This window comes from Corvus kubaryi, unplaced genomic scaffold (genome assembly GCF_017639235.1).
Source record: "Corvus kubaryi isolate FWS band 111438036 unplaced genomic scaffold, C.kubaryi_AGA036_p1.0 75, whole genome shotgun sequence".
Taxonomy (NCBI): domain Eukaryota; kingdom Metazoa; phylum Chordata; class Aves; order Passeriformes; family Corvidae; genus Corvus; species Corvus kubaryi.
Window position 1 is genome coordinate 251986 of NW_024582062.1, and position 70919 is coordinate 322904.

Below are 70919 nucleotides of genomic sequence, written 5' to 3' on the forward strand. Positions count from 1 at the left end.
TCCCCTCCCATGACTTGCAGCTTTTCCCACAACTGCTTTCAAGGGTCCAATCTTGAGCTACTGGGGTACAATTTTAAGGTTGAGCCGTTCAGAAACAAAAGTTCTCTTCACCCATCTCTGGGAGCATTTCATCTCTAAGAGTAGAGGCCCTCCTCCTTCCCTGGGAGCAAAGGGTCCTCCTCATCTTCATCTCTAGGACTATCTCTGGGAGCATCTCTAGGAACTGAGGCCTTCTCCTTTCCATTTGGAGCAAAAGTCCTCATCGCTTCCTTCTCTCCCTGTTCAAACTTCTCATCAAATTACAGCTGCTTCAGCATCTGCTTATCTCAGCGCAGGTGCTTTTGCTCACAAGTACAAGTTGAACGCTCCACCCCCCCCCATGCCTTCATGAAATTACAACGGGTACTCTGATACATCATAGCTTTACAACAGAATTTCAGCTTTAAGCATCTCCTCTTTCTTCTCCCTCAGGTTTTCAGCTCTTCACAGCACTAAAAGGGTTAATCTCACTGTAGTGGTTTGGTCCAAAATACTCATTACTGTTTATCTGCTGTGAGATAAGAATTAGGAGAAATGCAAAACAGGCACCAAACTTGAAAGAATATGAAGAAGTTTATTAACAGACCTAAAAGAAGAAAAAAAATTATACCACCTTCAGAACTCTCCTCCTCCCCCTTCCTCCCTTCTCCCACTGACAATGTGAAAAGACAACCCTTAAGATGTTCAGTCTGTTTACCACTTCCATAATAACCTTGTTCAGTCCATTTAGAAAGAGAAGTCTCTTCTTGCTCATGCTATGAAAACATTATCACAACGAGACAGCCGCCCACTTCCAAATATTGTTCAGTCCATTTAGGAAGAGGAGTCTCTGCCTGCGTGTGAGTCCTTTCCCCCGACTTGCAGCTTTTCCCGCAACTGCTTTCGAGGGTCCACTCTTGAAGATTTTTGGGGTACAATTTTAAGGTTGAGCCGTTCAGAAACAAAAACAGAGGCCCTTCTCCTTCCCTGGGAGCAAAGGGTCTTCATCATCTTCATCGTTAGGACTATCTCTGGGAGCATCTCTAGGAACTGAGGTTTTCTCCTTTCCCATTTGGAGCAAAAGTCCTCATCTGGTTCATCTCTACGGACTGAGGTTTTCTCCTTTCCCGTTTGGAGCAAAAGTCCTCATCTGGTTCATCTCTCCCTGTCCAAACTTCTCATGAAATTACAGCTGCGTCAGCATCTGCCTATCTCAGCGCAGGTGCTTTTGCTCACGAGTTGAACACTCCACCCCCCATATCTTCATGAAATTACAACAGGATACTCTGATATATCATAGCTTCACAACAGAATTTCAGCTTTAAGCATCTCCTCTCTCTCTTCCCTCAGGTTTTCAGCTCTTCACAGCAATAAAAGGGTTACTCTCACCTCAGCCTTGCAGCTTTGCAGCTGGAATGTTGAATTTTTCTTATCGCAGTGGAGAGGGGGGAGAGCCGAGCCGCTCCGGCTGCCCACGGCAAGGCAGTGGGGGGGGGTATCATGGCTGGAACAGGTCCATGGCTTCAGGATGGCCGTGGCCCGGCCCGGCCTGGCCCAAGCAGGGCCTGGCCGGGCCCGCTGGCCCCCACACGGGGCCTGCAGCCACCTGTGCCAGCGCCGGAAACGAGAGAGAGCTTGGAGGGGGAGTTTGCCTATTCTTAAATGTGGGTCACAGAGGTGATCACAACTTTAAGTGGCTTAGAGAATTGTCCATATTCAAACTGGCCAGCTGATAGGTTCTATCAGTTCCCAGAGGAAACTGTAAGCACCCCTTAGCAAGGACGTCCCTTCCGGGACTATGCTTGCTAACCTATGACACTCACTTAGGCCTTGCAGCTGGAATTTCGCTTATCGCTGTTGGTCACATGATCTTTTGCTGGACAGCAGGGCAGCTTCAGCTGAATCTTGGCCGCACTGGAGAGGGGGAGCCGGGCCGCTCTGTCTGCACGTAGCAGAGCAGTGGGGGAGAGGGTGGGGGAGGGGGGGCCGTGGGGGGAACAGGGCCCATCGGCTCCAGGATGGCTGTGGCCCGGCCCAGCCTGGCCTGAGCAGGGCCTGAGCCAGGCCTGCCAGGGCCCCCGTATGGGGCTCCGCAGCACCTGTCCCAGTGCCGGAAACGAGACAGAGCCCTGCCTGGGGTTTATCTATTCTTAAGTGTGGACCAGAGAGGTGGTCAAAATTCTAAGTGGCTTAAAAAATTGTCCATGTTCAAACTGGCTAACTGACAGGTTCTGTCAAGTCACAGAGGAAGCTGTAAGCACCCCTTTGCAAGAACATCACTTCCGGGACTATGCTTTGCTAACCCATGAGAGATCTACACCAGTGGAGGAAGGTTTGATCTTGAGGAATCCTTTTGTTTGCAAGCACCTTCTGGCTTAGAACTTTCCTAGGAATTTTTGGTTTTATAGAAATTTTTTGCTTTTTAGTAATTTTCTGACTTTGAATCACTTCTGCAAGCTTTCCTGTTTCTGCAATAGTTGAAGAGATTGGTAACATTTCTGAAGTGGTAGTGGGTATGCACTCGTCCTTCAGTGTGTGAATAGGTTAGTTTGAGTTCCTGTCCTCCTCCTTATTTTCCTTATTCTTGTTCTGTTCTTCCTTCCTGGAGCAGGCATTTCCCCCACCTGATTTTCAGAAGCACTTTTTTTTACTGCTGCTACCAATATGCAAAATCTTCTGATTTGTCCCCACTGCATATCTGGTGGAGAAGGAGTCAAAGTTATGCTTTGCTTAAGTACATTTTAATTGCTTCAAAAAGAAATATCTGAAACACTAAATATTTCAGCTTAAACTAATATATTTTTGTTCCAGTCGGTGCTTCTTAAAGATTTGTGTTTCCAGTGAAGAGCTGAAATGTTCTGCTGGTAAAGTAGAGCATTTTTTGAGAAGTTTTATGTAAATAAGAATATTTACATATCTGGAAATGAATGACCAAGTTTTAAAAGGCTTGAGCACCCACAAATTATGTTACGTATAATGGGAACTTCAGGTTTGATGCTTAGAGGTTTAAAGATGGATTTGAAAACCTACCTTTTGGCTTGTGGATTTGAAGTTTTTGGGTTTTTATTATTGGAATGCCCTGAGTTTTCCTCAGTGTGACTGCTTCAAGATGTGTTTGCCTTTCAGGATCTTGCATTCATCAGAGCAATAACTTCTGAAATGCATCAGAAGACTGAGCAATTTGTATCTGTGACACACAGCAGCTGAGGGGACCTGAAACTTCTGCTACATGAAGGTTAGGCAGATGCTGGGGCATTTCTGCTCATGGAAATGCAGTCAAAGAGCTCAGTTAACAGCTCTCACTCCATAGTGTTGATGGGGAGCTCAGGGGACTGGTAATGGAATATGGCACTCTTTCCCTCTGCTTTACCAGTTAGTATTCTCTCTGGTGAGCAATAAGCGAAGGCTAGTGCTGGCTGACTGTGATTTTTGGCCTCCTTGATGTGACCTTGTGGAGTGAACTTATTTTCCAAATGCCAGATTCAGCAGCCTTCATTCAGTGCAATGCATTGGAGCAAGTGTGTCTGGATGTGGTGGGAGGAGGGATGTGTAACCCGTGGGTGACAGAGTACAGCTTTGAAGGGTCAAGTTTAGAAATCACCGATTAACCCTTCTGAGCTCACTAACACTGCGGGTTGAGTGAGTTGAAGGCAGATGATAAGAGGCAACAGTGAACAAATAAATGGCACCTCAAATGCCTCCCACCACCTGGCTGTACAGAAGGAAGAAGGCTAGAGGAAAGCCAAGGTGGAGATAACCAAAGTGACTTATTCAAGATCCCAGAGTGGATCCTGGAGGTCCAGGAATAGAGGAACAGAGGTGTCCACCAGACTGTGATGTGCCTCAGATTGTCCCCCCTCTATAGATTGTTATTATTTATGTTTATACCATTAATAATTTGAAGGAAATCTATCTATATCAAAACTTCACTTATTATGCCTCCCCTTCTATGTTCAACTCTACTATGATCTGTTTGGCAAAGTCTGTTTAGAGACAGCTCTCTAACTGAAGGGCAGGAAAAATGGAATTAGGTGCTCTACAGGTGGATGTGAATAAGAACAGTTGAATGATTGATTGCAAAGAGGTTTCTACAGATGTTGGGGCTCCAGGAGGGGACCAGCTCTGTAGAAAGACACAAGGGAGACACAAGGCCAAAGATAAACTATGGAATAGGGATAGGAAAAAGAGTAGGAAAGGTTGAGAAGTATCTGCCACAGGAAGACCTTTAAGAACAGGGCAACACTATCCCAGTTCATTGAGCCCTGCAGGAAAACAGCTGCTGTATTAGTTCTCCTGCCTTCTACCTCAGAGTGGCCTGTAGTGGATAGCCTCAGGACCTCATCTCTCTTCCTTTCCCTATGTCCTCTGGTGAGCACACTGCCACAGAGGAAGTGATGTCTTGTTCAAGGTCACACAATGAGTCAGTGGCAGAGCCAGCTGGGGACGAGCCTCAGGGCTTCCCAAGTCCCTGGCCTGCATCCACTGTGCATTCACTGGCATAGAGGCAGCTCTGCAAATCTCATATTCATTACAATACAATAAAGCTTTGCTGCATGGGTCTGTTTTTTTGGGTTTTTTTACAATGTCTCTCAGAAACCCAAGACTGATTTGCATTTTAAAACCACCAGTTCCAGCTCAGGAGAATGCTATTCAGTAGCTCTGGGAGCTCAGGAGTAAAGATTATCTCCCAGTTTTTCTCTCCCAATTTTTCTGCCTGAAATTTATTTTTGTCCAAATAGCACAATACTTATTTCTAATGCTTATGTTGTGAATATTCATTACATCCTGAGGCTTCAAGGCTCCAGTGGGAAGGCGAGCACAGGAGGCACTGCAGTCCTGATACGCCTACACGCCATAGGCACAGGGTAGAGGCATCAGGGTGAGAAGGCTTGTTTGGCTAGGGTGTGAGCTGTGGGATACTAATGCAGTCTGGAAGCCTTTGGGGAACGCTGGTGAAACTGCATTAAATAGTGCACTGAAGGCCTTTTCAACAAATAACTTTCATAAAACCATTAGCTTCCCTTAATTGTAAGGAAAAAGCCTCACATGCAGCAGGGGTTTAGGACACACTCTGTCTCCTTTACATCTGTTTCTTTCTCTCTGGTAATCTGCAGAAGGATCTCTCTTTCCCAGCAAGCTTCAGGACTGGGGATACTCTTCCTGCCCTCAAAACTGTAGTGTTTTACCTGTCAGCAGTGGTGATTTAGGTTTCCACATGTGAATTTATGCAAAAGAGCCCTGCTCTCATGCATGCCCGAGCAGTACAGCTCCCCACAGCAGTGTGGGCTGCAGCTGCTTGCAGGGCTGGGACATGCTTCCCTTCTCCTGATGTGGCTGGAGGCTCCCAAGCTCACTGCTGTTCAGATGGTGCCATCTGGCTCTCACAAAATATATGAGAAATGTTATCCAATAAAAGAGGGGACTGGCTGGCTGTGTGCCTTCACCTCTGCTCTTTGGGGAAGCGGTTGTTTCTGCATCTGGGAAATGTTTAACAGAATCTTTGAGTACTAGTGTTGCCTGAGTAAGAAATAATAGGCCAACAATTAGAATTCAGGCCTGAATCAGTGGTAACTAGAAGACATTTTGCTTGGTCAGGTCAGGGCTAAGGTTTATAAAAATACACAACACATAGAAATAGATTGTAATGTGGCTTTGTTAGTTTTATGGACAGATAGGAAATGTTCCTTTCCTTGATGTTCTGTCAAGCAGGATGTTTGGGTTAAGAAAGATGAGAAGAAAAGGTCTCAGTTCTATGAAAGGAAGACATAGGAAAAAAAAAGCTGGGGGAAGTTTCTAAAAAGAGCATTTTTTCCCCCCATCCCGATTCTTTTAATCTGAAAATATGCTTTATCTGCAACTCAGCATCCTTCAGGGATTGCCCCCAGGAGCTGAGGGGGCTGAGGGAGGTGTTGGATGCACCTGCAGATTCTCCTGGGACACTTTGCTGGCAGCTGATGAAAAAGAACCTCTCTGGCCTAGGGGCTATTGCCCTTTCTTGCTGGGTTTCTTCATTACTTTCTCTTCACTTTGTTAAGCTTACTGGTTTGTTCAGTCTTATTTTGAGGCCCTTTTCTATTGCTGCCTGCTCCAAGGTCACCCTTCCCCCTCCCTGAGACTGGTCAAACAGCCGTGTGCTCTGAACCTCCTTTGTTCTAAAGTGCAGGCAAAACCGGAAGTAACTCAGACTCTGGAGCAGTGTCTGATTGGCCAGTTACCCCAGGTCCGCCCCTAGCGCTCCCCTTTCCCTTCTCGTGAATAAAAGAGAGAGCTCAGAGTGGGCCCGCTCTCTTTGGCTCAGCTCCCGTCTGCGAACAACTTCTGTGTGTCTCTATCTCTGACTGAAAGCATCTAATTGCAGGATTAGGCATAAGCCAAGAGCTGTATTTCTACCTCTTTGCTTCTACCCGTGGTATTGGCTTCGCAGCTACCATTTGCTGCTTTTTAGAGCTACTGAAGTGGCAGGTTGCTTGTGCCGTCCCTCTAGACAACTCGAGGCTTCCTGAGGCACTGAAACTGAGAGCCTAGCCGGTAAAAGTGCTGTATTTCCACACTTTTCCGCATACCCACAGTCCCACATGCATGTCACCCTGTCATGGTTTGACACTGGCCAAACGCCAGGCACCCACAAAAGCCGGTCACTCAACCTCCCCTGCCACAGCTGAGCAGAGGAGAGAAAAATTTAACAAAGAGTTCATAAGATAAGGACTGCGAGAAAACACTACAAGGGCAAAACAGGCACAACTTAGAGATATAAAGTGAGTTCATTACTAACAAAATCAGAGGAGGATAATGAGAAGTAAAATAAGTCCTTAAAAACACCTTTGCTTCCCCCAGCCCCTCCCTCCTTTCCACCGACAGCACAGGGAGACAGAGGGTGAGGATCTTGGTCAGTTTGTCACCTGAGGTTTTCTTCTGCTTTTTGTTGTTCCCCTGTGAGACCATGAGGTCCCCTCCCACGGGAGACAGTTCTCTGTGAACTTCTCCAGCGTGGGTCCACCCTCACAAGCAGCAGTCCTGCCAAAACTGCTGCAATGTGAGTCCCTCCCACGGGCACACAGTCCTCCCAAAACTGCTGCGCCGTGGGTCACTCTTCCATGGGGTGCAGTCCTCCAAGGACAGGCTGCCCAGCCTGGGAGCAGGGCCCTCTCTCTCCACTGGATCTCCCACTGGATCACAGGCCCCTCCAGGCATCCACCTGCTCCAGCACAGGCACCTCCCCCACGGGCTGTGGGTGGATCTCTGCATCCCCCATGGATCCCCAGGGGCTGCGGGTGGATCTCTGCATCCCCCGTGGATCCCCAGGGGCTGCAGGGGCACAGCTGCTTCACCATGGTCATCACCATGGCCTGCAGAGGAATCTCGGTTCCAGCACCTGGAGCACCTCTTCCCCCTCCTTCTTCACTGACCTTGGTGTCACCATGTTGTTTCCCTCACATCTTCTCACCTCCTCCTCTTCTCTAGCTGGAATTAAAACTGTGCCACTACTTTTGTTTTGATTTCTCCTTAAATATGTTATCACAGAGGTGTTACCATCATCTCTAATTGGCCCAGTTTTGGCCAGCAGTATGTCCATCATCAGAGCCATCATGGATTTGCTCTGCCGGACATGGTGGAAGCTTCCAGCAGCTTCTCACAGAATCCACCTCTGTGGCCCTCGTTTCCAAAAACCAGGCCATGCAAAACCAACACACACCTTTCAATCCAGGTGCTTCTAACTCCAATGAGACATCTCCATGTACACAAGGCCTGGTAGCCCTGTGTGTACTCCAGGGCTGTGCTGACAGACTTTGCATGCACTCATCTGTACACACTTACATGGAGGCATTTCTCCATCCCAAGCCTGACTCTCAAGCCAGCCATTGTGTTTGACAGAAGGTCAGTGCTCAGCTGTTGCCTAGTCCCTTCTGCAATGTGTCTGGCTGGTACAAACTTGAAAGCCTTTCGGGCAATCAAGCAATAATAGACCTTGTGGAAGCTGAAAGTCCCCCAGATAAAATTTACAAGGCCTAAGAGAGTCTGCCTGGCATTATTTAATGCTTTACTAATGAGCACCTGGACAGGAAAGATTTCTTAGGTATTTTTATTCTGCATAGATGAGCAGTCAAGATTTCAGAGAGGGGCCATAAATATAAGCAAGTGGAATGGTGCCTGATCCTTCCGTGGAAGGCAGTTGTGCTGAGGCTGTGAGAACGTGAATAAAGGGGAAGGTGTTTTCCTTCAGTTTCCCAACTCCAAAAGACATCCTTTAGCCAGGAATGGCTTTACGGACAGTAGCAATCCCTTTCCTGCCTGCCTGTGACTGTGCCTCTGTGGACAGGTGTTTGTGGATTTGCAGCTACTACCCAAGAGTGCAATTCAATGCTGATGTCCCCTGGTGTCATGGGTGTGTTTCTACCTGTATGGCTGAGGACAGCAGTGTGCAGTGCCTCAGCCCCTGTGCTGTTTGGCTGGGCATGTGTGCCATTAATAAGAGCCACAGATAATGCTAATTCTTTGTAGATGCATTTGCATTGTTAGTGGAGTCTGCCAATAAGGCACTGACACTTTTGTGTACAGTTATGTGCAAGTAATGCAGGTACAGTTGGATACAGTTTGTGTTTAGGTGTTGCTCATACAGACGGTTTCAACTTGTGTCTCAGTAAAACATACTCAGTATTGCTGATTTAAACTAGTAATGAACTATGTCTTCATTTTGGTAGCACACGCCGTGTTTGATTGAACACTTCTATGAGGCCTGAGGGAGGAAAGTGATAGCAGTTAGAAGCTGATGCTCTATGAACACAGAGGGACATGGAAGGAAATGTTAAACCAGGTATGAAGATTTCTCCTGGGCACTATCCTAGCCCCCTCATCCCCAAATATTTGAAATGTTTTATTTCTTTCCAATGCAGAATGAAAAGAAACTGAAATCATAGAAGTTGCCATAGCACAGGATTGTCAGCCCCTCAGTCAGCCCTTTCCATCCAGGTGAGCCCTTTCCATCCAGCCCTTTCCATCCATTCCATTATGGAGCTTTTTGAGTGCTGTGCAGACCCCTGTGTGTTCACGTAGCGATACTTAATGTTGAATGTGGCAGTTGGAGTGTCTCTATATTGACGGGGAAAGGGATATTCTTCATGTACATATTGTAGGTGCTAGCACAGCAAGAGAAAATTCTAGTTCAGCTAAGGGCTAGTGTAGCTCTGTGGTGTGCATGTGAAGGAAGGTGTCGTGGTTTTACACTCTTGAAAAACCATGTACAAGTTTTAAAAGCTGAAGCTGTCAAGTAGATTTGTGCCGAGAGGAGACGGGAATGGTTCGTCTTTGTGCAGGTGTGCCAGCAGCACTCTGTGGCTGTTTGCTCCTGTGTGCATCACACGACCTGGGGTGCTTGTGCCCAGAGGCAAGCGGGGCCAGCTCACAGGATGTGTGTCTGTCTGCACCTGAAACGCTGTCAGAGTCAGAAACACTTCTGAGGAGAGTTGTGTTACTGTCTGAGTGTTCAGACGCAGCACCAGCGCATAACTCCCACAGTCTGCTGGGCTCTGCTGAATGATTGATTGAGCACTGTCCCTCACATCAGCATGGGCTGTGCTTGCAACACCAGCAAAGTTAGGAAAAGCAATTTTTCCCTTTATTGTACACTTGCAGTTTTCAACAAAATTGCTAACCCCACACCATCACCTTCTCTGCAGACACCTTCATCACTGGCAGAAGTGTAGAAAGCTGGTGGAATGCATTTTTACTTCAGAAGCCTCATTAGATTTCCATTCCTTGGAGCCCCACAAGGAAGACGATGGTCTGGCTTTGTCTGCTTCACTTCCTGTTCACTTTGGGTGATGCATCAGAAAGAGCTTTTGACACAGCCTGCCTGGAGACGGACCTGTTGTATTGTGCTGCTTTCCTTTTCTTACTGACTTGACAAATCTATCTGAAATCAGATATTTTTCCTAAGTACCATCAACACTCAAATAAGTGAGAATGTAGGGCAGAACAAATTTAAATTAATTGATTAAAAGCTCTTACCACCAGGTAGTTGTTCAGCAATTTACTAACATAATCCTGCTCTTGCAGGAGTCCACATAACAGAAACAGGTCACTCCAGTACAACAGGCCAAGGATGAGGGGACTATTGTTCTCTCTCTCTCTTCCTCCAAAGCCAGAAGAGCACAAAATAAATATATGCAAGACCACTGTATCCAGCATAGTAACTAGAGACCCTCCCTCAACACTAAGCAAGGCCCCTGTACTCAGGGATGTCTTTATCATAGATGGGACTCCATCTCCTGAAAGTCAAGGCAAAGGCAAGGCAAGCTAGATGACCACCTATGCAGAATGCCTTGCTCCATGAGAGGCAAGCATGAATGTATAAAAGATTTTCTCTACCACCCTAATTAATAAGTCTTGCTGTCTCCCATTTAATGACTCCTACTTAATTCAGGGATTGTGCCGCATACTTCTGCCATTTAATGCATGCAGTGTCTCCTGTACAGAGCATTTATCTAGCAGTGAAGGTACCAGCAAGTACTCATATTGAGTCCTTCCCAGAGCCCTGGCTCTAACACGGGCTGGACCTGCAGCACCGGCTAGGTGCTGCAAAAGTTTCTAGTAGTTTCTGTCCCAAGATGCACCAGGTCCTGGGGTCGTGGCAGTGCTCACCCGACAGAGCCGGGCTCCCATCCCCAGTCCACAATCTGTCACACGAGGCATTCCCATCCCTCTCCAAAAGGCAGCCTGTAAACCAAGGGCTTCCTCCGCGGGCGGGCAGGGCAGTCCCGGAAGGTCCCGCATCCCGGAGAGTCCACGGGCACCCGCAGCTCCTCGCTTCGGCGGCCGCTCCGTTACCTGCCCTCTCTGCTAAGGAGTTGCGCGGGGAGGGCTGTCACCGGGGGCCGTTCCTAAGCGCCGTGTCCGCGCTGCCCTGCCCGGCGGCGGCCGCTCTCCCGGCGGTACCGGGCCCTGTGCTGGGACTGCCTTCCCACCGGGGCTGCCTGTCCGGTGCCACCGCACCGGGGCCACCGGGGCGAGGGCCGCACAGGGGCACGGTTTATAAACGCGATTTATAGCACGGCTGCAGCGCCGCCCGCAGCCTGGCGGGGCGGCGGCAGCCCCGGAGCTGCGCACCGCACCGCACCGCACCGCACCGCTCCGCGGCACAGCGGCGGGCGCTGGCGGTCGCCCTTCCGCCCACGGCGGCCGCGGCGCTCGGCGGAGCGGCATCTAAAGGCGGTGGCGGGGCCGGGTCAGGGTTGCGGGACCAGCACCGCCGCACGCCGCTGCCGCCGGCGCTGCAACGAGCACCGGTACCGGGGGAGTCGGCGCTGCCCGGAATCGCTGCGAGCCCAGGGCTGCTGCCGCTCGGCGAAGCGGAGGTGAGTGATGCGCTCCGCGGCCTCGGGGTCTGCGGGGGCTTGGGAGTCTGTGAGCACAGCCGTCTGTCGTGGTGCCATCTCCGCCGCCGGCCCTCAGCGCTCGGCCCTGCCCGGGTGGGTGGCCCGGGGGGTCGGTCGGGCTCTCAGGTCCCGCAGTGCCCAGGGACAACATCGCTTCCAATCGCGCTTTTTTTTTTTTTTCCCCTTTTTTTTTTTTTTTTCGCCCCCCACCTCCTTTCGCCCCCCATCCCCCCCCCCACCCCCCCCCCCCCCCGCTTCCTTTTTTCTTTCCCCCTGGGAATCCAACAGCTAAATCCCTCAGTTGTGTGTTTAGCCCACTCTCCCTGGAAGCTCTGGATAGTTCATGAATATGCACAGAGAGAGCCTTTCCCGGGAGGCTGCCCCTATAATGAGCTGATTGAGCTGCGCCTGCAGCAGGGTTGTTCTCCTGGGGGAAAAGTTGGGCGCCAGAACTGAGCAGCTTTGTGTCCCCGGCTTCACGGAGGCTTGGCCGGCCTCCCTGAGGAGGAGCAGAGTCAGTGGGGTATTCGCCGTACTCAGTTGTGTTAGCAGGTTCAGCCAGGCAGGATCCTCATCTGCTGTGTGTCCAAAAGATATAAAGAGCATCATGTACCTAGTACACGTAAGGCAACTTTCCTGTTTTATACCATCTTGTGCAGAAATGGACTTTTCCTGTCTAAAATCACCGCACCACTTAATAAGGACATTTCATTGCTTAGCAACAGTCCCAACTCAGCTTGGTCCTGGGCTCTTGCCATTCAGGTGGTCTCCAAAGATGTGCCAGTAAAACGGCTGCTGTCCTGGAGAAGAGGACCTCTTCTGTTTTTTCCTTGGTGATGTGATGACCAAGCCAAAAGAGTGAGGCTGGTTGCCACTGCCCAAGTATTTAAGAGCACTTGAGAGACTGGGAGCTGAGTGTAACTGAAAAATTCCAGTCCAGACAGAGTAAGCTGGAAGTGGCCGGTCCTTCAGGCATGTGTGGGACCTTGCAGCTGCCTTGATGCTGCCTCCTGTGTCACTTGCACCTTTGTTTTGTGCACAGGCATAGCAGCATGCTGGTTAACAACCTTCACTTATGCAATTATTAGAATAGTATTTTGACAGCTGTGCAGAGTCTGCTAGGGTTTAATGTAATACACAAACAAATAAGTTCCTTTAAAATAAGGCTGATGCATGCCCTTGTCTGCTGTGTCAAGACAGACTCTAGTTAAGTGGGGTGAGGACTTGTGCTTTGGAAGAGAAGTACTTTCACAATTCAAATGACAGAATAAACACACAGACTTTTTGCTCACAAAGCCACATCCTGATACACATAAAATCTGCTACCCTAGAAACTCAGGCTTTTAAAAAAAATTTCTCCATGAAAATGTGTGTAAACTTTTGAAACTAGCTGTCTGTTCTCATCAGAACAACTTTGCTTGGGGACAGTATTTTTCCCTCTTTCTCATCAATAACCTTGTAAAGTGTTGATAAAGATATAATCCACAGCATCAGCTTCCTTTAATTGCTCTTTTAGACTGTGTATCGAGATGGAAACCTAGCAACACAACAACTTGAAGGGAGATGTTTCAATAGCTACACTTCTTTTATCACCCTGGATGCATCTTCAGAGGTTAGACTCATCAAGCTAGTCTCTTTACCCTTTAGAGCCTTATAGCTTGATTCCCTAAACCTGGAATAAAACAGAACTGAGCTAGTGAAAAAGACAATGAAGATGGAATGGAAAAGCTTAATATGATAAAAGATCCATTCTTCCTTTCTTCCTGCTGCCCCTGTGAATACCTGCAGTATTCCCATGGGAAAGATAACTCCTCTACAGAGAGAGAATGCTTGTCTAATAGGAAAATGATTCAAGGGGAAACTACCCTTCAGCATTTGTGTCCATTTCACCTAGAGGCACAAGGGGAAAGCTAAGGGACCAATGGCCCAGAGCAGTGTGTAACAGTGTAATGTGTGAGAACCGGACTGGCATTTGAGAAGAAGCATCAGCATCATCCAATCTCCAATTGCCCATGGTGATGACGACTGTGATTCCGTTTCTGCAATGTACAGGACAAATTCATCCTCAGGGGTAGGAAAAAACCCCAAACCACAACCCCAAACGTGAGCTGAAGTCACTGATACTCTATTCAGATTTCCCTCACTCACTATAGTGTAGTGCTTTTAGCTATATTGACAAACGCCCTTGTTGTGCATAGCCTCCTTACCATAGAATAAGGCACTTACAGGGAGTCAAGGTGACAATGTAATTTGGGGGTGCATAAATGAGGGATTTCACACCGGTGAAATTGCTGTTAGTTTTCAGATATTTGGGGAAAATATGTTTGCTAGGTGCTAAAAATTCTCTCAATACCTAGTGTGTCCTTGGCTGTGCCTCCCAAGATCTTGTACTTTTTCAGTGTTAATGAACAAAACATCGCAAATGCCTTTGTCAGACCAACAGAAGAAGCAGTTAAGTTACAGGAGAACTCTGACCCCTTCTGTATCTGTCATTTCTGAACTGCAAATGAAGTTTTATTAATAAGCTGTATTTTGCAGGAGTTTATGGGGTGGCTGTGATGTGTGTGTATGTAATCAAATCACATGACAGTGATAGGATGGGTGCATTTCGATTTGGCACAGGGAGAGCGTATGCACACGGTGTTAACATTTTGCATCCAAAAAAGCCACAGCACATCTGAAATCCTCTTGTGGTACCAGTGCTCCAAGATAAGTGCTCCTTATACAAAGACTTGCCTGTTGGTTACGAGTACTTAATAAGTAAGCTTGAGTGAAACTGGAGCAGGATAGAAGTTCATACCCTGGTGCATATGGAAAATCTGGATAAACTATGATTTTTATTTCTTAAGTTTAATCGGGTCCTTCTGTGAGTCCCAGGGCGTCTCTGGATGATGCTGCTGTGGTCTCTGTGCATGCCAACATGCAGTAAATCCTGGCAGGACTCTCTTCAGCATGAAGTATTTCACATACAATTGGTTTAATCCTCTAATCTTACCAAGCACTGACATAAATGAGAATTTAACAGGTTAGTTCATTCTAAAAAATCAAATCCCGTTATATTTCTCAAGGTAGTGCAAAAGATTTCTCCTTTTACTTACTTGATTGGCTTATTTTTTTAATCCATTGTTTGTTTAGAGGTATCAAACTATAGATTTGGGCTTAATGGTGAAAGGTACAGGTAATCGGCTCTCCTGTGATGCGAGTTTATCTGCGGTTTGAACAGCTGGAGGGGATTTCAGGATCAGAGCAAGTAGTGTGGCCTGAGGGCCTGGTTACTGGGAGCTGTGAGCTTGGCAGAGGAAGGAGTTTCTACTAAGTCTCAGTGCTTCTTACCTCCTCGGCGACAGCAGTCCTGTGCACTTTTTATTGCTTTTGTGCCAGTCAAGAGGAGCAGATGTCCTTTGCCTTCTTCCTTCCCACACACCTCGCCGTTTCTCTCTCTCTAGAGAGATAAGCAGTCCTCACAAGGTGTGTGTGAAAACTGTCGTTCGGCTCTGTGAGTGTGTGGCCAGGGGCCCGGGAAAGTGTTTTCAGACCTCGTGATGAAGTTGAGCAATGAAATACTAGTTTCTAGAACTCCCTTAATCTCCCCCCGTGATACCGCAGAACAGGCTGTCTCTTTAAATGATTGATTTCACACAGATTTACCTGGGTTCATTCATCTTGTTGTAGCTTTACCACGGTGAATTTTCTCTCAGGTCTGCCCTTACCAGTGCCTTTGCTAAGGGCTGGATCCTGCCTCCTCTCCTCTTTCAGAGCAGCACCTCATTTCGTGAATAGCTCTGCTGCATTCAGTGAGACCGTTAAAGAGGAAGGTGCTGTGGTGCCTGTGACTCAGACTAATGCAAGTCAATTTAAAGGACAGATTAAGCGCAGTGTGAGTATGGATTGCAGTGTCTGGCCCTTAATGAATAATTCAGGAGTATGGAGGAGACAGTGCAAGAGTTAAGTGCTTAATCCAGCTCTAGGTGAAGTCAGCAAAAGGCTTCCCATTGACCCCTGTCCGGGATATGTTTCAGCAAAGCTTAACTATGTGTAAGTTTGTAAATTGTCCCATTGATGGCAGTGTGCTTCAGGCGTGAGCTACAGCAACTGTCCGCATTAGCACCCAGCTGAATGTTGTTTATGAATCTCTTGCCTCTTACACTGTCATTAACCGTCCTCTGCAGCACCTAAAGGAAGATTTCTGAGGTCTCAGCACGGTTGTTGAGTCACACTTTTATAGTATTGAAAACCAGAAAAGATTAATAACTGGAGTGCCACACCACTAACAGAAAATACAGACAGAAAAAGATTGGCAAAAAAAGCTTCAAAGGTTTCATTTTGGTTGCTTAGAGCCAGGGATGGTGCCCTCCTTCTGCAAGAACAAGACAATTGCCTGTGATAGGAATCCTACCAGCACTGGACACACAGCCTTTCACAGCTCAGGGAGTCCACTTGTGCCTGCTCTGCCAGTAGCTGAGTGTGATCTGCCTTCCTGGCGTGAATTGAACCCCCAGGGACTGCAACTGCTCCTGGAAGACCCGATGTGGGAATGGCAGAACAGTTTTGCTGGTGGGAACCAGAGGATGCTCTGCAGCTCTTGTTTTCAAGTTTTTATGGGTCTGTAGCACCTGGGAATCCTGTCCTTCCAGCTACTCCAGAGAGATTTACTTTCCCATAAAGGTTCAGTTCAGCACAGCCACTAGCAGTGCTGATTTTTTTCATGATGGCAGCAGCATCAGCAACTTGGAGGGGCAGGGCATCTCCTCCTTCTGGTTGTAACATATAAAACTTCTAGCGTAACCTGTGCCTTTGTTCTGAGCCTCCAGATTCTGGCAGTGCCACAGGCTTTTGCACACCCACGGCAGAGCACGGCACCCCAGAGACAGGCTGTCTCCTGCACTGAAATTAGGGCTTCACAGATACCTCACCCTTTTTTCCTGTTTTAGAGTTCTCTCTGCTTGCTGGGAGAAGTGGTTTGGGGGACAAGGCTGGGATACTTTCCCTGCCATCTGCCTTAAGGCAGCAGGCTTGAGAGCTGGCAGAGTTACTTCCTGATCTTTGCCAAGCTCTGTTAACACAGAACAGCTCCTCCTGAATAGAAGGCAGTTCATGTTACATAAATAGTGGAGAAAGGGGAGAGGCCAGTGTGTTTAGAGGGGTTGAAAGCCACACTGGCAGTCATCTGATTCTTGAACTACTGCTTGGCCTTGACTCTCTGCTGCTTTATGGGGGGAGAGTCAGGGGTGAGTGTCATTTTTCTGCCTGGACTTGAAGGTGTGGATATTGTTGCTTCTGGGGCCTGGTTCTGCAGCTGCATCTCAATTGCAGTCATGTTGGTGAAGTCACTTGGGATTTGTTACTGGGAATGTTATCTGAGATCTACCTGCTAAACTAACTACATGGATAAGCTTATTTGGGCTTCAGGGCATCCTGTTTCATGCTGCCACAGACTTTCTTCCCATCTTACTTTTGCATAGCAGAAATCTCTTTGACTTGAACAAAGAGGAGGATTCCTGGAGATCTCTAGTTTTACTCTGAGCTCACTTGGCTGATGTTGGGCTAGCAAGTCACAGGGTCTCTGTGTCACTGTCGCTGTCTCTGTTAAATGGAGTTGTAGGTACAACTGCTGCTTCTCAGATGGCAACTAAAGCTGAATGATGTTAGCTGTAACTTGCTTGGTCTGTATTTAGCTTCTGTGAAAGTCAGCAAAAGTAATAGCTGAATTCCATCAGAGCTGAAGCTCAACTGTGGAACCTTGCTTAATTAATTTGTGAACTTGCATATAATCCTATGTATTTCCCTAGAGGAATAAGGAATTGGATCTGATAGGTGTTTGCAAAGGGTTTATGCAGTCTCTGATATATGATGCACAAAGTACTCTTTGCTCCTAGGGGGATGTTGGCTTGTTTCTTGGCTCTGTGTTACACCCAGGAGCTGAGAATGAACTGCTTTTGAGCTGTATTAAAGCCTTTGGAGACAGTTTGGAAAAAAAACCCAAACAACACCTAACCCTTCTACTGCTTGGGGTACTGCTGCACTTGCAGCACACTTGGTTCCCTGAATCCAATAAGTTCTCTCTTTGTTCCACCTTTTAACAAGGGAAATGAATTACTGAAGAAGATGGGGCTGCAGACTCAGATTTGAACTAGAACCCAATGGGGCATTTTAAACATGTTTGAGAAATGCCCAAAGCAACCCTGACTCCTGCTTATAAATCAAACCTGGCCAAATCCTCTGTCTTCATATTTACACTGCCACCTCTTTCACTCCACCTCTCCCCTTCCACACCCTCCCACTTGCTCTCCAGCTAAAACTCAGGCACCAGGTTTAATCTCCAAGCCAATTTTTATAGCTGAGTTGAAACTGGAAGGTGGACAGGCCCACAAGAGCATGAAAGTGACTCAGTAACACAATGGGCTCCAGTTAAACTGGGAGTCTGGACAATATAAACATCAGCTTGTTTTGAAAGCTAAATTTATTTTGCCTGAAAGCTCAGGGTAGCTCTTGGACCATGCTGAAAACTGCTCCTTCTGGTGCTTCCTGCCAACAGTTGCAATTTCCAGCCTCTGGGCATTGCAGGGTGGGCTTTTTCAGGACTCACAGAGCACCTTGTCAGTGCCTTGGACTTCTCTGAGTGTCCAGTCTCTGAATGTGCTTCTTAGTGGAGTGTCTCACATCTGATGTATATGCTTCAAGCCATTCCTTTCCACATCCAAACTGAATTTTATGTCCAGGGCCATCCCTTCACTTTTTCCCCATCCTAACTCTTGCATCTCAGCTCTGTCCCTTCACACAGGGCTCAGAGATGGGCAGCAAGTGGGCAGCTGAGCTGTGGTCTGTGGTGGTCTTTGGTCCATTTCATACTTGTCTCTGGTGTCAATGCATGCACAGAGCATGGCAGAAAAGCTGCAGCATCGTAGGGTGCTATAAAACACCAGCCTATGACAACTGGAAACAAGATATATCAGCAGGTAAATGTTTCATCCCCTGTGGCACTGCTTAAGCCAAAGAAGCAAAGCTTCATTCCTGTAAATCAGCTGTCTGGAACCAATTCCTTGGTGCAAGTTTCCTCATAGTAACTCCAGAGTTCATAGCATGGGTTTTTGTGTAAGTGGCACAGGAAAGCATCTTGCCTTGTTTAGATTCCAAAAACGGAGAGCTCTACTATAAGTAGCAGACAAATAAAATTTTGATGACATTTCCTTTACAGACCTCTTGCAGTGCCTTGTATTTCTGATGTGTTGTGGGGAGATAATTCCTTCTGGATCCAAATCTTGGCTTACATGCAGCTAAATTCGTTCCTGCATGTACACCACCTGCCTACATGCTCATTTACTTGGTTATGTTGCAGATCCTGGTACTGTTCGCATTTCCATTTCTCTGGCTGATTTGGGAAGGGCCAACAGTGACTTTTCCTCTTGTACTCAGCCAAAAGCCTGGTTTCCAGAGGGCCAGACACAGTTCCACATCCACACAGGGCAGTGGAGTGAGTCCCTTTGAAAATCAATTTACAGATGTCTTTGCAAAAATAGCCTGTGTTTGCTTGTGAAGGGGAATCCCAGGAGTCTTTTGAACAAGGCATGTTGTGAAATGATGGAAGTCTCGAACTCCAAAATATGAGAGCAATTCAGAGCAGATTATGTGCTTTGCCCCAGGAAAGCTGGAAAAACTAGAGCCACAAATATTACCTTCATTTTTGTGTTTTAACTGCAGGACTTTGTCCTAAGAGATAGCACAAGTAGCATCTCAGCCTGCGAACATCTGTCTGAAAGTGTGGGATGCAGTAAGGAACTGGGAACAATTGCCTGAAATGCTTTGGTCCTTTGCCAGGTGGCAGTTCTCGTCCCTTTGGGTTGGCTGATTGCCACTCATGAGCTGCTCCTGTGCAGCTCCTATGGCTGTGAATCTCTGCATCTTTGGTGGTAGAAGGGGAATAAAGACAAGGGTGATGTTTGCCTCTTTCTGAACTGCTTCAGATCATGGACCTCCAGGTCTGTGCTGGGAGGGAGGAGAAGAGCGCAGAGAGGAGGACATTCCTACTGTCTCAGCTCAGTCCTGGTGGCCTAAATCTGTATCCTAGAGACGTGGCTTCACTGGAAGCTTCTGGGAGCTGTTACAAGCAATGTTTCCCTCCCTTGCACAGTGACTAATAGGAACCAGCTCATGGTGTCTCTTGTTTGTATTAGGAAGCATCCTGGACTTTGTCTGAGACGAATGTGTCATTAAAGCCTGTTTGCTTATTCTGAGACCCTGCCCCCTCCTCTGCTAATGGTCTGCAGGACTGTGCTTATTGAGCTGTAGTAATATTTAATGTGAGTTTCTGCATGGCTGGTGCAGCTGGCAGTAAGCTTTAAGTCATTGTACTGGCAGGGGATCTGCTGACCTGCTGCTCAGGCACTGAGGCAGCTTGTCTTGTCTCCACATCTTCCCCTCAAGAAGTTTTTCTTCTGTTCTGAAAAACCTTGTGCTTGCCCAGGTCCTGCTCCAGAGCAGTGAGCTGTGTGACATTAGAGGCTCTTCAGCCTCTGGATATTGCACATCTTCTTCCAGATTTCTCACTGATTCTTGGAAGATGAAATATCAGTGCTAATTAGATTAATTCCGCAAGCACTGGGTTTTCATGGGAGGAGAGCAGGTAACTGCATCTATTTGAGAGAGAGAGAGGTGTGGGAGGTAAGAAAGACATACCTGCTCCGATCCCACTTTTCAGGCTGCTAAAAGCCAGCCAGCTACAAGCTGCTTTGTGAGTCCCTCCTGATCCAGTAGTAAGTTTTCCATGGGTTACTATAAAGCATAGTTTGCTGCAGTTATTCTCACTCAGTTGTAGTGACGGTCAGGATGAATTCCCCCCAAAATTCACCCTCACATTCTCAGAAATAGGAGGCTGTGTCTGTGCGACAGATAAGCTCAGCTCAGTGAATGGAGCTGGAATGGTGCACAAGTATTTCAGTATTCCTGCTACTCCCTCATTTGGGAGAGGGCTACAGATCACCCACTCCTCTCTCACGCTGGTGTATGGAAAGCCCTGCTGAAAAAGTCAATGTTACTGAAATACCATGGGAGCTGTGTCCTCACCACAGCCTTACAGCCTTTCTGTTCCAAATCTGGCATTTTCTGATGTCAGTAAATTGTAGCAGTGAAAAATAAGACTTGTAGATCCATTAGATCTAAATGGGTAGCGCCTGGAGTGAGACACTGTGACCTGCATGACTCAACACATGTGCAGATGGGACTCTGTGCCTGTTCCTCCCCTTTCTGGAAGGTCAGAGCACAACGAGCAGAGCTGGCTAAGTACACTCTTCAGGTGGAGCACTTGTAACATTTTCTTGTAACCTTACTGTACCTTTTACCACCTTTGGAGTGGCAAGAAGTGGAGCTGAAACAGCTGCCTGTGCTGTGGTTGGCGAGAAGGCCTGGCAGCACAGGTTGGAATTCCTGCCTTATCTTTCATATTGCTGCCCACAGAACCACAGCCAGCAAAGCCTCCTCTGCACAAACTGCTGCTTGAGCTGCTGAGAGAAACAGCTCAGATGGAGGGTGAGGAAGAAGTTTTCCTCCTCCTTCTCAGCGATGAACTAGCAGCTTATGTGAATACTGTGGAGAGGAGCCTTTAGGAGAGGGTGTTTTGATCAGTCCCAGAAGCAGTGTGCACACCAGCAGGGTATTGCTGGAGAACTGCACATGGATGAGGCTGCACAGCCAGCCCTTGTCTGTGTCTTTCCTCCCACTGCAAAGGGTGGCTGTGGGGAGAGGGGTCAGAGTCTGCATGGGAATCCTGCAGCTGAGCACAGAGTGGTATCAGTCCCGGTGGTTAACGTAAACTGGGGAGGCTGAGCACAGGGTAGAATAATAAATTACTGGTAGGCACTGCCAGCAGGATCTGGCTTTCCTTTCCAGGGTGACAGTGATGTATGAAGTTGGAGTGTAGCAGCACACAAGCTTTGGGGATGGCAGTTTATTCCACTGGCTTGGGAATTGATGATTCCCCTCTGTGGTCTGACATTCCTTCCTGGAGTGATACTTCTTGGGATAGTAATGCAAGGCCCTGGTTTGTGGCAGCCATCTACATGTAATGATCTGTAAAGGCTTTGCTCTGAGCACAGGTGCTTAGGGGTAGGTGCTGGAGTGTGGGAATCCACATACCTTTGACAAGCTTGTTCTTTGGGCCCCTGGCAGGTGGGATCCAGGGTGCTTTTGAAATCTGTCAAGGCACCCAAAGGCACCCAGCTGAGCCAGAAGAGATCCCTTTACTTAGAAACAGCAACTGGCTGGGGCTCAGACAAAATCTAAGTAACTTTTGTAGTGGTTAGGTAAGTAACATCTGAAGCATATCAGAGCCTCAGCTTGTTTGGTGTCTGTGTGCAGAAACCTGGAATTGCCACATGCCTGAGTGACAGCACAGCTTATCACCAGCACAAGCAAGTAGCTTGAGTAGTAAATATGGCATAGGGCTGTGAGGCATGTTTTGTGAGATTATAACCAAGAAAGCTGCTTCTGACATCTACAATAATTAGTTACAATAACCAGGAGCAAATTATTTTATCAGGAAATTAATTTTCTTTGGCAGTGACATGCATGTTAGCGAAGTGTTCTGCAGCAATCCCGGGATGTTAGGGCACTGAACGTGCATGGTTTGATGTGAGCAAATCCTTGTGACCTTTGCCTTTGAAAAGTGCCAGTTTCAATACTTTAAAGCATGTATTTTGAGGCAATTTATTGGTTTATTTTTGGTAGTGTAGATGGTGTGAATATGGCTGTCATTGGGGAGGTTGGATATCCCTCACCAGCATAAAGGTTATGTTGCACAGTGATGGTTATGTTTGATGATACAGCTCAAATTATACTTGCAGAACACAGCAGAGTTTGTGGTTTGTTGCACACAGCCCCCATCTTTGCCCTCAAAAAGATCTGGTATCCTGTGTGTCAAGCTAGGCACCCAAAATGTCTACTTCTTCCTTCATCTCCTGAGCTCCAGCATCTGTCAGATGCAGACTACACCACCCCCTCCTTCTCTGAGATGCTGGGAGAAGATTCAGTTCAGCCCTGTTTGTTCAGCCCTCAGACTCTGTTGTGACAGGCAGTGTTGAAAAGCTCATGTGGAAATTAATAATTCTGCCTGTGAGCCAGGCATGAGCGGTGTGCAGGAAATGAGGCATGAGACCACACACTGAATGATGAGGAGACAACAGGGGAGCAAATAACTGCTGGGTTTGGGGAGCATTATCCATCGCATGCACTGGTGGAAGCCTTGGACACTGGGCTTGTAAGCAAAACTACACTGCAGAGCATTTACAAAAGAAGGACAAATTAAGGATTCTGTGTCGGCCCTGAATTTGGCGTTTCTTCACTGATGAGTGCTTGACTTTGCAGCTAATCTTTCCACACTGTTTTTGGCATGCAATTATGAGTAGATCTAATCAGTGTTTGTCAGAGCCTGGAGTAGCAGGTGGGTGCACGCAGAAGATCCTCGACGTCGTATGCTGAGAGTGCTCCAAGCAGCCTTTATCCAGTCAGAAAGCTGGTCAAGAGATGGTAGAATCATTTAGGTTGGAAAAGCTCATTGAACCTAATCACTTAAGATCATTGATCCTTCTGTTTCCAGCTGCTCTTATCTTAGCCAGGGTGTAAAAGTTCCTGTAGGGCTGAAGAGGGGTGGAACAGTCAGCAGTGGAACACCTCAGTAAGAGATGTGGATGCGTGTGCCTATGCTTGATTTCATAAAGCTTGTGATCAGATAATCCTCTTTCCTATATACAGCCCTGTCTGTTGTCTTGCTTTTTGTGAGCAAGTGGAGTTATAGACTCTAGAGCTTTAATGTATATATATATTTAAAATATTTTTGTTGAACTTTTTTTCCGGCAAACACATCTTTATATCATTCCACTGTAATTCCAACAGCTCTGTGCTGCTAGAGCATTCTGATGTCATTCTGATCTGCAAAGTGCCTGGAGTCTGGTAGTGTTTTTGTGCATCTTACCAAAGGATTTAAAGCAAGTAGAAAGGGAAATGCAAAGCACACAGAAAGAAAATAGATTAAAGCCTTGTTGCTGTGTTGTGCTTGCAACTGGAAAAGTGAACCCTGCTTAAGTAATAATGGTGGAGCCAGCTCAGCCATCAGATCAAACCAGTGCTTTTCAGCAGCATGTGCATCTCTGGGCTCGTATCCCACCGAAACAGGCTCTGTCAGTGTTGTATTCTCAGGTGCAGGTTCTGCTCCATGGCTGAATTAAGTCAATGTTTTGAGAAGTGTTATAGGAGATTCAGGGTCAGGTATCCATGGCCTGTTTTACTTTTCCAGGAGTGCAAAACTTGTGAAAGTTGATAAGACTGATCAATAGTTAATTTATGCAAGCACAGTTAACTATTGGGAGACAGCAAATGTTGATCACAAAACCTAAGAAGCAGGATTCACCTTAATCTTCTCAAAATAAGAGGAACAAGAATTTACTTGAGACCAACACAGAAACCGCTGAATCATTCTACAAAGGACTGTGCGTGCTTCAGAAGAAAGGTGAAAAGTGCATTGTGTTGAAGACTACTGATCTTCATCAGAAAGACCCCTGAGGAAGAAGAGGCACCTTCCTCAGTGAGACCACCAGCACACACCATGCATGTGTGACACATATGCTAATGATATTAATGACTTCTGAGAACTAATTTGTATAACCACTCCTATCTCAAGGAATGTGATGACTATTCATGAATTTTACCCATAATATTGTGTTGTAGGAAGTGCCAGTGTGTGGTTTGGAGGAGTGATCCCCCACGCACCTGGTGCCGAATAAAGCAAATACCCGCTTCTTGGAATCTGTCTCTGAAGTGTCTCTTGGCCTGGTTTGGGTGATTCAACTGGCACCCCAGAGGGGACCCTAACTCTGCCTGGCTGCTGGATCCAGGGGTAAGCAGACCTCCCAGCCACGGCCCTGAATTTTCAGGGGGAGCTCAGCTGTCTCCTGGCTCATGGCGAGAGCAGACAAGGACCATCTGCACCAAATTAAGGTATTTGCTATTTTTTGTTGAGTAGAAATTCCCATGGGTCCAGGGTTCAAGTCCCCGAGGGTGGGTTGAAGGTCCCGAGGAGACTAGGTCTCCCAAAATTAGTCCTGGGCAAAAGGAATGGTACCTTTAAGGGGTTGGAGCCCCCAGGGATTGGACCCCACTCTTACGCACAAGGAAAGATACCTTTAAGGGGTTGGAGGCCCCAGGGGTTGGACCCCACTGTCATGCACTATCATATTTTTGTTCTGTCTGTCGCTGTTTTGCTACTGTGTGAGTGAGAACAGATGAGACGTGTTCCGGACACAAAGCGAGTGTGGAGCTCTAGCTGTGGTTCTGTAACCCGGAGCTGGGAGTGGCCAATGAAAAGCGAAGTGATTGGCAGTGAGTGAATGAGTATAAATCATATAAACTATTGGTTTGGAGTTCAACCTTGTTATCCTGAGGGAGGCGGATTGTATCACTGGAGGGGAGAGATTTTAGACATTAAATTGAGAACACCCAGACACGCAACCCCTTTTCTAATGTAGCTCCACGTAACTTCCCTCCTGAAATTCCGTGGAAACAGTTGTGAGGCTTGGACTTTGTGTACGTGTATTAATTGTGAGAGAAAGTGGTATTGTACTAAAAGAAGTGGGTGGTGTCCAAAATGAGGGTGTAAGTAATGTTAAAGTAAGGGGAGGGTGACAGAATAGTGAGAGGTTTATTGTGGCTTTAGTGTGTGGATCTGGGAGGCTTGGAAAGAAAAGTGGGAGGAGATGTGCAGGAAGGCTTGCGTGGAAAGAGAGAAGAGAGGGAGAGAAAAGAGAGGAACAGACAAAGGAGGCAATGGGATCATCAGAAAGCAAGGAAATAACCCAGAAGAGTCCACTGGGATGTGTGTTGGCACACCGGAAAGAACTAGGAGGAATCCCTGGAGGGACTATGAAAAAGAGCACCCTAATTAAATACTGTAACCAATGGTTGCCACTATACAAATTAGATGATGGTGAAAAGTGGCCAGAAAATGGGACTTTAAACTATAACACCTTACTACAATTAATGCTATTTTTAAGGAGGGAGAATAGATGGGATGAAATTTTTTACGTGGATTGTTTTTTACTTTAAGACGTAAACCAGAGTGGCAAAAACGGTGTGGTATCAGTTTGGCACCCCAGGATTCAATGGTCCTGCTTTTAGAAAAGGAGGCAAAAGGGAACAGCTGCATGAAGAGGTGTTGCTCATAATGCAATATAGGGCAGAGATGTTTAAAGCTCAAAACTGAGAGAGACCAGGATCCCTTAGAAAGCCAGGAGTTAATGAAATACAGTGGTGACACCCTAACATCAGGGACAACGTCCCCAGCATCTCTAACATCCCTGGAGGGTAGTGGGAACAAAGGGACAAGTGAGGCTAGCTCAGGAATATCATCCAGAACTAGGAGCAAGGTGCCTGTAGAGAAGAAGCTTATAGCACTGCTCAGACAAGTGGTAGGGCCAGATGGGGGAATAACAGAAGTTAAAGCACCATTTACAGCTCTGGATTTAGATACCTGGAGGGAGGCAGCCAGAATGTATAGAAAAGACCCTGAAGAGGTAGCAAAGAGGTTTGAATTAGTTGTTAGAAAGCAGGATGTTGATTGGGATGTTAATGCTATCAGAGCTAGCTGAAACAGAAAAAGCAGCTGTAATATCCACGGCAAGAACACATGTGCAGGGACAAATAGCTACTGGGATATTACACGGTAATGTAGATAACATTTTCCCCACGGAAGATCCACATTGGGACCCAAATGATCCACAAACATATCCGTTTTTGGTTAGATACAGGAAATTAATACACTGGGACTGCTAAACACTATACCTAAAATGTTTAATTGGTCATTGTTGTTCAGTATTCACCAGGAAACCACTGAGTCTCCAGACTCATTTGTAGAAAGGCTAAGGGATAATATGAGGAGACACACTACACTGGATCCAGCTTCTGAAATCGGGCAGTAACAGTTAATATCCTTATTAATGGGTCAGTCAGCGCCAGCTATACGCAGAAAATTGCAAAAGGTCAGGGAACCAGATAACGGGAACTTAGAGAAACTTTTAGCAGCGGCGCGGGAAGTTTATAAAAACAGAGCACAGCCCCTTATGGTCACGGTTGCCCAGGTTAGGGGACCGAGATTCCCCAGGGGTGGGAGGAGGCCTCCACCTGGGGGGCAAAGACAGCAATGCCCAGCCCCTAACCAATGTTTACTGTGTGGCCAGCTCAGGCATTGGAAGCGGAATTGTCCTATGAATCGTGCCGCGATTCCGACGACACAATCATCAGCCCCGCCAGAACCAGTGACTGTAGCACAACTGTATCAGTAGTGACAGGGACTGGCTGGTCCCTCCCTAGCCGACCCGCTGGTTAAACTTAGGCTAGGGGAACGGGAGGTGGAATTTTTGGTAGGTACTGGAGCCACGTTCTCAGTCCTGAATCAGACTTTTGAGTCCTATAAGCAATGATTATGTCCAAGTTATTGGGGCCACGGGGAAAACAGAAAAAGCCTACTTTTTAAGACCCTTAAAATTTACATTAGGTAAAAAGATGGGAATACATCAATTTTTATATCTTCCAAATTCACCAAAGCCACTGCTAGGCAGAGATCTATTAACTTCGTTAGAAGCAAAAACAGAATTTACAGAATAAGGAATGAGACTACAGGTTCCTGAGGAAAAATTAATTATGGCCTTAAGTTTAGCAAATTTCCCTGAAAGAGGAGAAATACCCATGGATAGTGAAATAACAGATCAAGTGATCCCACTAGTATGGGATGTTGAAATTCCAGGGAGATCAAAATGGGCTTCCCCGGTGATTACTGAACTACTGGAAGGTGCACAACCAGTGTCAGTTAAACAATATCCACTAAGACAAGAAGCACGAGTGGGAATAGAACCAATAATTGCCAAATTTATTGATCAAGGGTTGTTGAGAGAGTGTAGGTCTCCCTATAATACCCCAATTCTACCAGTACAAAAGCCAAATGGAAGTTATAGATTGGTTCTGGACCTAAGGGCGATAAATGCAATAATGAAAACACTTCATCCCGTAGTGGCCAATCCTTACACTTACAAAATTACAGAGTGACTGGGTGTGGTTTTCAGTTTTAAAGGATTCTTTTGTCTGCCATTAGCTGAAAGCAGTCAGGAAATTTTTGCCTTTGAATGGGAAAACCCCAGAACAGGGAGAAAGAGTCAGCTCACATGGACTGTATTGCCACAAGGATTCAAAATAGCCCCACGATATTTGGAGATCAATTAGCCAAGGAACTGGAAGCCTGGACACCGCCACTTGGAGAAGGTACACTCCTGCAGTACGTTGATGACCTACTGATAGCAACAAGGACCTGTGAAGACTGCAAGGACTGGACTGTAAGTATTTTAAATTTTCTGGGACTAAGTGGATATAGGGTCTCCTCTGAAAAGACTCAGCTAGTCCTCCAAAAAGTTAGATATCTGGGATATGAACTGGTGGGAGGAGAGAGAGCCTTGGGAAATAACAAGAAGGAGGCAATTTGTCAAATGCCCTGGCCAGCTACAACCAAAGAACTGAGAACTTTTCTGGGAATGACAGGATAGTGTAGGTTGTGGATCTACAACTATGGACTAATTGTGAAACCTTTATACCAACTCCTGAAAGAAACTGGGGGAACTCACCTATGCTGGACACCAGAGACTAATAATGCATTGATAACTCCGAAACGTGAGTTAATGCAAGCTCCAGCACTATGCATACCAGATGTCACTAAACCTTTTCTGTTGTTCTCACATGAGAGGCAAGGACTGGTGCTGGGACTTTTGGCACAGAAGCTGGGACCATACAAAAGGCCAGTGGCTTATTTCTCCAAGTAGCTGGACGTGGTCAGCCGAGGATGGCCCGCCTGCCTGCGTGCAGTGGCAGCCATCATCCTGAACATAGAGGAAGTTTGCAAGTTCACAATGGGCCAGCAGATGACTGGTTTTGTCTCTCACACAGTGTCAGCAGTGCTCACACAGAAAGGAAATCACTGGTTAATCCCATCTCGCTTTCTCAAATACCAAGCTGTTCTAACAGAATCGGAGGATGTGAGTACCAACATCTTAAATCCAGCAGCTTACCTCCAGGGCAAAGCTACTGAGGAGCCTGTACAGCATGACTGCATTGAAACCATGGAGGCAGTTTACTCCAGCCGCCCGGACCTAAAGGACTCTCCGCTAGAAAATGCGGACAACTGGTTCACTGATGGGAGCAGCTATGTCAAGAATGGTAAGCGGTTTGCTGGGTATACAATTACAACCACAGACGCCGTCATCGAAGCAAATCCGTTACCTGTGGGGACATCTGCTCAAAAGGCTGAGGTAATAGCCCTGACTTGAGCCCTGGCATTAGCTGAAGGAAAACCTATCAACATTTGGACTGATACAAGGTATGCCTTCGGGGTGGTACATGCTCATGGGGCTATTTGGAAAGAAAGGGGTTTATTAACCTCACAGAAGAAAGAAATCCAGCATGCTACTGAAATCTTACAGTTGCTGGAAGTGGTGCTAAAACCTTCAAAAGTGGCTATGATGCATTGTAAAGGACACTCCCAGGGAAGCACCATCCCTGAACTAGGAAATGCTATGGCAGACAAAACCGCAAAGTCAGTGGCTAGTGGGGTTCAGATCCAAGCCCTAGCTCTAATCCCTTCTAACATCCTTATGGGTGAAAACTCCCCACCATACAACACTGATGATTTAAATTGGATACAAGAAGAAAAGGGACAAATGGGAACAGACGGGTGGGCTAAAATAAAGGGTCTCATACCCAGAAAACTGTTAAAATTATTTATCCAGAGCGAACATTCTAAGACACATTGGGGAGCTGATGCTCTACATAACCACTTAAAGGACAAAGTGACAGCACCAAAATTAAAGGAGACAATTGAGGACATAACTTCCACTTGTGAAATCTGTCTTAAAAATAACTCTAATACCACTGTTAGGCTAAACACAGGGACTGTCCCTAAAGGAGCTTTACCAGGGGATGTGTGGCAAATTGACTTTTCTGAATTACCTAGAAGAGGGGGATATCTTTTAGTCCTCACAGACACTTCTTCAGGTTGGCCAGAAGCTTTCCCTTGTAGGACAAATAAAGCTAGAGAAGTTGTTAAAGCTTTAGTACAAGAAATTATTCCACGATTTGGGGTGCCTTGGGAAATTAATTCTGATACGGGATCACACTTTGTAGCCCAGGTGGTGGTGCAGGGAGTGAGTAGTCATCTACTGGGTATAAGCTGGCAATTACATGCACCATACAGGCCTCAGGCAAGTGGGCAAGTAGAAAAGATTAATCACTTAATAATACAACAATTTGCCAAAATTTGTCAAGAAACTAATTTATATTGGTATCAGGCTCTGCCCATGGCTTTGCTAAGAATTAGGGTAAAACCACGGTTTAAAGAAAAACTAAGTCCCTTTGAAATTTTGTATGGAAGGCCCTATGGAACAAATGTGATTCACAATGACAGTGTGGCTCTGTTAGGGCAAAGCTACTTAATAGATTATGTAAAGCATTTAGGTCAAAAATTACAATCAATGTGGACTACAGTTGTTAATTGTCAACCGCCACCACCTGATAAACCCTTTCACAATGTGAATCCAGGAGATTGGGTTTATGTTAAGTCTCTTTCAGGAGATCCACTTCAGGAAAAATGGGAAGGACCTTATCAGACACTGCTGACCACTCACACAGCAATTAAAGTACAAGGAAAACCAACTTGGATCCATTATACAAAGACAAAACCTGCGCCAAAACCAGAGTGGGAAGCAAGAACAGGACCTCTACGCCTTCAAATACAAAAAATCAACACAACATGATTTGGACCATATTAGTGGCACTGGTAACTGGGGCGGGTGCATGGGATCAAAATACATACTTTCTATTGCTCAAAGGTGTTGTTGAGAACTTTAACTGATTGCTGGATATGCTCCCAGCTGCCTGAAAATTCTGCTAGAGGCTTTCCTTTGGTTGGGACAACATTCCCTAATACAACAGAAATCCATGCTGCACTTAGTACTAATAACCTTTCACATTATGTCAACATATCCCTAGACCAACTTCAGTGGAAATTAGAGCTTGAGGAATCAATAAATGAGTCCTCACTGGTACCCTGTGTGCAGCGGTGCTGGGAGGAGTCTACACCCAAAAACTCAGGAGGAAATAAGATGGATTCCAAATGTGGGAGCTTAACATTTATAGGCAGCTACCCCAACTGCTCAAGTTTTTGGACCTATGGGGGGGGTTAACATGTAGAATAAGAATCAAACGAGATGAGGACCAAAGCCCAAGGGTTGGCCAGTGCCCTCATGACAGGGTTGGTACTGGATATATGGACACAGTGCCTATAAAGTTTTACTCTTAAGATGGCAAGGCCGCTGTGCGATAGGACGAGTATTTCCCCACATTAATGTTGTCTCTCAACTACAAGGCTTGCTCCAGACTTTTATACACAGCACCAAAAGGACATCAAACCCCTTGATAGATAGACCCACTGGATTTCACAGCTTTGCGAGGTGGTTTATACCCAGCCTCGGAGTAAGTGAGCTAGAAAAATCAATAGTGAATCTTTTCACTACCGTAGAAACCATAATGAATGCCACTGCAGATGCCATAAGAACACAGCAAATCGAGATTAAGAGCATGTCACAATTGGCTATACAGAATAGACTTGCATTAGATTTGCTGTACGCCAAAGAGGGAGGAGTATGTACAGTTATAAATACAAGCTGTTGCAGTTATGTTGATTTAAATAAATGCATAGAAACAGATTTGCAGACAATTCTGGACAAAACACAAACATTGCATCAGATCACCTTAGATGACACTTCTTGGGGGTTTAAAGACATATGGGACAAACTTACAGCGTGGTTACCCAACTTATCCTGGCTTAAACAATTGTTCGTAATAGTTATTTCTATAATTGCATTGTTATTTACTGTTTGCATTAGTAGTTACTGTTGTACAATTTTATGTACTTGGAATCGCAATGCTTATGCTCAATGGCAAAAGCACAAACTTAGAAGCAAGATAGAGAAGGGTACTTACTTTCAAGACGTGAGATGTGTAAAGAATTACAAATGACCAAAGAAAAAGGGGGGATTGATAAGACTGATCAATCGTTAACTCATGCAAGCACAGTTAACTATTGGGAGACAGCAAATGTTGATCACAAAACCTAAGAAGCAGGATTCACCTTAATCTTCTCAAAATAAGAGGAACAAGAATTTACTTGAGACCAACACAGAAACCACTGAATCATTCTACAAAGGACTGTGCATGCTCCAGAAAGAAAGGTGAAAAGTGCATTGTGCTGAAGACTACTGATCTTCATCAGAAAGACCCCTGAGGAAGAAGAGGCACCTTCCTCAGTGAGACCACCAGCACACACCATGCATGTGTGACACATATGCTAATGATATTAATGACTTCTGAGAACTAATTTGTATAACCACTCCTATCTCAAGGAATGTGATGACTATTCATGAATTTTACCCATAATATTGTGTTGTAGGACGTGCCAGTGTGTGTGTTTGGAGGAGTGATCCCCCACGCACCTGGTGCCGAATAAAGCAAATACCCGCTTCTTGGACTCTGTCTCTGAAGTGTCTCTTGGCCTGGTTTGGGTGATTCAAAGTCAGACCTTCAATTAGAGGAAAATCGTATCTAATTCTCCCTATTGTTTTGCTTAACAATTCATGAAAGGTAGTCTACGCACTTGGTGACAGCTGTGTTGATAAGGGAGAATGGGGACCTGAGATAGCCCTTCTTGGTTGTATTTTAAAATTAGAATTCTGGATTAGTCTCAGTGATTCAAGTGTAGAGCAAGACTGTGGTTCTGTGTCCTGGTGTCCCGGTGGAGCTCTGCTTTAGTGTGGTACATTAATGATGCCCTCAAGTTGTTCTACATGGCCAGAACTGTGTGCAGCTCTGTGTCACAGAGACATGGCTTTCAGCAGGACCTGGATGCTCTTAGGATGTTTTGGAAGCACAAAAGCTATTTCTCTCCCTCTTATAGGAACTTCATGTAGCTAACAAAGGGGCCTAAAGCTGCCTTTAGTAGAAACTCCAGGAGATTTCAGGAATACAAATAGGAACATAAAACTGCTAGCTTTGCTCTGAAGCTCTGCCCATGGGAGAAACCAGTGTGAAGTTTAATTATTTTGTCAATGAGAATCTCCTATATTACAGAAATTGTCTTTCCCTCCCTTCTAGTCTTGTGCTTTCTTTCCTTTTTTCTTTCTAGTTTGCTGCTGTGCAAGGCTCCCTTTTCCCTGTAGGAAGGAACAACCGGGTAATTGAAATGGAACACTAGTGAAGATTTTTTTATCTGAAAGTCAGCATTAATTAGTCAGGTCAGTTGTAATTAGCTTCCTCATCTGTCACTGCTTCTCTCCAACTTGCCCATGACTTTCTTCTATCCTAGGTGTCACTGAAAAAGAACTGTCTTATGGGAGCTGCATGGGTGTTTTTCCTGGTTGAGGTGCGAGTGACAATCCCTATGGGGCTATTGAGGCTTAAGCTGGATCTCATCTGGAGGAAGCCTGTTTGCTTTGGAAATAACAGAGGGAAGCCCAAGAGATCTAAATGCCTACCCAAACCAGCTGAATCAGTGCCTCTTCTCTAAAGAAACAGACCCAGGGCTCCAAGGAGTGCTCTTATCCTCTGCCTCTTTCAACCTGGCCCAGGTTAGGCTTGTGCAGAAGTGAGGCAGAGCTTTAATGAAGGCTGCGGGATTAAGTTCTCTGTGTATATCCTGGAGCTGAAAAAGTAATTGGGCCATGATACAGTGCTGGGAGTCTCTGGATAGTGTGAGAAGTGATGGAGGGAAAACAGGCCAGCCCCCAAGTAGAATTCAAGCAGAAAAAATGCATTTCAATCCCCTTCTGACTAATTTGGGGGTTTATCTCCCCTGCCAATTCCATTTGCCCTGTTTTGGGTTGGATAAGCTTTCATCCTGACCCAGGCAGGATCTGAGGAAGGCAGCAAAGCTAGATGAGTCCCAAGGGCAATGCTAAGTGTGCCATGTCTGGCTTTGGAGCTGAATCACGTGATGAACTCTCTCCTGAAAGGAGTGCAGAGCTGTGGATGCAGGCATATGCTTACCCTGCATGCAGAGGGAGGTTGGCACTGCTGGGGACAGCCCAGGTGCTACTCACCCTGCCCTTGCCTCTGTCCCAGACCAAATCTTGATCCTTCCCTGACTCAGTTCTCACATGACTGTATATAAGGGCTTCTCCAGAAATTTCTGTGCTGGAGTTCACACCAGTGCCAGAATTGGTGCCAGTCTGCAGCTACAGTGTAACATGTTGGTCACCAGATATGTAGGTACCCATGTATTACAAATTGGGGGTTGCAGTCACCATGACAGTTGATGGAAAAGCCAGAGGGAGATGCCTGAGATCTGATCCTGATGCCTTGAGGGACTACCCAAAAACAGAGGCTAGACAAAATTAAGAGAATAAGAAGCAGTTATATTTATTGAAGGGCCTTCAGGTACATTAGGGCAGACAAAGCCCACCCAGGGGCTACACCCAAAATGGACAATGGGTCACAGGGTTTTCATACTTTTATAAGTTTGGTCCATTTGCATATCAGGGTTAATCCTCCAATTACAGCTTCAGGTAATGAAGTCATTTACCCCAAGTGTGCTCCCCCCAACTCACTTCTGTTTACATTTCTCGGGGCCTGAGACTGTAAGGTGTCCTTGAGTTTCAGGCCTAGAGAGGAATTGTTTTGTCTGATCAAAATGGGAGAACATTAGCTAACAGTCTATATGGAGTAAAGAATTACAGGATATGGAAAAATACAAGAGCTAAAATCCTAAGGCATCAATCCCATCCTTGAGTTGAGGATTTATTTCTTCGTTAAGAAAGAAGATGGTGTGATCCCTTTTCTGCTGCCTTATTATTATGTCGCTCTCTCTCATTTCCCTTTCTTGTCACATGCGGCTCTTCTGTCTCAGGATTAGAATCCTTTCCCTCCTTCTCCTCAGTAACTCAATAAAATGGGATGTTATTATGGCTCTTTACCTCTCTTTCTAAAGAGAGAATACATATACTTGTTCAGATCTCACAGTAACTCCTTTCTGTTGAAGGAGAGCCCAGGCCAGTGGGAGAAGAGTCAGGGGTAGAGGGGAGGTAACTGCAGGTACACACCAACCTGCCCAAATGGGATGAGTGAGGTTTGCACCTGAGTTCCTGCAACACCAATCTACGCTAATGTGAACTGGAGTTGTAGCTTGGCTGTGTGTTAGAGGCTGAAGGGTGACAGTCCTTGTCAGCTAGTGATGGAGGGGGGTCACACCAGCCAAGGGTGTGCTGAGGATGCCTGGCAAAGGTGAGCAGTGTGGGGTGGCCTGTGAGCTGGGGCCGACAAGGTGCTGTGTTGGGGGGGCTGGTATGCCAGCAGGCTTTGGACACATACCTTGTCAGCCTGGATGGGATTATGGCTGAGTTTGGGAGTGTAGAGTGTGAGAGAGAAGGCAGGATTATGGTAAGAATCTTCCAGGAGAGGATTAATTTGCAGATTCAGAGACTTGGGAAAGCCTCCTCCCTGTCATGATGCAAATAAGGCTCTGCAAGCAACAACACAAGAGCATGTGGATCTGTGTTCCCATGAACCCTGAGCAGTACCTGCAGTCCAGTGCCTGTCCTGGGCAGCATCATTTTTATGCTCTTGGCTTTGCCCCAGTGCCAAGGGCTCATACAGTGATCCATGTGCATTCAAGGAAACTTTCAGGCACTCCTTGGTTGTTTAGGATTATGCATCCTGAATATTAAAGAAATCTCAGCGGAGTCCAAAACCAGCTAGATTACTCCTGACCTTTCCAGAGGCTTGAAAAGAAACACACCCCTGCCCCCCGCTTGTTTTCCTCTTGCTGTCTCGGTCCTTCATGTGAAGGGGGCAACAACACAGAAGAGTTCTGTGAGCTGTCCTCTCTTCACCCTATTTCTCAGCCTGCTGAGGGTTGGAGGTCTGGCAGGAGAGGGACTGTGGCCATCTGCCGGCAGTGGTACCTGTCTGTTTTTGTACTGAGATGGCAGAGCAGGAGGCTCACATGTGCCCTCCTGCACAGTCTCCACAGTCTAGCTTGAGGTGGGTGAGCCACTGCATGAGCCTAACCAGGGTGAGGGGCTGGGAGAGCCCCTGCTCTCACACTGACAGGAAGGGTGGGATGTTTTGAGACGTGACCAGTTGCAGATTAAAGGCACTGATGAACATTCCTGCTTTCCTTGGTGTGGGCTGGAGCAGGGGTCTGGAGCTCGGAGGTTACCTGTTCTCCACAGGTTCTGTGATGAGGGGAACACTCTGCCCAGACATGCACAGATGCTGTTCAGACCAGACTGAATCCCATGGGAGCTGCTGTGGATCCCGTGAACTCTCTGTGAGCAAAGCCACTGGCATTGCTCAGACTGACCAGAGCCAGAGAGGTTGCTGTGACCCTTGCTGCTTTGCACAACACTCCTCTGCCAGGGAGCATTTTTGTCCCACTGCTTTTCCTCTTGGTCCAGGTTCATGCAGCTCCTAGGCCTTCTGAGGACCTAGAGTTTAAGAGGTACTGGCAATTTATATTTCTGCTGATATAAGGCCTGTTAAAATAGCAACACTGGTTAGAAGCAAAGCTCGTAAATTGTTTCTGGCCTGTGTGTAAATTGCTTTCAACTCCCAGGGTCAGGTAACAAACGGAACCTGTTTGTTCATTCATTCAGTGAGGGGGGCTACTGGCTTTGCTGCCTGGACCCAGAAAAGGGAGTGACACTTACAGGGTCTGGGCTTTGCTCTCAGGGACCACCACCTGTGGATCCCTGGCTTGGGAAGCCACTATGAGACACCCAGGGAAAGTCTGGGAACCTGGGAAACCCCTGCTAAGGAGAGCACCTCCCAGGGATTATCCCTTTCTTTCCTGACCAAGTCTGGGCTGATCAGGGAGGGTTTCCTCTTTCATTCCATGAAAGCAGTAACTGCTTTTTCTTCCTGGTTGTTCTGTGGGAATGGGAAAAATGCACTCCACTAACAATATCCCACAGGAGTGGAAGGAAGGCAGGTTGATCAGTCCTTTCCCTTCCCATGCTGCCAGTGGATATCCCTTCAAGGACTAGAGCAGGGTCACAGTGAGTTCTCAGAGGGGGTGGTGTGTGCAAGTGTGTGTCTGCAGGTGTGGGTGTGTGCATTTCTGGCTCTGTGTGCACACATATGCATGCTTTGTGGGAAAGATGAATACTGCTGTAAATAGCTGGGGGAAATCTATTGTCAGTTCTAAGGAGAGGAAGATACACTCCCTTGCATTTTGTATCTGGTAGCATGAACTATTCCTGGGTGTGAGGACCAGGTTAGCTAATTAAATGTTCCTGCTGCTGCAGTGTGAGCAACATACTATGAATCCCTGCAGTCTCCATGCCTGGTGCTCCTGGAGCCATGCAGAGCCTTCCTCTGCCACAGCACTGGGCTCTGGGACTGTCACTTGAACTTTTTCCTCTCTGGTTCCTCTGCCAGGCAGAGTGTGGGATACCTCATGGCAAGGCTGTTGTTTCAGTGGCTGTAGCAAATCTGTGGGGTTTGGAAGGAGTGCCCCTGGGGGAACTGGAGCGTGCCTCCATCCCAGCTCTGCTGCTGGGACTCTGTGGATTCACGGCTGTGCCTGTGACACCACTGCTGGGCCTCGCTGATTGTTCTTCTCTACCTGTGAACAGGTGCTGACATGGACACAGAGGATGACCCATTGTTACAGGATGCCTGGCTAGAGGAGGAAGATGAAGAGGTAGCCTTCAGCTCCCGGAAGAGGCAAGAGGGTGCTCTGTTGTGTGGGAAAAGCCCGTGCAGAGTCAGGCCCCTGTGTGTCACACTGCCTGTGTCTAGCTTCTGGAATATTGTTGGCTGGGTGTTTACCAACCCATACTGTGCTGGCTTCATACTTTTCCTGGGCTGTGCCATCCCTGCTGTGCTTGCTGTTGTCATGTTCCTCCACTACCCAGCCCTGGATATTGACATCTCCTACAACGCTTTTGAGATCCGCAACCATGAGTCCTCACAGCGCTTCGATGCCCTTGCCTTGGCCCTCAAATCCCAGTTTGGGTCATGGGGGAGGAACCGCCGGGATCTGGCTGACTTTACTTCGGAAACCCTGCAGAGACTCATCTTCGAGCAGCTCCAGCAGCTTCACCTCAATGCTTCCCATCTTGGGGTCAGTGCACGGGTCAAACGCAGCCCCCCAGAGGGCAGGATGAGCTCCCTGCAGCCCCAGGCCCACCTGAGCCCAGGAAACCAGACTTCCCGAATCGGGAGAGGAGCCCCGCGGTGGGACTACTCTAGCACTTACATCAGTGCCAACACACAGACACATGCTCACTGGCGCATTGAGCTAATTTTTCTGGCTCGGGGGGACTCTGAGAACAACATCTTTACCACAGAACGCCTGGTCACCATCCATGAGGTTGAGCGCAAGATCATGGACCACCCTCGCTTCCGGGAGTTCTGCTGGAAGCCCCATGAGGTCTTGAAGGACCTGCCCCTGGGTTCTTACTCCTACTGCTCCCCTCCCAGCTCCCTTATGACCTACTTCTTCCCCACTGAGAGAGGAGGGAAGATTTACTATGATGGCATGGGACAAGACCTTGCTGACATCCAAGGTGAGCTGAGGGCTGTGGGCAAGGGCTGGCATGTTCAAGGAATGCCTCTCCTCAGGTTCAGGCAGTCACTGGTGTGCAGCTAAGAGGGGTGACTGCCTTGTATGGAGAGGAAGATGCTGCTGGGCTGTGCCTTGAAGAATCGTCTTTTCTGCACCAGGGCCCCTTTTCAACCCTGCAACTCCAGTCACAGTTCACACAGACCCCCACAGGCAAGTGAGGGGGTGTCCTGCATGGTACAGATGTCTTCTACTGACCCTTGTCCCCTGTAGATGACTGTGGTTGACTAGAGCAATGCCACTGCTTGAACAGATGATAGGGATGAGCTTCCCTGCACTACAGAGCAGATTAAAGAGGTCTGTGGGGTGCTCCGGCAGCTTGTGAGTCACCAACTGGAAAGGCTCCTATAAGGAGAGGAGGAGAAAGGCCCTGCCTCCTCCTGCCAGCTCTGTACCCTGTACTGTGCACCTCTAGTAAAACAGAGGCTCTGGGTGGTGACAAAGAAGTGACTCATGAGGAGTCTATGGGTGTGATGTAGCTGTGGGATGCACCCCTTCATCTGTCACAGAACAGAAGCAGGATGTGAGTCTTTGCAATCCAGGTTTCCCTGACCTTCCTTGCTCTCTGGAAGGCAGCTGCAGTCAGCATCACTCTGACAGACAGGATGACTCCCAGTTTCCCTGTGGCAGACTAGACCCTGTGCCTTGCCAAGACAATTAAGCAGGACCTAACAAAAGTGGTGCTGCTTTCTCCTTCAGGGTCCCTGGAGCTGGCCATGACCCATCCTGAATTCTACTGGTATGTGGATGAGGGCTTGTCTGCTGAGAACATGAAGAGCTCCCTGCTGCGGAGTGAGATCCTCTTTGGGGCACCACTGCCAAACTACTACTCGGTGGAGGATCGCTGGGAGGAGCAGCGCCGCAAGTTCCAGAACTTCGTCATCACCTACGTGGCCATGCTGGCCAAGCAGTCCACGAGGTGAGGGTGTGTGCAGGTGGGAGTGCACAAGAGCAGGGAAGGGCAGAGGATGCAACAGACCTTTCAGGGTGCAAAAGCTCTGCCTTAAGGTTCACACCAAGGCAGAAGTGCCTTTTCCACTCTGATAGCCACATTCTATTTGGCCTCACTGGGAAGGCACCAAGCACAGAAGGCTTGGCATGCTAGCTTGGACTACTGGTCAGTCTCGAACAGTGGCCATGGCATAATGCTCCAGATGAAGGAGAAAAAGCATCTCCACTGAAGCTGGGCTCAGGCATGGAGTTGTAAATGAGGGTGGGGAGCATATGGCAGAAAACCACTCATATGCTCCCCTTTAATGCCTCTTCCTACTGCAGCAACATGCCAGAGACACCAATAGAGACAATGAAAGGGGGACAAAGTTTGAATCTAATGCCTGCCTTTCCACTGAGCCCTTGTCTGGCACTGGGTCTTTTTGCTTCCATCTCACAAATCCAGTTCCACTGGCTCAAACAGAGCTTCCTGCTCTGAGTTTGGCCACCACTGGTCTGATGCAGGAGATGAAATGGTCTTTACTCAAGGCCACTCAACCTGTATATCCAATTCTGCTTCTGCTTTTTGTACAGAGAGGTGGGGAGGGGAGTTTCAAGGCAGGATAATTTTCAGGAAATGCAGGCTTTTTTCACCACCAGGTCTGTATGACTTGGTTGAACAGAGTTTTGCTCAGTGCTTGTGAGCGAGAGATGATAAAATAGAGCTAAAAGGGCTAAAAGAGCATCCCAGTACCCTGGTAGCTGACAGAAGGCTTGTGCGTCCCAGTCTCTGTACCTTCTTATACTCCAACTTTCCACTGCCCTAAGTCTCAGTAACTCCCAGAATGAAGGGATGCTGATCTTCAAGAGCAGGTTGGAAGGCAGGCAGCCACGGAGCATTCTCAACATTGGGCTGGCAGAGCAGGTTGTGATTATGACAAGCCAAAAGGGAATTGAGGCCAAGGCTCAGTTCCGAAGCTTGGATCCCTGATAGCCTCCTATGGTGCAGCATTATTGTAGTCCTGGTTAAATTATGTTGGATTATTTCTGCTCTGTGCCTGCTTCCAGAGGCAGAAGCTGGTAAATCATGTGGTTTCTGATAAGCTCTCACTCTGCCTGCATCTGCTGTACTAATCTAATAAGCAGTGATTAGGATTCCAGATGGAACTGGCTTTGAAGGCTTCCGGAATTGTCTATTAGTGACTAAGACCCACCGTGCACTGGAGGAACTTCAGAAATATTAGACCTGCTCTTTATTTTTCTCCTTCCCTGTGTGAATTTCACCTCCAGGAGCAACTTTGTTCAACCTGCTCTCACTGCTCTGTTTTCTCAGAGAACTGCCAGGTTATTAGAGCAGTGACCTCCTTTTGCTCTGGAGGAGATACTGTGCTTTAAACCACCTGGCTCTCCTCCTTTTGCGCTCAGTTACTCCTCTTCTTTCATATCTTCCCACCCTAGCAAAGTCCAGGTGCTGTACGGAGGGACAGATTTGTTTGACTATGAAGTGAGGAGGACTTTCAACAATGACATGTTGCTGGCCTTCATCAGCAGTAGCTGCATAGCTGTCTTGGTCTACATCCTCACCTCCTGCTCAGGTAGGCTGGAGTCACGGCTACCCTGCTCTAACACAAATCCAAATGTGCCGTGTCTCTCTCTGTCTGTGCAAGCCTGGAGAGAGACTCTGATGCCCTGGCACCAGTGTGGCTGTGCGGCACAGCAGCATGCAGAAGCCATGCAAGCCAGTCTGATTGTCCAGAGCAGAGATTTGTGGGGAGGGTGAGGGAAGACTCACAGGAGATCAGGAATAAGATGCAAATTCCCATCTTGCTAACACTGGCATAAATCTGATGTAATTTTTTGCATGAGCCTCATGGGAAAGAGTCTGCAAGCAGTAGTCCTGCAGCCCTGAACTGTTCTCTGTCACCAACACACTCATGGGAACCAGTATCCTAACAGAACAGGTGGGAGGTGTCTGTTCTCCTGAGGTTGGCCAGAGATACTATTTTTTCCATGTTTCTTTTCTGCTGTAGTGTTCCTGTCATTCTTTGGCATTGCCAGCATTGGGCTAAGCTGCCTGGTGGCTCTGTTCCTGTACCACGTCGTATTTGGGATCCAGTATCTGGGTATACTCAATGGTGTGGCTGCCTTTGTCATCGTGGGGATTGGTAAGCTCATCTTTACTCAAAGCCTACCTGTGCTGCCTTGCCCTGCCTTCTGTCTGCAGGAGAGAAGAAGGTGATGGTGGCAAATGCAGACTGAATTTTCAGGCCCTTTTCCATTACCTGTAAGTGTAATATTTGCAGATCAAATGTCAAGGGGGAAATCAGATTTTTAGCAGATGTCACTTCTGTGAGCAGAGTATCAATATCTCTGCTGTCTTTTTCCAGGGGTTGATGATGTCTTTGTTTTCATCAATACCTACCGCCAAGCCACCCACCTCAAGGACCTGCGACTGCGCATGATCCACACTATCCAGACAGCAGGGAAGGCCACCTTCTTCACCTCCCTGACCACAGCTGCAGCATATGCTGCCAACATCTTCTCTCAGGTACCCTGCACCTTTGGGATTTGGGGTTTCCATTTCTGCCAAATGGCCTAGTAGATCAGGAACCTGCCAACACCATCTGTCCTCTCCTTCAGCACAGTGGGCTGCCAGACCTGCTTCTTACAGGGCTGTCTCTTACCTGCTGTAAGGCAGTGGATTATCCAAGGAAATGCTTCTGTGCCACTGATCAAACAGCATCCAGTGGCCACCAGGCTCTGTCTCAGTGCTTTACCTACCGGGCTTGCTGATTATCATGTGAAAAATGAGGTTCACTCTTAGTAAAATTTTAAGGAAAGTTTAATAAAAGGGACAGTTAGGAGACAATAGCAAAAAGGGTATTACGGCTGGGTGTTTCGGCAGAGCCAAAGGCACACCTCTGCATCCAAAAGATCGTCTTTAAAAGTACATCTCTTATTGCATATTCATTACAATCATGCATGATTCATAAATTCTTTGGAGTTTCTGTGTATCATCCCATCAGCCTTATCTTCCTTCTTGGCTCCATTCTGTCTCTGCTCCCTCCATAAATTTTTCTCTCTGGTTTCGGGTCTTCTTTCTCTGATAAGATACTCCAGGAATGTGAAGGCTTTCTCTGCCTATCTTTTCTAAATTGACTACATAAACAATAGAGATTCTATATCATGTATTGCAGAACCTAGGTAAAGTTTTTCTAACATTAAGGAACATGAAAAAACCAACATCACAATACATTCATAACAATCATGACTGAGGTCAGCGTGTGCTATTCTCAGGTTCCACCAGATATTTCTTCCTTGCCTGCTGTCTCTCCAGCAATCCTGCCCCAGTTGATCCCAATCTCATGTTCTCTCTCTTCATGTAGATCCCAGCTGTGCATGACTTTGGACTCTTCATGTCACTGATTGTGTCCTGCTGCTGGGTAGCTGTGCTCTTCACCATGCCAGCTGCTCTTGGAATATGGACCCTTTATGTGTCCCCATTAGAGAGCTCCTGCCAAGCCAGGTGAGCCCTGGAGCCTGTGGGTGGGAAGTTGTGGAATTTGCAGTCAAGGAGGTATGCAAATTCCTTCCCTGTCATCTCAGTTTATCCTCATTCCCCTCAGGCAGCTTGGCTTTGGCTCTGACAGAAGGGAAATTTAAGTTCTACCATTCCAGATTGGAGCAAAATGGAAGGGTCAAGTCCCAGTCTCATTCTCTCTGGTGTATGCACAGGTGTCTTCCATGAGCCAGACTCTGCAATGTCAGTCAATCCTCTCGGTTGAATCCTATGGAGCATTGGACCATTTGTTTCCTCGGAGCACTTAATGCACAGCTAAATCTTCAAGCAGTGGAGACACAAGCCCTGCGTCACAGACAGATCACCATTGCTCCCTCCTGTGAGCACAAGCAGGACATGGAGATTTGTGTTTGAAAGTCAGCACGTTTCCTCTTCCCCTTCTCCTTAGCACTGCAGACGACCTGGCCTGATTTTATTCATCAGCAGGGAGACGAACTGCTGAAACTCCCGTCACTCAGCACCCGGTGTCCATGGCTCAGCCCTGCTCTGTGTATCCAGCCCAGCCCTTGTCCTCTCACCACTTAGAAATGGAATTTGCTCATGGCAGTGCCTGTCGTCTTTCCAAGTAGTTGGAGCAGATTGTGGCTGTGCTCCTTGCCACTGAAGGAGCCCACTTCACAGGGTATGTGGCTTAAAACTCTTGCCTTTGTCTCCTTTCCTGCTTCGATCCAGCTGCAGTCAGAAGTGTACCAAAAAGAATGCCTTGCACCTAGCTGAAGATCTCTTCATTGCCTCAGAGGCCACCTCCAGAGCAGGCAGAGAGACCCTTCCCTACCTTGATGATGACATCCCACTCCTCAGCGTTGAGGATGAGCCTGGTATGTGTCTGCTGTGTGGTGCCTTTAGGGGGATCACACTGCCCTCTTCATCCTGCAGTTCTCCCTACCCCTGACACTGATCCTTGCCTCAGTTCCCTGAATTGTAAGTTGGAGATGGTGCCATCATGGGAGGTTGTAGGAGTCAGAATTCAGTATTTGTTGTAACTTTCCTTTGAGATCTTCAGTGGGTGTCAATGCATGCTTTCTGACTACTTTGCTGATTCTCTTGGGTCCACCATGGTCTGCTTTCTGTCTGGAATCACTGATTGTGACATGGATGTAGCCATGAAACATCTAATCCATAATGCCAGGACAGCTCACCTTGGAGTAAAGTTTTCCCCTCTTCCCTGCCATTTGGAGCACTGCATTTGGGAAGCAGGAGGAAGAACACTGTTGTTCTCCAGCATCAGCCCCCTACAGCAGCTCCTCCATCATGGTATGAAGAGGGCAGTGACTTGCCTGAGATCACATAAGCAATCTAGAAAAAAAGCCCAGAAATTCCCTATCTCTTGTTAGCAGGAGATAATCCTTCCAGCCCTGATCCCAAGAAAAAGGTGCTCACAGGGTCATGCTCTCTTGTACTTGGCTTTTAAAACTTGCTGGAATTTCTTCCTTTTAAAATCCCCAAGAGGAGTGGTCTGGGCAGTGAGTATCTTTCAGGCCTAGAAGCAAACTGGAACTGGAGGTAACTGAATCAATTCCATGGCATGTGCAGAGCCCTTGCTGCAGGGAAGGCTCTGAGATGCCTTTGACAAGCAGGTAGAGATGCTCTGGCTCTGTGCTTCCTTCGTATGCCAGAGCCACATGCAGTGCTGATGTATGGAAATAATCCCTCCCTTCCCTGCAAACAGCAGGATGTTTTCCTCCAGGGTCCCTGGGATGAGGGAACTATAAAGAAGCAAAGCAGCTTGTTCCAGTCAGTGACCAAGTGTGGTTTGTAGGTTGGCTATACAGTGTGCCGGGCATGCTTCATCCCACTACAGCAAGTGCCCACTTCTCACACACAGAGAAGGGGGCAGTTCCCTTTGGCATCCCTGATCTGGAGAGAAGAGAATCAGGGAGGAGCCAGGCTGCAGTCAGGAAGAAGTCAGCTGTGTATAATTAGCAGTAAGACATATTTAGTGGGACAGGGACAAATTCTGCTTGGCCCAAGAAGCATGCAGTGGACAGTGTTTGTGGGGTTTGGTAGAGGAAGGAATAGCCTGAAGTATAGATTTCGACTGAGCTATTGATTTACAAGTGTAGCTGTTGCATGGCAGTGACTTGACAAAGATGCTTCTTATAACATCCTGTGAGTCACTGCCTCTGCCGGGGTCTTACTCCATCTCTTTAGCTTGAATGAGTTGTGCAGCACCTTGCAGAAGATTTGATAAAAGAGAGCAGAGAGCTCTAAGAGACACTCAAGACACTGAGACTGCTTTTGATTTCTCTCTATTCTAGTCTCCCTGGAAATAGGGGATGTCCCCTTGGTGTCTGTGATGCCAGAAAATCTGCAGCTCTCTGCAGAGGAGAGCAACCGGGATCACTTGATAACTCATCTGCAGGAGCTGCTGGAACACTGGGTGCTGTGGTCTGCAGTGAAGAGCAGATGGGTGATTGTGGGTAAGGAAGGAGGCGGGTATTGCATCTACATGGATTTTAGAGGGTTTGACATTTCAATCAGTCTTCAAGCCTTGATTATTAGTGACAAGAGGTGGGAAAAGGGACATGGTAAATGGTTTCTAACACAGTGGAAGAGTGCTCCCAGAACAGTCAGTCCCTAAGGGACTTTTCCCCTTCTTCTCACTCAGATCTAAAGTGGCAAATCCTGATAGAATTTTTTCCAGGCATGGGCTTATTACAAGAAAGCCCAGATGCCAGTGTGCTTTAGTGGCTGTTCTTTTTCCAGCTGAAAATACCATCTTTCTACCACATGCCTACTCTCTGAGTATGTTTGAAGTGTGAAATGCATGTAAGGTCCCACACTTACCCAGGTTTCTCCTTGCAGGGCTCTTTCTCCTTGTTTTGCTCCTGTCCATATTCTTTGCTAGCCACCTCCATCCAGCTAGCCGTGCTCCAGTCTTGTTCCGGCCAGACACAAACATCCAGGTGCTACTGGACCTGAAATACAACCTGAGTGCTGAAGGCATCTCTTGCATTACCTGCTCAGGTGAGAATGCTGGTCCCCAAACCATGGTGGGTGCAGCCCAGCCTGGCCTAAGCCCTGGACTGGAGGAGCTGAAATGTGAGGCAGACACCTACAATGTTCAAATATCTCATTGGACATTGGATGGACCCTGTGGAAAGGAGGCACACATTGGGAGCGGGATAGTTGAATTGCCTATAGGAGTGGAGTATTTAGAAAAGTATTTCCTGCTTTAGCCATGAACTGTTTATTTCTTCTGTAGCAATCCCTTCATAGACTATGAAAATTGACTACTTTTACTCATAAGTGCTGGTCTCATGTCAGTGCCCAGCTGAGGGTCTGTGGCACTGTGTTGCCTGCTTAGGGTTTGGTGTTCAGCAGCAGTCTGTGGTGTGTACAGGGCTGGTAGGTCTTTTCTCATGCTGTTCACTCTTTCCTCCCTGACTAACCTCGTGGGACAGGTTTGTTTCAGGAAAAGCCCCACAGTTTGCAGAACAACATCCGAACTTCCATGGAAAAAAAGAAGAGGGGCTCAGGGTCACCTTGGGGAAGCAAAGGCAGCATGGGTGATACAGGGCAGCAAGGTGAGTGGGGCATGATGACTCCGACCACATTTGGGGCCAGGGCCCAAGGATCCACTGGGGTAGAAACTAAACCACATGCTCTCTGAATAGCTGATGGGGAATAATTCTCTTCAGAGCCTGCCCCACTGAGCCCTAGGTTGGTGCTGGATGTATGGAGCATCTTCAAAATCCCCCTTTTCCTAATACCTACTGCTCTCCAGGACATGGTCCTATAACCCAGGTGGCAGTACAGTCTAGTGTCATATCCCTCTGATCTGAGTACAGGGCTAGGAACTCCAAGCTTTCACATCCCACTCCTGTTCACAACCTTGTTGGCAAGTCATGAGGAGAGTAAATTCAGCCTGTTTGCAGGGGATTTTGAGGATAAAACAGTTATTGGGCCATATCCCAAGACAGCATGAATTAATAAGCCATCAGGAATTACTGCAGCTCAGGATGTATTTGTGATAGCCTTTGAAAGGTGTGCTGTGCTGCCAGAAGACAGAAGCTGTGCCTGCTGTCCCAGAGCAGACAGCAGACCAGAACCCTCCTTTGCTCTGTCCATGTCAGTAGGATTTACTGATTGAGAAGTACCACCAAACCTCATGCCCTCTGTTTTCTTCAGAGCTCCAGGGGACTGTGTATATCTCCAAGTCCAAGAGCAAGGGAAGACCAGCCATCTATAGATTCTCACTCAATGCCAGTGTCCCTGCACCCTGGCAGATGGTGTCACCGGGAGACGGGGAGGTGCCTTCATTCCAGGTAAGTCAGTCCAGGATGTTGGACCCCTCTAGCAAGAGTGCAGCACTCAGCAGGTGAGCACAAGAGCCTCCTCCTGTCTCTCCATGGGGTCCTATGTAGCCCTGGGTGACATTTTCAGGGCACTGTAGTAGGGTAGTTAACACAGAAGGCATTGTGCTCGGCATCATCCAGGATGATACCCTGGAGTGCCACAAGACTTCACCTGTTGCCATTGTGAGGTGACTGTCAGCGATGGGAGCAGAACTGTGGGCGTCACTAGAGCAGATGTCCCTCACCCCAGGCAGAGCAGCCACCATTCAGCCTAGGCCACTGGTAATGGGGGTGCTAAGGGGCCCTTCACACATGGGGGAAGGGTGCCCTTCACACACATTGCTGGGAAGGGGCAGGCTGGGGGCTGGCTGGGGCTATGCCTGCAGTGCTCATTCTGTGTGGCTGTGCCAATGCTCGGGGAGGAGGGGAGAGTGTGATACTAATGTGCAACAGACTGCAACCCTGTGGAGTTAAGTGTCTGTTTTCATTAATCCATTGCTTAGGTGTATAGAGTGCCTTTCGGTAACTTCACCAGGAAGCTGACAGCTTGTGTGTCCACAGTAGGGCTGCTTAAGCAGATGAGCCCCAGGAAGTGGACGATGACCACCTTGTCCTGCGACACCAAGAAGGGCTGGAAGTTCGACTTCAGTTTCTACGTGGCCTCCAAGGAGCAGCAGCGAACACGGTAACCTTCCAAAACCCCCTCAGGACAAGGCAGCAGAAACAGCACAGCTGAGACGCTGATGGGAGATGCCTAATGGCCAGTGCTAGTCCTGCTCTCAATCAGTCACATCCATGGCCCTAGAATTTGCTTTGCTGCATATATGCCCCATCTCTGCAGTCACTTTGCAGGCCTGTAGCATCATTAACATGCCAAAGGCTTGAGAGACTGTGACTGGGGGCTTCTTTAGGTGGCAGAAAGACATTGCTGATCTGGTTCTTGCCCTTACCCACCTGAACTAAGGGACTGAATGGGTAGCACAGAATATGCAGTGGCTAGGGATACAGGTCTGCAGATGTTCACCTTTCCCTTCTGTCCCTGCAAATGTCTGTTTCCGTGTAATACTTTGGATGCTTCATCTTCTCTACCTCTGGTCCCCCATAACAAACTTTCTTTGCTGCACAGGAAACTGTATTTTGCCCAGTCGCACAAGCCCCCTTACCACGGTCGAGTGTGTGTTGCACCTCCAGGCTGTCTGCTCAGCTCTAGCCCAGACGGACCCAACAAAGGCATCCTGTATGTTCCCAGTGAAAAAGGTAAGCTGATGAGGCCCTGTTCAAACATGCCAAGGTCCAGAGAATCAGACCTTTTTTGCCATCTAATGTAACCAACCTTTATTCTGTATTTGACAACAGCACCCAAAGCAAAGCTGTCGGCCACATCTGGATTTAATCCATGCATGAACACAGGCTGTGGGAAGCCAGCAGTGCGGCCGCTGGTAGACACCGGAGCCATGGTGTTTGTAGTGTTTGGAATCAGAGGCGTTAATCGCACAAGACGCCCAGACAACCACGTCATTGGAGACATGGTACACGTAGTCTGGCATGCTGGCCAGGCATGCTCGGGGCTGGCGAGTGAGGGACAGGCTCTCTGGATGGTGTTTAGTTAATATCCACAGCCAAAGGTGGTCCAGCAGTCTGGACAGATGGAAGGGCAGAGGTGGTAGCATTGTGATGAGCCAGTACAGTTCTGTTTTAGCAAATTGACAAAATAATGGAGATCAGGAAGTCCTTACTGAAAAAAACATGTCAGACTTTTCAGAAAATCCCTCTGAGTGCAATATATAACTTTCTAATTTTGAGTCTAAATCTGGCTTTCCCGAGGATTTTAGAAACAAACCCATCTTGAGCTCAGTACAAAACTCACTACAAATTCAAGACTGAGGGAACTGATATTTTTCTATAATATATATCTTGTTATGAAGTATTAACAAAAAATAAAAATTGGTTACTCTAGGGAAAGGTTACTAAACGTGACTTTTCTAGAAACAGTTTATCTCTCAGATCCGATACCTTGACACATGACAATCTTTCTCTAGAAAAAATTATGCTTAGCTTGGCTGATGCACTTCAGCGTTCTGCTGTTCTTCCTGCCTTGTGATTTGGGGGTACTGTGCAGAATCAGCCTTTGCCTGTTTGCTCTGAAGGGACAGTGAGAAATGCAGGCGGTGGAGCGGGCAGGAAGCTGCAGTGCCAGTTGCTGTGTGTATGTCTCACGTGTGGTGCTCTTGTCATTGTGTCTCCTTGTGAAAGGGCAGCGTTATCTACGATGACAGCTTTGACCTCTTCAAAGAGATTGGCAACCTGTGCCACCTCTGCAAAGCCATTGCCAGCAACTCTGAGCTGGTGAAGCCTGGAGGGGCTCAGTGCCTGCCCTCGGGTAGGTTAGACTAACTCCTCTGCAGCCCTACCTGTGCTTGCTTGGGCTGGGGTCCTCAACAGCAAACCAGAAAGGGTGACTGCTTCTTGCTGTCTCCTTTTCTTCCCAAGGCAGCTTGACCCTTCTAGAACATGTCATTGGTTGTGCTTTTTGGGACAGAAAGAAAGAAAAATGGTCTCTTTAATGCCAAAGACACTGGGTATATTCTTTGGGATTTAATCCAGAAGGATAAGAACAGAATTGTATTTGTTCTTCCCAGTCATGGATATTGCTTGAGATTCAATCTTTTGATTCAGTAGATATCTTCTTAGTAGCTCCTGAATAACGATGAAATCACACCTGATCTCATTGCAGTGAGGCTCCTCACTGTCTCTTTGGCTTTGCATACCTGACCAGTGACCGTCTCTCCCAACTTCAGAGGTCACAAAGTTGTGGAGCTGAACCTAGGAAGTGTATATTGGCTTCAGGCCAAAAGCCAGTTTCATGCCTGGAGCAAATCCCTGCCAGGCCAGGCAGACACCCCTTAGCACTTGCTCTCTGTGGTGCTTCCTGACAACTGGGGACAAACAGCAGTGGCAGTGTCCTGTCCTATGCTGATGGCACAGAGTGTCCTTTCAAGCTACAGCAGCTGAGAGCTGTGATGCCGAGACCTCAAAGACTTTGGCAAACCAGAATGGCAGGGGGAAGCAGCTGCTGACAAATGGGGCCTGCTACTCTCTTGAGGCTCCCATTTTGGGTTGTTGGTTGAGGTTTTTTCATTCCCTTGCTCCAGTGTGCTTCCTTTCCCTGTTCTGCCCTCCATCCCTTGCTCTTTCTTTCTCTTCAGGTTACAGCATCTCCTCCTTTCTGCAGATGTTGCACCCCGAGTGCAAGAATATCCCTGAGCCAAACCTGCTGCCTGGACAGCTCTCTCATGGGGCAGTGGGGGTGAAGGATGGGAAGGTGCAGTGGATCTCCATGGCCTTCGAATCGGTGAGCATATGGCATCACCTAGTGACATTGCCATTCTGGTGACGGTTTCATCTTGTGACTTCTGGGGGTTTAGCTCTGCTCTTTCTGCACTGGCCACTTTCACTTGCAGCCATAATTTAGTGTTTATTAGCATTTGTTGCAGACAGATGCCTACACTCACAAGTTGGTAGAAGTGGCTGCTTACACCACAATTAGCTCAGGCAAAAAGCTGGTGGCAGATTTGCCCAAATGCCTCTGTCAGTTCTACCTGGCACTGCCCTTTGAGCTAGCTTGTTCTGCCCTTTCCCTTGCCATGCACACCCTGCCCAAAGAGCAGGATACAAGTGATGTGTTTGTCTTGTTACAGACAACCTACAAGGGGAAATCGTCCTTCCAGACATATGCTGACTATCTGAAATGGGAGACATTCCTGCAGCAGCAACTCCAACTCTTCCCAGAGGGCTCTGCTCTCCGGCATGGTTTCCAGACCTGTGAGCACTGGAAGCAGATTTTCATGGAGATAATAGGCAAGTGACTGCTGTGTTTCTCTCCGTGCTCTCTGATACATCTCCACAGCACACTCCATCCTGTATGGTGGGCATGGGTTATATCTGCAGTCCCTTGCCATTGCTGTGCAAATTCCTAAAGCCTGTTCCTGCCCTAAGCAATGTGTATTGTCAAAATTAGGCAAACCCCAAGGAAATAGGTAAGGGAAAGGACTCAGCCTTGCTGATGCTAGATTCAAGAAACCTATCACCTTCTTTCCACTGTCATCGTCCCTTCTCATCTTCCCCAGCGTGAGTCCCTGCCTGCCTTGTTGCCAGCAGGAACATGGTACCTTTCTCACCCCAGCTGTCACCTTCCAGGATTCAAATCAGCTGGCTGTTTTCTTCCAGGAGTGCAGAGTGCCCTGTATGGTCTTGTCCTCTCACTGGTCATCTGTGTGGCTGCCGTGGCAGTGTTCACCACACACATCCTCCTCCTGCTGCCAGTGCTGCTCAGCATCTTAGGTAAAAACACCAATTCCAATGTGTCAGGCTTTCACTTTTCCTGAAATTGGTGGATTGTGGCACTGCTGAGTCTCTGGTGATTTGAACTGAATTGCCCATCTTCTGTGTAAAACCCTTTTGGCTTTCCAGGAGCCCGTCCTGGAGAACAGACTAGCTAAGTGATCAGAAGAAACTCTCAACAAATGCACAGGAACCTCACTGGGAAAGTAGATTTGTGTGTCTAATTCCCAGTGTGTTTTATCTACACAATCCCTTCTATTTGTTTAAATAAGGGGTTTAGCTACACAAATGCCATCCCTACCTGTTATGTGTAATAATGTGATTAAAGTCCCACATGCTCTGAATAACAATTGCATTACTTTCCAAGAACCTGCACCATGGCTGCTGTTTCCAAGCAGTGGGAGATGTTAAAAGCTGAGTATTTTAGCAGTTTTTTAGTATTCGAAGCAAATTTTAAATAGTTTCCTCTCCCTGGCTGGTGATTTGGTGATATTGTGCTCTAAGTGTGTTGCTAAACTTCTCAGTTTAAAAATCAAATCTATCATTTTGAAACCACTTATTCTCCCACATATGACTCAAAAACTAACAGTACTCTTGACTTCTAAAAAGTGTGCTCAGCCTCTGTGTAACTTCAGCAAGCAAAACAACAGGCTCACTTCCTTGTGGTGCTTGTGTGCACACATGGACATTTGTCTGGGCTTGGATTCATATAGCAAGAGTTAGTCTAGATTGACATCAGTCTGTCAGTTTGCCTGATATTTAACTAGGTGTTCCACTGGCCCCAGCAGGTCTGATCACCTTATGGAATGGTCCCTGTGCAAAGGGAAGGCAAAGGAAGTGTTTTTCTCTGTGGCAGGGGGAGTGTGTACAGGACTCAGGCTGGCTGGCAGCGGGGTATGATCCCAAACTCCCCAGGGACTGACTTGTATCAGTAGGCTTGGACAGCAGTCCCAGAGTCCTTTACATTTGCCTGACAACACCTTCCTCACACAGGGGTTGTCTGCCTTGTGGTGACCATCATGTACTGGTCTGGCTGGGAAATGGGAGCTGTGGAAGCCATTTCCCTCTCCATCCTCGTTGGCTCCTCTGTTGATTACTGCGTGCACTTGGTGGAGGGCTACCTGCTGGCAGGGGAGAACCTGCCACTCCACCAGGCAGAGGTGAGCTCTGTTCTTCCTACAGCCTTGCATTCATTCCTCTTGTGCCCTCCCATGCCACTCAACTGTGATGCAGGATGCACGATAGGCAAGGGGGGATGTGTCCTGGCACCCTCAGAGCATCCCTGGGATATGGTAGTTGCTGCTTGTCCAGCTGACTGCTCAGACTGTGAGCTTGTGTACCTGAGTACAGTAAACTCAGATGGGGGTCCAACCCACATGGTTGTCCCTTTTCTTGCTGGCCACAGCTGTGCCAAAGCAACACCTTTTCACGTTCAAGTGAAGACAGTCTGTGCTGGAACAGCTCCATACTAATTGTGTAACCTCTGAAAATTGCTTTGCTGGACGTCCAGCTCATCTCTGGGCTTGTTAACATCTTTTGTCTCGTTGGGAAGATGGAGACCACAAAAGCCTGGGATCTCTGTTGCCAGGTGTAGTGTCTGCCTGCAGTGCCTGTGTTGTGTAGGCCCAGCAATCAGTCTGATATGGTGGAAAGGAGGCACAAAATCCAGCAGCCTTTGCCTCTGCTGGGTTTTAACCCTATGGCTCTTGGCTCAGTGTTCTCAGAGACTGCATGAACTGTTTGAGATGCACTCAGGCAGCCTCTTCGTCCTGGACAGGGATTCTGTGAGCTAAGCCACCCTCTCAAAGCCTAAAATATCAGTGTAGCTCCATCTGCCGGTTCTGCTAACACTGCTGTTCTTTCCACCAGGATCCCACAGTGTGCCGACAGTGGAGGACAATGGAAGCAGTCCGGCATGTGGGTGTGGCAATCGTCTCGAGTGCTGTTACCACCATGATCGCCACTGTCCCACTGTTCTTTTGCATCATTGCCCCCTTCGCTAAGTTTGGGAAGATCGTGGCCCTCAACACGGGAGTCTCCATCCTGTACACGTTAACTGTGAGCACAGCCCTGCTGAGCATCATGGGGCCTGGCACCTTCATCCGCAGCAGGACTTCCTGCCTCAAGGCTGTGCTGGGGGTGCTCCTGACTGGCCTGCTGGGTCTCTGCATCTGCCTTGCCCTGCTGAAGAGCGGATATAAGATCCCCCTCCCCAACGGGACAGCCCTGTAGACCCCAGGCCAAGAGCCACATGCTCTGTCCTCTTGATCCCTTTCTTTTTTCTTTTCTTTTCTTTTTAAAGAATATTTTTTGTAAGAAAAAAAGAGGAAAAAAAGTCCCTTTTTTCCAGAAGTTTTTCAAATCCAGATGCACTTTATTTTCTAATGGGTTTTGCTCTAAACTTGTATTTATTTTGGGTAGTGATGGATGGATGATGGACGGTGAGGGCTGCCCAGGGAATACCTCAGCCCGTGAGTAGGAGGGGAGGAGGTTTCCTTCTCTCAATTTTCTTTCTGCTTTTCTTTGTTTCTTTTCTTGTTCTTTTAATTTATTTTTAACAAACAGGGCTTTCTGGAATCACGAAGCTAAAAGGAGAGAATTTGGGAAGGCCATCTGATCCTTTCAAAAACCCTTCCCTCTGTCCTTCCTCTCCACTTGTCCAGGGTCAGCATTGCAATGATGACTCTTGAGGCGATACCCTACTCCCACACCAAGCCTGTGCTTCATTACTTTAGCCTTCAAGAACAGCAGTGAGCTGTTGGACAGGCCTGGAGAACAGTGTTGTCTGGATCCCTTTGGCAGGCCCTGTATCCAAGCCAGACCAGCAGTGAGCTTGCTGCATGGGAGCTCTTATGGGTGTCATTTTGAGATCCGAACTAGAGCTGTTGGGTGGCACCACCCGCAGTGACCTGCTTTCATCATTCAGGGAGGGCACTGGGACACATGGCTTTCCCCTTCTTTCCGGAGGGACAGTGCACCTTTTACTGGGATCTCATGTGTCTGTGAACAGCCATCAGGAAGCAGATGGTGCCCTCAGCAGCCTGCCCTCCTCTCCCTCATCTCAGTAGTGAGGTCAAGGCAGTTTCAATGCCCAGTCCCCCTGGTCACCTCACCAGTCACTGCCTCTGCTCTTCCTGGTGGAGAGAAAACAGAGAGCCCTGAGAGCCCTGCAGAGGTCTTTGGCCATAATGGTCAGCTCTTAGCCTGAGGACAAGGTAACCCCTGGGGCTAGGTAGAGCCCACACCTGGTGGTATACACAGGATCCTCTGTGGCAGCTCAGAGACACCCTCCTGTGTGGACACCTGAGTGCAGCAGAGCTGCAGCTGCTGTCTGCTCTGAGCAGATGGTTTATATTAAAGTAAAATGAAATCGCAAACTGGTGCCATTAACAAGTACATTTTAAGCACCACTGATTCTATTATATTTTTTAAATTGAAATAGCTAAGTGTGCATTGATACACAGCACATCTGATCCTTAGCAGAAGGGGAGGGTCAGGCCCCCTGGGAGATTCGTTAACCACTATTTACAAGGGTGCCAATAGAGTAATGTGGCCAGGAAGCAGCCTGACTCCATTTCTTTGCAGATTCCATGTCCTGGTGGCTTTGTGTTATCTGTCTGGATCAACCTCTCTTTTTAAGATGAAAATTCCAGGAAGCCCAACCTAATTGCCAGCCAAGTTGTGGAGCCTGTGCTGCTGGGAGACTGAGCTGCTTCTACTTGGCTCAGTGCATCCGTGCTCTGATCCCTGCCAGTCTTACACCTTCACATTGTGTCATGCCTGTGAAACTGGATCAAATATTTGTTTCTAAAGTAGCTTCCCCAAGGTGTCCCCAAGGTTCCCCAAGCTGGAGAGAGGAGTTATTATTTTCAGGAGGGCTCCAGAGCAATCCTGCTGCAGGCAGTGAGGGTCGTGAGAACGCGAGTGGAGCAGACCTGGTTTCTCCTTGCTATTCCATGGTGCAGCTGAATTACCCCTTTCTGCAAAGTGTTAAATGTTTCTTGGCACCTACCTCTAATCTGCACTAGCTCCTTCATAATGAACCCTGTGCCCATGAATAAATGGTTCTGGAAAGGATTTTTGACTATCCTTAAGCTGTGCTGCTTTGATGGCTGCTGTGCGCAGTTCAGCACCATCCTTGATCTGTAAGCCATGCTGTTCCCCGTGTCTGTGCTCCAGACTTAACTCTTGGTGGTGCCCTGAGTAGTCCTAGGTGGCAGTGACTGGAGAGGGCAAGAGTGCTGATGATATACAGCCCCATGGGACCTGTGTGGCTATGCAGGTGCTGCAGGGGAGGGCAAGGTATCCCTAGTGCTGTGGCCAAGGATGCTCTGACTGGTGGCTTGATTTGAACTTAACAAACACTTCAAACCCCTTTTGGGTGATTAAAGCTGATGGATATTTCCAGGTCACCAGACAAGAGAATAAGGTGCTGAGGGCACCCTTAGAGGAAGGTCCTCCTATAAGTATGAAGAAACCTTTAAAGGCCTCTAAGAAAAGGCACAGGAGTGCTTTGAATCCTGCAAAGTTGACAGCCTATGTAAGCCCCTGGTATCCTATGTTTGTGCTCACTATAAAGAGGCTACATCAACCCCTCACCTCCAGTGTGATTCTGGACACGCCATGCTGGGAACACTCATTCAGCTGCTGAGGGGAGGCAAAGATTAATTTCAAAGTAGAGGGAAACCTTTTATGTCTCTTGGGTATGATCTGGCAGTGTCTGATCTGCAGACAAAAATAACAAGAGTTCTTGGCACCTGACAGGATCCATGCTGTTTTCTGGAGCAGGAAGGGAGAAGGACAAGCTGTCATTTTCCCCCCTCCTCTCCAGCCAGCCCAGGCTCCCTCATTGCAGAAGGACTAGCTGGCACTAGCAGGAGCAGGGCATCACCTTGCGTTTTGTTGCCCAAAGTGATACTGGGAATGCAGTGGCTGGAACGATTCAGAAGGAAGAGGAGCAACCAGGATAAGTGCAAATGATTCACAAAGGCATATTGAGGAAAAGGAAGTGATATTTTCCAGGAAGGAAAGTGACGTAAGGAGAGGAGGAGGAACTTACACCAGATGTAGCAGGATGGCAGAAGAGCTGGTAGAGGATCCTAGGTGATATTTTATGCTGCAAGGACTCACTGAATGTTGTAACTTGAGACCCTGATTAAACACAGTCATGATACTTGGCTTAAGATCTAACTAGACATTTTCCCCATCACCACTTCACCCTGCACAGCTCTGTGGTCAGGGTGGCTGCTGCTTTCTCCAAATGCAGTGGAAGGAAAGAGACTTAAAGGTGGGGCCCAGCCTTCTGCAAAACACTTACATCCTGATCTGCCCAAGCATCTGTGGAGACAACAAAAGGGTAGCAGATACATACATCCATGTCCATGTAGGCAGTGTCATCCTTGTGATTACAGAACACTCATAAAATTATAGAGGTAAGAAAAGGGATGGCTTTATCTGAGCAAGTGTGGAGGTCCTGCTGGGAATTGGTACTCGAAGGCAGATGCTCGTAGCAATAAAAAGCAAGGCCTCACCTGTCTGGTGCTGTTCCAGGAGCAGATGTTCACCTTAAACAATTCCTCCCATATCTCTGCCTATCTTCTTTCTCTGATGACTCCTCTGTTTCACAGGCCATCTCCTGGGCCCTGTTTTCTTGCTGAGCAAGGTTCAGCCTTCTCCGTGGTACATGTTCATGCCTAAGGTACTCACAGAGTCTGGACTGAAAGTGGCTGGAGAAGTCTCAAGGAGAATCTCTTTAGGCAGAGGAAGCCAGGGAGTTAAACAGCTTCACACAGAGCTTTCAGTTTTGATGTTTCTAAATGGAATGTATCAGATCAGTCTTACTTGGAAAAAAATGCTCCATTGTCCATTTCAAAATGATCTTGGTGCAATTAAAAAGCATACACGAACTTTCAGCTAGCACATGGCAATGGAATGTGCCTGTTAATTGCCCACTCCTTTATTTCTAGTAAATCCTGGTTTGAGGCTTAAGCTCTGAAAAGTTAGGTTAATACTTCAGGAGGGGGTCATTCTGGAACTATGCAGTCTCCTACAAAACAGAGTGGGGCTTGTCCTGCCCAGAAGTTCTCTCCAGCGCAGGGCAGTAGCAGAAGGACACTGCTCCTTGGTGCTGAAGCTCTGAGATTCATGCACAGAGCTGGTGTGACTGCTCTTTGCCTTCAGTGGAGTTACTGAGTGAGTCCAGGGCTCCCCATGGCTGTGAACACTGAGAGAAAGACTCCCCACTCACAACAGCCCTGTCCACATCAGCTTTGGAGCAGGGAGGAACAGAGTTGATGTCCTGTGTAGAGATCAGCATCAGAGGAAGGAAAAGATCCATGACTCCTCACTCAGTTTGTTTCTTTATGTTGTGGTGCCTCTTGAGGTGCTGGATTTGGGCAACTGGGGCATCAGGTTTGGCCACTGACCTCAGCAATTGCCAAGGCTGCAGATTCTGAAAGGAATCATTGGCTGAGCTGGACTGTGTTTTTCAATTCTTGCCGGATCTGAAAATATGCCAGAGCAAAGGCAGCCTGAGAAATATCCCCAAGGAGAAGGACATGTAGACACTTGGAGAGCTACTGGGACCATTGATATAGTAGTCTGGAGGCAATGGTCTCCAGATACCCTGGTTTTGCCTCCACTGGAGCAAATTGGGATGTTGCTTTATGTCACAGTGTCTAAGTCTTTTAGCTGGTCCTGCACTGAATTTCTGTAGCAGAGCAGCCTGCCTTTCTGGAAGGTTATAAAAGGCTTTTTGTTTAACCCCATGACACATATAAATCCTCCCATACTGTCCACCAATGAAGCTGTGCAGACTGATTTGCAGCCAGGCAGGACAAACTCAGTCTCTTGGTTACTTCTTCCAAAGTCATACCTCACCCCAGATACCATGTAAGCCATAGTTCACAGGTATTTCAAAGGCTTTTGCTAACTACTCTGCCCTGGGTTAGTACCCGGGGTCCCAGAGCTAGACATCTTTCAATGCCTATCTCCATCCTGAGGACAGAGGTTTTTGGCTTTTTCCTCTCTGCTCCTCCTTTGGGCAGTTGCTGAAGGGAGGTGGGGGGCAGTGACCAGGACCAGAGGCAGAGCAATGATCAGATAGACAGAAAGGTTTGGAGGCAGAAGCAGAACAAATGGGAGGGAGGATGGTCCAAAATACAAGGGAGAAGAGGTGTTAGCACCCCATGGACAGAGGGAGGGAGGGCATTGCCATTCTACCACGTTGTGTGCAGACCTTAAGAGTGTCAGTTCTCAGAGTGATGTAGCACAATTCCCGATGTATGTGTGTCACTTTTGTAAGTTGTCTCCTACCTTCACTATTTTCAGTGTTCCTTGATTTTTGGAGACTGTTGTAAATAAAAAGATTTTGACATTCGCATGTTTGGACCCTCACTCATCACCACATTACTGTTTGTGTACACATACTGACAGCCAGAGTGGCACTGACAGGATCTGTATTGTGTAAGGAATGCGGTGGGGATGAGGCCACAGAACCAGTTCCTAACATGCACAGGATTGTCTGCTACTACTACTGAAATTGGTCCTCTCGAAGCCAACTTATCACATCCAGAAGAGCCGGCAATCTGGAAAAGGCAGTGCAGGAAACCACACAGGTCTGCAAGAGGAGCTGTGCGAGAGCTGTGGACCACAGAGGAGGCACAGGTTGGCCTTCGCAGGACTGTGGGACCACCTGGCAGTGGTGAGTGCCCAGGGCTGCCAAATATGGGAATGAGGGCACAGAAATGGGGTAGGATAGCTGCAGGCATGGACAGAGATGGACAGGGTTTCCACAGCTCTTCAGAAAACAGCTGCTGGACTGAGGAAGGATTTGGGACAGGGGAAGGGGCTCAGAGGAGGGATTACACAGGGTGACAGCTGCTTGGTATTCATTTCAAGCTCGCAGAGGAGGGAAGGAATTGTGTTTTCATCTGGGGGAGCCTGTCCACACAGGCTGCTGGCTCAGCCTGTGCTAATGCTGACAGTCTATTACCACAGGCCTGGTTCCTACGGTATATCACTGTGTCCCGCAGCTATAGGGAGGAGGAGGAGGAGAAGATCCAGCAGGCAGGAATTGTGCAGCAAGATTGATTTAATTATTTTACAAACTCTTTTATAGACTTTTTTCTTCATAGTCTAATTGGACAAAGGACCAGCCACCCCTTGGGGGTGATTGGCCAAAATCCTAAAACATCCATTATCAAAATATTTTCTACTATACCATAAACAAGACTTTCCAAGGTTGCAGGTGGCTTGGTTGTTTACATTCCCTGCTACCTCTTCTGTGAGAGAGAAAAGTCTCTCACGGACTTAGAAAAATAACAAGAAGATCCTCACTAACAGCATTTTTGTACCTACAACAGTCCACACTCCGAAACCTGCTGCCTACCATTAGGAGAGCCCCATCTCTCTTTCCAGATGAGGGAGTCTGGTGTGACGTCTTCATCACACACAGGAATTCCCCCATATCTCCTGTCAGCCTCTGGCACAGTGAGGTCTCCAGTACCTCCACACCAGCATCTGGGGGCTCTGCCTGTGTTCCCTGTGTGCATTCTCCCACAAGCTCCTTCCCACCCCAAAACCACCTCCCAGTTCTGGGGCTTTAAAAGGGAAAAGCCTCCTCTCTGAAAAACTGTCAGATGCTGATGCTGTACCTGTGTCAGCTGCCTGTCCCAGGGAGGCTTTTTGAGGAGCTGGGGAGGTAAGCTGGGCTCATTAGTGCCCCTTACTTCAAGGGGAAGCTGCTAAAGGGGCTTCAGTGGGTCCGGGGTAGGGGGTGGCTTTCTATCTTTTCATAAGGGGCAAGGGGCTACATGTTCCCACCTTTTCATGAGCAGGCAGGTGGGCGCATATGCTGCCGGTGCCTCATCAGGCCGCATGTAAGGCGTGGCTGAGAGAAGTCAGCTGCTTCCGACAAGACATGGCTTGGTGTCAGCCCGAAGAGTGGCTCCCTGTGTCAGGGCCTGTGCCCTCAGGACCATCCCTTGGCTCTCAGTGCCAACCTGGGTCGCCTTCCTGTCCCCTTCTCTCCCTTAGCACCGTTCTCCACCTCTCCACTGCAGGTGTCTTAGCACAGAAATAGGGAGCTTTTAAACATTATCCTTGCCTGATTCAGTCATGCTGATGGGAAAATAAAATAGTATTTTGGGGATTTTTTATTAGCTTTTACTCCTTGGTGTTTTTCTCCCCCATGCTGTGCTCGCCAACACTTCTCCCACCCTCTCTGAGACAGTGCCCAGGGAGCATTGCCTGCCATTGAGTTTGGCCCCCAGCTGGTTCCTGAGAGCCACACATGGCTCATTATCCAGAGTAGCTGGGGAACAGCCTTCCCCCTCTGATGACTGACACAGAGGGCAGACAAAGAGGATGACTCACCCTCTTCCCCAGTACTTTGTCACCCTGCAAGTGACACATCTTGTGGGGAGCTGTGCCTCTGGGATGCTCTTTTTTTATCCTCATGTCTGTTTATTCCATTATTATGTGCACCCCAACCCCTGAGGATGGTGATGAGTAAAAGCTGGAGAGGCTGGGTGCCAGGCTTTCTTTCAGCTAGTGCAGGAGCTGAACTGAGCCCAAAGCAGTGGGAACGCTGAAGATTTGTGGATCATGTTTTTGTAAGTACTGGCCCACGATGCCTATTTCTTGTTACCTTTTTTTTCCTCTTTCAAGTCAGAGCAAGTTTATTGAATGCAGTATGCAACAAGCAATAGGCAGGGCCAGGAAACCTTGTAGCAGCCTGATGGGTGTTTTGACATGGAGAAAAGCAGTGAAGGAGCTGAATAAGGCCTGAAGTGTCTTGAGCTGGGGTGAAAAAGATTGCCAAAGATTTGGTTTCAAACCCAGATTTGAAGCAGAGAAGCTATTTTGCTAGGTGGGGTTGTCCATGGATTAATCTGACAGTGAAGGGCAGCCTTGGCTGGGCCGGAAGGCAGCAGCTAGCAAACAGCTTGTGGTAGGATGTGGAGGAGAGTGAAATACAGAACATTTCTACTGCCTGCCTCAATCACAACCTATCTTGAACATGAGAAGTTCTGCTTGTGGAAATGGAGGTTGAGAGGCAATACCAAAGGGTGAATTTGGGCAGGAAGGAGGTATGGGTAGGTCCTGCGTGTGGACTAGCCAACAAAAGGGGTATGTCTGAGAGGAAAGGTTGTGGTGCTCCTGCTTTGGGTAGCCCATCTGAGAGTGTGTGGGTGGGGAGGATAGGTCATATCCTTTTCCAGTAGCAGATGTGTCAGTCTTGGTGTCCCCAGGGTTAAGGTGGGTGTGAGGACATGTAATCGCTGAAGGGCTGAGCTGAAATATGGCACTGAGAGCATTGTGGTTTGGCTGGTTTTGGTAGGAAGGCAAGCAGCCTATGTTCTGTGTTAGGCTCATCTTAGGCTACAGAAGTGTGCACTAATGTCTCATTTTCCAACACGAAGCAGTAATGCTGTCCCTGGCTCGCTGGCAAGAGCTCTGGCATGCCCTCAGTCAGAGGGGACGCAGAGTTACTTCTGCAACGTCACTTCTGCAACGTCCTTCAGAACCAACTTCGGCAGCAGAAAGGCGCTGGCTGGGTGCGTGTGCTGGTTCCTCCATGGAGGAGGCACGTCAGGGGCCAGTGGTCTGGGCTCGCGTTAATCCGGAGGCAAAGGAAAGGAGAGGGGCCGCTGGTCTGGGTTTCAACAGGTTTATTGTCAGAGGGTCCAGGAACCAGAAAAAGGCCTTCGAGGGGCTTTCGCTTTCAGTTTTATAGGGGGTTTGAAAATGGCAGGGAAAGGGAAGGCAACCAATGAGATACAAGCCAGGGGGATGAATCACGCCTCAACCGGGCCAGGAGACACTTCAGAGACAGAGTCAGAGAAGTGGGTATTTGCTTTATTCAGCATGCCAGGTGTGTGGGGATCGCTCCTCCAAGCACACACACACCGGTGCTCCCTACAACACAGTATTAAGGGTTAAATTATGAATATTCATCACATTCCTTGGGACAGGTGTGGTTATACAAATTATTTCTCGGAAGTCATTAGCATATGGGGCACGCATGCACTGTGTGTCCTGGTGGTCGCACTGAGGAAGACCTCTCCTCTTCCTCGGGGGTCTTTCTGGTGAAGACCAGTAGTCATCCTCCCAGTGAACTTTTCACCTTTCTCCCTGGCCATGCGTAGTCCTTTGAGGAATGATTAAGCAGTCTCTGAGATGATCCTTGACCCCTCTATCTTGACAAGATTAGGGTGAATTCAGCTTCTCAGGCTTTGTAATTAACATCTTCGGTCTGAACTAACATTTGCTGTCTCCCAATAGTTAACTTGTGCTTACATGAGTTAGTTATTGACTGCCCGTTCTTCAGGGAGGATACAATTTAACAAGAACCACTGGGGGAAACCCAGAGGCGGGAGTTACAACAGGGAGCCAATGAACAACCGAATACCAGAGAACTTTCTCGAACAGGGGGAGGCGGTGTGGAGCCTGGTACTGCCCAGGGAGATGCAGCTTAGGCTTCTGTGCCGCCCATCGACCCACCCTCCGAATCACTGTCCTGGGTGGGGAAATCCACCCACTGAATTGTTGGCATTCAACTCCCCAAGCCCAACAGTGGGCTGGGTCACAGCAACAAAGGAGCTCTGCAGCCTCGTTGGAATGTGATGGGTGTTGAGTGATTAAGAAGCTCCCATGTGAAATGACGTGATCTGAGATTATCTCTCTAAATAGAGAGTGAAGATATAGAAGGGGTGGGACCCTTTACAACCTGGGGCAGGACAGACTCAGGGTGGGCTTTTCAAACGGCTGTGCAGAGGTGTCTTTTTGGGGTTTTTTTGTTAAACTTTAGTGACCTTTTCAGTTGAATCTCTTGGTGCTGAATGAGAATTACAAGGTGACTGCAAGGGAAGGTTGCATGTGTGTGCTAGGGCTTTTAATCCTTTCTAGCTGGTAGCCTCTGTCCTGCTGAGTTTCCTAGGGCTGTGCTGTATTGGACAGAAGCTTATGAAGAGGCAATAGGGACTTGTGTTTTCTCTCTTGAACTCATTCCCAAACCCACTGGCTAGCTTGTGCAGGTATCCTGGGAGCCTTTCCTAAGGGGAATGGTCTGACCTTCCCCTGTGCTTTTTTGTAGACTAACAGGGGAGTTGATTAAGCAGCGAGTGCTTAAGCTAATTGCCCGCAAATGGTTGTCAGAGGCTGGACCCAAGTTTGTTGTCTTAGTGTTGAGCGCTGCCTGTCAGAATGGTCCCGTGCTATGGGCAGCCGTGAGAGCTAGGGTATGGCCCTTGATGGCATTCAAGAATGTGATGAGTTCACTGCCGTGGTGCTGCTCTGCTTCGCTTCACGGAGTTTGTGTTTGGTCTACAAGATAGTTCTGTCACTAGAGAGTGAGCAGGGGCGGTTAATCACCTTCAGTGACACCTGGACTCGTGGTCGTTTCCTGAATGAGATGCAGCCCAACAAATGCTGCCTGTGGGATTTTCTTTCCAGCCCTTTGTTTTGAGAGGGGGAAGTTTCTCACAAGAGAAATTCCTTCTTAAGCTGCCAGACTGCTCAAGGGAAGGTAGTGGAGATGTGCTGCTTTGGTCATGTTTGCTGCCTTTACCTGTTCTGTCTTTAGACTCAGCCTCTGTCCTCTGGCACTGAGACACAGCACTGCCTGAAACAGTCTGGGGGTCTGACTGAACTCTGTGAAAGCTAGACCAGCTTTTTATTTTTCTTGCAAGTGCTATTGAGCTAGCTCTGGATAGTGCTCCCATTGTATACTCTTTGGGAATGAACTGCTCCTGGTGACAGTTTTTAAGGTTGGCTGCAGAGGCTGGTGGCTGATTTTTTTTTTTATTTTTTAAACTCTTGCAGTTTTCCTGAAGGTTCTAGTTTGTCAGAGACATAGGTGTGAATAAACAGCAGACCTGTCCCCTGCCCTCTATATTCATGTAACTTTTAAAGGAGCTGCTATAAGGGAGCCAAAGGCTACTGTGAACGCCTGGAATGACAGTGACGATAGATTATATCTTGCCAGTGCTTTGTGTCTGTATGTCTTTAAGCTTCATTTTTTCTGATGTAAAAATGGAAGTGACATCTGCGTCTAATGTGTGAGGCTGTGACCTCAGTGAAATCTGCTGGTGGATGCTGCCAGAAGGCCCTCATGCACCATCCAAGGCTGCTCTACCCGTGCTCAGCTGGCTGTTGTCCCAGGGCTCTTTTCAGTAGCTGGGAATATGGAAACACTGCTGTTTCCTTGGGGCCTGGCTTACACTGGCCACAGTGGAGTTTATGTGGGGGGAGGAAGCATGCTCTCAACTGCCCCACTGTGTGTTTAGGCATCTATTGTGGTGACAGATCTCACCCTCCAGTATGCAGTTATCTTCCAGCTGCTGTTAGAGGCTCAGGTTTGCTGGGCCTTTGCTGCTCTGGAGCTTTAGGGCTGAGCAGTCTGTGCAGCTGGGAATAACCCTGAGAGAAGATCATGGCTTAGCACTGGAAAGCACAGAGGGCACCAGATCAGAGACACCCAACTAAGTATTAATTTTGTTCTCCACAGGTTATCATTGTGTGCTACTGGAGAAGTCTCCCAGAAAATTTTCTCTCTGCTGTCTGTTTTGCTGAGGCAATTTCTAATAAAGCTAACTACAGAAAATCAGATTCAGCTTGTTCCCAAAGCATGGAGACAAGTAAGTTTTTTCCTCCAGCACTGCTACTCTGAGCCCTTTCTTCCAAGGTGAGAAACTTGCCTTACACTCCTGACTCTGATAACAAACTTTATCTGCTCATGTGGCAGCTGAATTCTGGGGAAACTCTGGGATGGTAACTGTGCTGTGGCCACTCCCCAGCAGGGTTAACTGGGTGTGGAGGCATGTGTGGGACAGAGCTGGGATGGCTTGGCAGGCAGAGCCATGCTCTGTGTTCTGTGTTTGAAGGGCATCGGTGGTTGCAGCACTGGCTGGGAGCTGTGCCAGGAACCTGGCTGGGGAAGGCTGGTGGTGACCAGCAGCTGACCTCATGTGCACTTGCAGCCTGCTGTCCCATTTATTAGCAGTTAAAACACGCTGTCTCTGCTCCAAATGGAGTTTTTACAGCATTGACACAAACAGCTGTCCCAGTCAGCCAGATCATAACAAATGGGAGATGTGGCTGGAGTGTTATTTTGCTGCAAGGGGGCAATACATCTTATTACTAAACAGTGAAGGTCGTGATGGATGGTGACAAGTCAGGGCCAGTCACAGGGTTGTCTTGCTTGATGATCGCACTGAAAAATAAACATAAAACCAAAGATGTTTCCAGGGAGCTAGGCAAGGCCTTGCATTGTACCTGGGAAGAGACAACACTGAGGTTCTCTGGTGTCTTATCTGCAACAGCCTTTGCATCAGGCTGTTGGTTATGCTATGTCCTCGCTCGAATTCAAGGCAAGGGGGGACTGGGAACAAGGTACTACAGGGGGTCGTGGAGGAAAATTATGATTTCTGTGGGGACAAGGTCCTCCTGAGGGCTGGGCGTATCATCCTGCTGCTTCAAGTGACTTGCGTGGAGGACTGTAAGCCACAGCCTCTCTGAGCAGAAAGCTAGAGCAAATGAAAGGCTTGTTTAATACCAGCACAAAATTGGAGGAAACATTTTCAATGGAAAGGTGAGTTAGTCTGATCAGCCACCTCTGCATCTGTACAGCTGCAGCAGCAAAGCTCAATCCTGTGCAGATATATTACCTACAACTCAATCACTGCTGAGACACCGATGGGTTCTTGGATCCAGCTCTGAAGGAGCTGCAGGTAGAGGAGTGTGGGCTGGCTAATGATGGTGTGTGACTCACTGATCTCTCCAGTACCTTCACCCACGCACCCTTCCCCTCCTGTTTCCAAGAGCAGAGAGTACAAGGACTGCTGGATTTTCTTGTCAGCTCTCACCTGCCCTAAGGGTGTTTTCTTTAAAATGGGAATTTGACATGATCAGAACAGGTAGTGCTGTGATTTCACACCAGAATAAATACATTCGGAGCACAAGTGGGACATGCAGAACAGCCCCATACCAACCAGCATCTCCTCTGTTTGGGCAGTTGTGGCAGAGAGGGCCTGGCAGCAGTGAGGGCTGGTGTGGGTATGCAAGTGGCACGGGCAGTGTTGGGAAAACAATTAAAGGTCGTTTACACTATTGGCATATCAGCAGGCAAGAATTCTTCCAGCTGGATTGGTTTCACCAAAGGATTGGGCAATAGGGCCAGTATTCATCTGGCAGCTTTTCTTTGAGTATTCTTGCATTCATCATCTGCCCTGCCTGTGCATGGCAGGGATCTGCTGGGGGAGAGCAGCAAAGGGGCTTGGCTATCCCTGCGGAAGGGTATTCCCGGCGTTGTACTCTGCAGCAGAAGCTGTGGCAATGAATGGCGGAGGGATGAGCTCTTGATTGGAAGCTATAAAAGCAAACAACAAAGCAGCTCTGTTTTGGTGTGTTTGTGGAGTAGATGAAGGACAGGGAAGCTTTTAAGAATCCTAGATCTCTTTTTCCCCAATACATTCTCCTGGCTATCTATTTATATTTAGTATCTATTTAGCAGAGAGGAGGGGAGGGCTGTCTGGGTAGGGCGTTTGTTAAGAGAGGATGGGTTTGTAATCCTGACAGATTCAGACTAACTTAAATAGAGCATTAAGGGAAGAAGGAAGCTTTGAGATTGCAGCTTTCTATTTAGGCAAAAAAAGGGAGCTTTCTGTGCTTGCCAGCTGCTGCTGGAGTGCAGGGGTGGTTGGTCCCTGCACAGAGAAGCTTTCATTTATGAGCACACAAGCACTCCTGAGGGCATCTGTGCTGGTTGGGGGCATTTTTGGATTAAGTCTTAAAAAGGTCGTGGAAGACTAACCATGCCTTGTGTGTGTGCACCATGGTGGAACAAGCAGTAATGTTGCCAGCTTTGGGGCCCACTTGGCTTTCTCCAGATGCAGCTGAAAGCAGACTGGCCCGATGACCTGCAAGTTGCTGCAGGAGGTATCTGGGAAAGATCTCGTGGCTTTGTCTTTCTTCCCGGGTGGAAACTGGGGCTTTGAAGCACTGCTGAGCAGTGCCTCTCCCTGCTGCCTGGCTGTCTTCCAGGCTAGCTCTGCTGAGCTCCCATTACCTTGCTCCTGTACTGTCTTTTCCCTTAAAATCATACTGAAATTGGGAAGCCCAGTGCTGAAAGACTTGCTGAACATCAGACAGTAGCTGAAATCATTATACTCCCTTTTTTTTCTTCTTGTCAAGGTCATGGTGCATCTGGAGACTTTATTTCTGACTGTTCAGTAATGATGAGTACTGGGACCAAGAAAGTCCTCTGCACTAGGTCTGTGCCCAGGGATTGTCCAGGCAGAGGCTGCAGGTTCCTCGGGTGCATTTGCTCTTTGGGCCAGTCAAACCCTGATTTCTTTGCATTTCTGTTTTTGTCACTAAATATCAATATTTGAAAATTGCAGTCATGTTGCCTGGTTACTATGGAGTAGAGAAATTACATGGACTTGACTTCTGTGGGTGGCTGTGGATGGTGTGTGAGCAATTCCCAAGCAGCTGTCTGGGGTAGGAGGGAAATTCAGGACGTGGTATGGCATGAGACATCAAGAATACATATCCAGCAGGAGTGAGAGACTGAAATAGGAGTTAGGTGATGAGGTACTTAACTTCTGTGGACGTGTGTACATGATATTACAAGAAAATAATCTGAAGAAGTCTCTGCACTCCTGTACTAGTAGTAGATAGGAAAAGTTGGTCTCTAATACTTCCATATCAGCAAGGAAATCACAATGTGGTCCCAGGACACAGACTTTGACAATCATTTCCTGCAAATGCTCTGGCCAGTCAGTCTGTCGCTCAAATATTTGCTGAGAGATGGGTTCTTAGCTCAGTCTGTGCCTGGCTGAGTCCTTGCCAAGGAGGGATGAGGATGATGGAAGAGGTGACCTGGGCTAGTGTTGGTTTCTGCACTCAGAGGAATTTTGCTTCTGAAAAATGTGAATGTGGTTGGAACCAATTCTGTTCAAAAACATGAACAGACACTCAAAGAACCTTTTTTCAATTTCCCCATGACTTCTTCTCTAATTGCAAAGATGAATGCATAAACCCTTACACTGAAGTGTTCACAAGAGTCGGTTTACTCATTTTACTCTTTTTCTTGGCATAAAAGTTGTCTTATTAAGCAGGTTTTAATGTTTGCTCACCAATAGACACGGATTATAAAGCTTTAGAAATAACTTGCATCTGGAAAAGCCAATTGTCTGGGTTTGAAAGACAGGTGTCTGCTAAGGAGCCCCCCTTGGAATAGCAGACGCAACTCCCCTTCCCTCCGAGTTATTATAATTTTGAAATCAAGGGGCTTTTAGGCAAAGATGTGGGAAATAGGAATAACAGTTCTTTACTTTTATATATCTATATGTGTATAACAAGTCAAACAAGCAACAATAACTATGGCAGTAACAGCAAACAATCACAAACCCAGTGCCAGCCTTCTCGGCTGTCAGGCCTTTTCCCCTCGGGTGCAGTTCCGCTCGCAGCCAGCAGGGGCGCTGGCGGCTCCCGGTGAGCAGGGCAGGTGCGATGGTTCCCCCGCGGCTGCAGGGGGCGCTCCGGAGCGAGCTTGGGGAGCACGCGGCACTGGTGCCCTGGGATCCCGGGAAGGGATGGAACAAAGAAGCTTCGCAAACCGCTGGGCAGCTGATCCCGGTGTCCTGCCAGACCCTTGGGAATGGCAGGCTGGAATGGCAGGCTGGAACGGCAGGGATGAACACAAATCCCGGGTGGCAGATGAGATGTATCCAAACGGGGAACCACCCCCGGAGGTCTGGGCAGGCAGGGTGAGCACGGCTACAACATAGTGAAGGCTCGAAGCAACGGCGGGGCAGGGTGGCCACGGCCCGGCTCCCAGTGGGGTGGGAAAGGCAAGCTTTGGAATCCCGGGGTTTCTCTGGCAGAAGGAAAAGCAGCCAAAGAAAGCAGCCTCCCTCTCTGTCCAAAATGCCGGAGACCAACTGCCCACACCCCCAGGTGAAACAAAAGAACAGCCAGCTCTTTTTTCTTAAATACCCAACCATTTGTCCCCCTAGCAACATGTATGGGGAAAATTCTTTTAACAGAAAAAAAAACCCAGGAGAGCTCCTAAAACCCCAACACCAGTTAATAAAACAAAAATTCTGATGTCATATTCTCATAAACAATTTATAGATAATTTACAGTGCTCGTGTCATTAGGCAAATGAACTTTAAATTGATTTCAAATTAGTGGGTTAATGATTTCCCACAGGTACCTTTTCCAGGGGCAGCATATGCAAGATGTTTTTTCAGCAAAAGGGTAGGTGTGCAGGAGTACACTTGTGTCTCTGTAATTGAGGCAGTAATTGGAGTGGTGGTCACATTCAAGCGCAGTATTGGTCTGCAAAAAAAGTGCTGACTGTCTCCATCACTGTAGCAAAAGGGGGGGTAGGAAAGGCTCTGGGAAAGACTGCAGTCTTTGCATATTTCTTGTATCATAACTTTCTTTTGGTACACATTAACTCCAGGTGCAACATTAAGGTCACAGATTGATTTGGTCCTGTTAAATAGCCTTGGAATTCATAGTACTGTAAAAAAATACTCATCTGAGTTCTTGTTAGAGTTGTAAGAGAGGAACGTGTCCCCAGATAAATTAAAACTGGGGTGATGATTGCATGGAGTCTGAGACCAACCTTAGGGGGAGGTGAAGTGGTCTTGCTGTTGCTGCGAGAGCCCAGGAGGCAGTCTCCAGTCTCTTGCTGCCACTCTTGTGGCAGCTCTGTCTCTGTGATTTATTTTGCTCTTTGTTTTTCTTTTTGTGTCATTTCACTGTGCCTGCAAATGTTGTGAATACTCTAAGGGACAGCCTGACTGTCTTGTGTATGTTGGCACAGGAAGTGCAGCTTGGAGCCCTGAGGTACCAGCAGAAGGTCAGTGATCAATAGCTCAGCTTGGTCAATGGTCAGTTGCCAGGAGGTCCAGACTGGTATCACATTGGAGCAGCTCCACTGCCTTGGTTAGCATTTCTGTGGCCTTCTGCTGGCATTAATAATTTGATGATCTGGGCTTTTCGTGTCACATCACCCTAATGCATGAGGCATAAGAAATGCTACTGAATTCTTCCTCTGGGAGGTGAGGAGTTGTCCTATCCCAGGCTGAGAAACTGCAGCCGGGAGAGAGGGAGAGATGCCCAGCCAAGGTCATGGGAGGGACAAAGGGGCTTCCCTCCCATGGCTGTGGTGCAGCTTTCCACCAGCCCCACATGGCTCAGGTGTGTTTGTAAGTGGGAGGCTGTGTAGGCAGGACAGTGCTGTGCAGAGAATACTGTCCAAACTGGCAAAACCCTGAGCAATACCTCAGGTGTTGTTCCTTGGTGCCACAAATGGGCAGGCTGAGTGCCTGGAGGATTGTTTTGAGTGTGATAGACAATAACTTGTGAATTAAAAGGCCGTGGAAATGGATTTTGTTGGCAGCATTTGTGGAGTGCAGTCTCCAGTCTGTGGCTGGCTGTTTACATGAGCTATTGCTTCCAAGCTTTGCAAAATTAACCTCCTCCTTGCATTAAAAAATTATTTTGGATGTAAAGATCAGAGTGTTGAAACTTAGTGAGAATATCTCCCTCCCTCCACCATGCACACCTCATTTAGATGTACCTTTCATGTGAATGCCAGCTTATGATTCAAATCATTCAAGATAAAGCTATTATTACCTTCTATCAGTGCTCTTTAGGAAGTG

General features: G+C 47.7%; 1 protein-coding gene across 1 annotated transcript; it reads left to right on the forward strand.

Annotated features, from left to right (window-relative positions):
* The first annotated feature begins 11151 nt into the window (after nucleotides 1–11151).
* Nucleotides 11152–58618, forward strand: DISP3 (dispatched RND transporter family member 3). Its single transcript, XM_042051371.1, has 21 exons — nucleotides 11152–11369; nucleotides 37097–38032; nucleotides 38788–39007; nucleotides 40477–40613; nucleotides 41049–41183; nucleotides 41406–41566; nucleotides 42405–42544; nucleotides 43271–43416; nucleotides 44857–45018; nucleotides 45404–45565; nucleotides 46003–46125; nucleotides 46730–46866; nucleotides 47400–47581; nucleotides 48023–48153; nucleotides 48253–48425; nucleotides 49150–49276; nucleotides 50103–50248; nucleotides 50595–50754; nucleotides 51124–51237; nucleotides 52231–52397; nucleotides 53107–58618. The coding sequence occupies exons 2-21, from the start codon at nucleotides 37105–37107 to the stop codon at nucleotides 53467–53469; spliced, it is 4014 nt and encodes a 1337-aa protein (XP_041907305.1). The 5' UTR covers nucleotides 11152–11369; nucleotides 37097–37104; the 3' UTR covers nucleotides 53470–58618.
* The last annotated feature ends 12301 nt before the right edge of the window (nucleotides 58619–70919 follow it).

Coding starts and splice junctions, on each gene's coding strand:
- DISP3 (XM_042051371.1), top strand. CDS start 37,105: ATGGACACAGAGGATGACCCATTGTTACAGGATGCCTGGCTAGAGGAG. Junction 41,567..42,404: donor CTGCCAACATCTTCTCTCAG/GTACCCTGCACC, acceptor CTCTTCATGTAG/ATCCCAGCTGTGCATGACTT. Junction 47,582..48,022: donor AAGGAGCAGCAGCGAACACG/GTAACCTTCCAA, acceptor TTTGCTGCACAG/GAAACTGTATTTTGCCCAGT.